The sequence below is a fragment of the Pelodiscus sinensis genome, chromosome 12, assembly GCF_052426305.1.
Source record: "Pelodiscus sinensis isolate ZL-2025 chromosome 12, ASM5242630v1, whole genome shotgun sequence".
Lineage (NCBI taxonomy): Eukaryota > Metazoa > Chordata > Testudines > Trionychidae > Pelodiscus > Pelodiscus sinensis.
The window spans coordinates 7,195,819-7,264,874 of record NC_143063.1 but is presented as its reverse complement, the minus strand read 5'-3'; the positions used below and the strand labels follow the sequence as shown (position 1 = coordinate 7,264,874).

Below are 69,056 nucleotides of genomic sequence, written 5' to 3'. Positions count from 1 at the left end.
GGCCTTGTGCGGTTTGCACTGCGTGGGGCTGGGGTCGAGTTCTGACACCCGAACTTTTTATTGCCTCTAGCACCTCCCTGGAGGCCGTGAAGACACTTTTCTCCATGCCCAGATACTGGAAGGAATTTGCCAGTATCCAGTTGCAGCAGGGCTGGGACATGATGGCCTCCCGCCAGCGCTTCTCCCAAGGGGTGGGCTTGATCGCAAGGTAGAGTCTGGGCAATGGGAGCTCAGAGGGAGACCCTCCTCTGCCCCCACCGGCCCTCTCAGCCCCGCCATGGGAGAGCGACGCTCTCTCCCCTTGGTAACTCCGGGCATTTTCTCTGTCCTGTTCCAGGGCCATGGTGGAGCACCAGACCCCACAGCTCCCTGCGGTGCTCAGAGAGGCCATCGCCATCATGCAGAGTCAGGAGGAGCAGCCCCAGAGAAATATCGCCCTGACTTTCTGCACCGAGGTGAGATTCCGCAGCCGCCAGGCACATGTGGGCTTGTGCAGAGCAGCTCAGTCCCGTCCCAGGCAGGCAGGCAGGCAGACACCGGGGCCCATCACCAGCCGCTCGGCAACGCCACAGCCAGCCGGCTCCTCTGCCCACGTGGATCCTAGTGGGGCCGGGCAGAGTGGTGGGGGGCAGGGTGAGATTGCTCCTGGCTGGATGTGCCTCCGTGGGACCATGTGACAAGAGAAGATGTTTCTCCAGTGCCCTGAGGCTGGGCCTCTCTCCTCGCCTTTGCCTGGGGTTTCATTTTCTTCTGCCACGGCTCGCTCCAGGACACGTTGCGATGCCCAGAGATTCCCCTTTCCCTGGGCTGCATTAGGGGCTTGTGCATTAGTCGCCCTTCTGGGAATGGACCATCTCAAACACCAGCCGCTGGCTCCTTACCCCCAGGGATTTTGTGTGGCAGGAAGTGACCAGCTGGCAAAGATGCTGGCGCACGAACAGACCGAGAGGCAGATTTCTGCTGCTGCAGCTGATGTTGATTTTCTCTTTCCAGTTTCTCCGGAGTCCTTCCATCCTCACCACAGTCACCAGATCGGAGCTCCAGGAACAGCTGATGGAATGGACCAAAGATCCCAATCCGGAGATACGGAGGCTCTGTCTGCAGGGCCTGGGCAGTATCATCTTCCAGCCAGAGAAGGTGAGGGGCAGGCTTGCCCAGGTGAGACGTTGCTGCACTGGGAGATAACAGACACATCACTGTTGCAACCCCTGTTCTATGCCGTTACTGAGCAAGCCAGGCGTGAGGTGTCCCTGCTCCCTGGTGCGGGCAGAGCATGGTCGGTGGAGGCAGTGGGGGAGGGGAAGGAGACTCAGGGCGTCGCTCAGGGCAATGGGGGGAGAGTGTCGGCTGACAACAAGCCCAAGTTCAGCAAGGACAGACGAGTCAGGGGGCGGGGTCAGAGCTCGGGGGGCGGGGCCTGGAGCGGCTCCAGGCAGGCGACAGGGCGACTCTGCTCAAGGGCCAGGGGTGCAAAGCACCTGCCAGAGCGGCAGGAGAACGACTTTCTCCCCCGCTGGGGGCTGGCCGATGGGGGGATGGTCCAGCCCCTGCCCAGGCTCTGTCCCAGGCCAGGCGTGAGCTGCCTTCTGCCTTCCTGCAGGGGCAGTTGTTACGGGCCCAGCTGCCAGGGACCATCGCCATGTTCTGCGCCAGGAACGCATGGACTGTCCTGGAGGCCCTGAAGGACGCGGCAGACGCCATCTACCTGCTCGCCGGGGAGGGGCTTGGCTCCATCTCCCAGGACATGGCAGTCGGCCTGCGCCCGCTCATTGACCACGTAAGGCCGGGACCCCGGAGAAGCACATTCCCCCTCCCCTGATGTCCTGGTATGACCCTGCCCAGCCCCTCCCCGCCCCCCAGGCCAGCCACACAGCACCCAAGGGGGCCCCTGCCAAGGGTGGGGAGTCTCCTACTCAGCCCCTCCCTGGCAGAGCCCTTCTGGGAAATGGGGGCGCCAAGCTCCCAGCCCTGCTGCAGCCTCCCCTCCCACCCTCCTGTGCCCAGCCCCTCCCCGAGCCCCAAGGAGGCAGGCGGGAGCCTCAGGTCCCAGTGCCCCGAGAGGGGAGGCCAGAGCAGCCTCTGTCGCCAGGGACCTGGGCCTTCCCTCAGCCCCCTCAGGCCTTGCTGGGGAAGGAAGCAGGGAAGGGGCGATGGGAGGGCAGGGGAGGGATGGGGAAGAGGGACGGGGACGGAGGGACCCGGGAAGTGCAGCAGGAATGAGGTGAGGATGGAGATTCCTCGTAACTTGCCCCTTTCCACCCTTCACCCCCCCCCACCCCATGCTCAGTGGTTCCCCTGCCTGGCACTGCACAGGGGTGGGCTGGGTCTCTCCAGGCCGGGCGGACGGGGGAGAAGAACATGGAGAGATTGGCCCCTCTCTGGACTCCAGGCGGCTGGGGGGCTGGGTGCAGGAAGCTCTCCACACACATTGCACCATGGACCTCTGGGTCTCAGCCCTGGCCAACGCACAGCGTCTGTGGGGCTGCCTGGTGGTTGCGGCTTCCGCGGGCCAGGGCGGGTCCCGGTCGGGGTGCTGGAGCCGTGTGCGATTTGCGGCCATCAGGCCCCTGACCCTGGGACGCGGCCTGGCTCTCACGGGCTTCCTCGCCCCGCGTGTCCTTACCAGGAGAGGGGCAATGTCCGCTCAGCCGCCATCTCACTGCTGGGCACCATGCTGGGCGGGGTGAAGGGCCCGGACAGACCCCGCGTGCGGCAGGAACTCACCCGCTGCCTGCTCCCGCTGCTGCTCCACCTGGCAGACGAGGAGCAGAGAGTGATCCTGGTAAGTGCCCCCTCGGTATGTCCCGGAGAGCAAAGTGCCAGAGTCCCCCGGGCCCCACCCTTCTCCAGAGCCCCTGCCCAGCCAGGGCCATTGGGGACGTGCAGGGAGGCCTGAGGGGGCCCCTTGGCTCTGACTCTCTGGGATCCCAGAGCCCCGGCGCTGCCGTCTCTGCGCAGAAGGGCTGAGCTGTGGAGATCCCGTCTGGCTCTCGCCAGCCAATGCTCAGCCCCCCCCTCCCCCCAAGCAGTGTCCCCTGCAGAACAGGGTCAGGAGGCTCCCCAGGCAGGGAGAGCAGGAGCCCAAGGGGCAGGGAGGAGGGGATGCGCCCGAGACGCTCCCTCTCTCAGCGAGGCCCCTCTCGCTCTCCCCTCGTGCTGCAGAGCTGCAAAGCGACGCTCTTCCGCTGCGCCGTGTTCCTCGGCTGGGCCCATCTCAAGAGTCTCTTCTGCAGCCTGGCCTGGGATGGCTCCTCGCAGCTCTTGCCCGGCGTCGGGAAGTGCCTGGTAGGTGAATTCTGTGGGCCCGGGGAGCGGTGACCGGGGAGCTCAGGGAGACCTTTCTACCCCCACCCCGAGTGCCCAGGGGGGTTCTCCCCCGCTCGTCACGCAGGGAGCAGAGGCAACCCCCCCAGAGGGGCTCGGCATTTCCTCAGTTGTTTTCCAATCCCACCCTTTCCACTGCCCCCATCTCCCAAACTTAGCGCTGCCCCTGCCACCTGCCCGTGGGCTCCTGCCCCCCTGCCTGTGCCCAGCTTGGAAATGCTCTTTCCCAAGGGCCCGACTCCGGACATCTGGGCTCCTACTGGCTCTTGCCCTGGCTTCCCTCTGCGCTTCAGCGACCCTGGCCTGTCAGCTGTAGGTCGATCACTTTGTCTGGTCTGAGCATGTCTCCTGCTCTGCTCCTAGATGAAGAATTACAAGAGGAACTTCCCCAGGTTCCTGTTCCAGGCCTTAGAGTATCTGGAAAGCTCCCAGGCGTCCATCAGACATTCTGCAGCCCTGTTCATCGGTAAGCAAAGCAGCCCCCGGGAGCTGTTCCAGGGCTATTAGAGTTAATAAAATCTGCACACGAACATAAAGGGGTTTCAGGACAAGCATCAGCCAGCACCTCAGGCGCCTGCTGCAACTGCAGCTGTGAAACATGGATGGAACATAGACGAGTTAGTTGAATAAAATATCAGTGCTATTGTGTTTGGGTGTGTGATTCGTTCCTCCCGTCCCTGGCGTACTGCTGCTCGGTCTGCAGCTTGCCCAGGTAAGGAGTATCACGTGCTCTTTCCTAAATGACTAGAAGTCAAGTTGTCTAAAAGAATTGCACCCGGTGTGCCCTCTGAGACGGCGTGAAATGCTGCTCCGAGCTCTCAATGAACATTACGGGGGAGGGAGAGCTCAGTGCTTCGAGCATGGTCTTACTGAACCCAGGGTTATGAATCAGTATTTGAGGGGACTGTTTAGGAATCTGGGGCAAATCTGTCAGGGATGGTGCTTGGTCCTGCTGCAGGGCAGGGGGCCGGACCTGATGGCGTCTCAAGGTCCCTTTGAATTCCAAAGTTCTCTGTTTTACTGCTCAGATTTGCACTCTTGTTTGAAGAAATATGGGAACGATTAAAAAATTCAACGGCGATTAATCGCAGGCTTAACCGTGTGCACCTCCCCTTTGAGTTCAATCTCCTTCCCCAATCGGCCTTTCAGTGATTCCTGGGGTTGGATGCTTTCTCCATTGTGTTTTGCATCACACTGAAGGACTGTCTTGAATTTCCCAAGGGCTGTCTTATGGGAATGGCTGACTCTTTAATAATTTGCAGGGATGACACTGAAACAGTGTGAGCTCCATTCTATTCTTTGTCTGTGTAGGAGAAACCATCCACCATTACTGTGACCTGTTGTCAAAAAGAGTGACTGCAGCTGGTGTCACCCGCCTGTGTGAAGGTAAGGAAATACCTCTGGGCGTTTGGGCATCTGTGGGCAGTATGAGGCCTGAACACAGATGTCACAGTGTCCCTCTGGGTCTGAGGACAGTGCTGAAGGGAGAAGAGTGGTCTTGCTGGTAGGACATAAGAATGGGAGTCGGGAGCTTTGAGCCACCAGGAGCAACTCTGTGCCTCACCTTCCCCATCCGTGAAATGGGGGTAAGAACAGAAAGGCTCTCAAGGACAGCTGGCCAGAACGGAAAAGGACCCTCGCTATGACGAGGCATTAGTAGGAGGAGAAGGATTCTTACCCTGTGTCAGAAAAGTTTGCATTGTCTCCTCCCCAAGGACCTTCACCCAGAGATTGATTCTTAGCTCCTACGGTATCCTGCCAGGCCCCCTGGGAACTCCTTTCCCTGCCACCTCTGGAGCACTGAAGGCGGCACAAATGCACAAAGGGTTCAGTAGAAGTGAGGAGCCTAAACCCTTTCTGCGGATCGGCACCTGAATGGCAGAGTCACGGTTGTTGTCGTGTTCCCGGGGCAAAGGCCGTTGGGAAGCAGAGGTTTCCCAGGCCTCAGTTACAGCAGCTCTGTGGGGTTTCCAACCTGTTTCCTCTTTGTTTCAGCTTTTCAGCAACAGCCTTTAAAATCGGACAGGGACACGTGGCTCATCCTGAACGAACATCGGCAATGGCTGCAGAAGCTTGCGAGCCGCGTGTTGGGCGCTTCTTACGACTTGGGAGCGGCACCGACACAGAAGGACTCTTCCTCCTGCCACGGTAGGTACCACAGACGGGGGCAGCTCTTTGGAGCAGGGAGGCAGGTTCCGTGGGGCGAGAGGGGCCGTGAGGGGTGGAAGGAGCGACGCGGCGTCCTGGAGTCACCGGGGGCCTCTCGCCTGGGGGCTGGAGCTGAGGGAAATTGTTCCTACCACGGCCCTGCCCCAAACGACCCCCGCCGCCTTTGGGTTCCATGTGCGATGGCCCAGCCCCCCAGCCACAGCTTCTCCATGGGATCCCCTCCGTCAGCAGCGCATGGAGAGAGGGGGATTCTCCAGGACTCCCTTCGGCCATCGCCAGCCCCAGGGGAGCAGCGGCCGGGGGAGGGGCTGGGCTCTCTCAGGGATGCCGGCTCTCAGGGAAATGGCAAAGGGGGAGGAAGGGGAACCTGCCCTGGTCCAGATTCTCCCCCTTGACAATTGTGTCCTTCTCATCTGTGCTCCTGCCCTGTCTCCTCTGACAGACACCGGCTGAGCCCACCGCTCCCCGGCCTAGCCGGCAGACCAAGCAGCTGGGACACCACAAGGATCCGGAAGGGGCAGAGCTGCACGTAACGGGGAACCAGCCACGACCGGGACCAGGAGCCGTTCAACCCACAGGCCAGAGGACGCCAAGCCCCTCCCCGGCCCTGCGGCGCGTCCACAAGAACCGAGGATCCGCTCCTGGCCCAGAGACTTGCAGCTGTCGTGGACTTTTGCTTGTTCCCCAACATTTGTCCTGCCCGACACCCCAGGACATGGCTTGTGAGTCACCATCAGACCCACCCATCTCCGGGCCCTTCCCACCGGCCTCTGCCCATCTGGGTCGGTCTCTCTCGTCGTCCGTCTGCCTTCCCACAAAGACCAGCGTGGGACCACTCTCCTGGGGGGCACTGGGACTGCGCGCGTTCTGGGGCCGTGCTGTGGGGGAGGGGTTGGGATTGCGCGTTCTGGGGTCCGCGGTGGGGAGGGGTTGGGGTTGCGCGTTCTGAGGTCCGCGGTGGGGAGGGGTTGGGGTTGCGCGTTCTGGGGTCCGCGGTGGGGGAGGGGTTGAGGGTGCACGAGTTCTGGGGTGCGCGGTGGGGGAGGGGATGGGGTTGCGCGTTCTGGGGTGCGTGGTGGGGGAGGGGTTGGGGCTGCCCAGCATTCTGGGACTGGGCTGGGAAGCTGAGGCTGCCAGGCTGCTCTGGGGCTTGCGGGGATGCCAGGGCACCGGGCAGCCTGAGGGCTGGTGTGGGAGGGTAGAAATCTGGGGCTGGGCAGCCACCAGTGTGGGGAGGAGAGGGCAGGGCAGGAGTGAGTAGCCTGGGGGGTTGGGGGGGCGGAGCCTTGGGAAGAAGGGGCGGGGCTGAGGTTTGCCTTCCCTCGTCAGCCGTTCGCCCGCTGCCCATGCCTCCCACTGCTCTCTGCCAGTCGGGTAGAGGCCCTGGAGAGAGGGGACGTGCCCAAGCACAGAAGTGCTGTGGTCAGGTGCCCCGGCCACAAGAGTCTCCTCTGACCCTCCAAGAAACCCCACAGAGCCCTCTGCCAACTGGGGCGGGTTTCACCCCTCCCCCATCTCAGAAGGCCACGTGGGGAATTCTTGGAGGGGTCTTGGACCCTCTTGTGGTTTTATCCCCGTGGATCTGCCTCGGGAATGGATTTCACCGATTGGTGACGGGTGCGGGGCAGGGACCCATCTGGAAGTGGGTCAGGGGACCCCTCTGAGGACTCCTCTCCCGCCCTCCACCAGTCACTGTGGCCCCTGCCCGTAGGACCAGCGAGGGAGGGGACTGCACCACATGGGGGAAGTGCCGCGGTCTGGGGCCCTGCCCGCAAGAGGGTCCTGTGACCCCTCCAAGGAGTCTCTCCACTGTCCCCTCCCTACCAGTGAGGGTCACCCCCTCCCCCGCCTCAGGCCAGCTCAGAAGGGAAACGTGCACCAGTCAGAGCAGCCAGTGCCCGACAGCCTAGGCCAGAAGCCTCCATCTCTGGAGCTGAGCAGCAGGCCGGCACCATCGCCCTGGACGCCCCAGCGCAACAGTGTGAGGAAGAGCCCGTCTCGCTCCCTGGACGTCTTTCCAGAACTCAGCGCCTGGCCCTTCGGGCTGCGCCTCTGACTGGTGCACGTTTCCCTTCCGAGCTGGCGTGGGGAGGAGGTGACCCTCACTGGTAGGGAGGGGACGGTGGAGAGACTCCTTGGAGGGGTCACAGGACCCTCTTGCGGGCAGGGCCCCAGACCGTGGCACTTCCCCCATGTGGTGCAGTCCCCTCCCTCGCTGGTTCTACGGGCAGGGGCCACAGTGACTGGTGGAGGGCGGGAGAGGAGTCCTCAGAAGGGTCCCGTGACCCACTTCCCAATGGGACACTCTGCCCCCCGTCGGATGGACAACTCCCAGCCTGGCTGCGTTACACCAGTCGCTGGGGACAGACCCGCAGTCACGGCGCGCTCCGCTTAGACAGGGCTGACTCCCACGCACGACGCCGCAAAGGGGTTAGGGTGGGAGCCAGTTAGGATCCGGCCCATCGGTCAAACCCACTCTCGGGGCGGCGCTACGGGGCCACGTTCCCTCTCAGGTGCAGAATGACCTTTGTTAGGTGCGGCAGGGGGCACAGGGCAGGGGCAGCGGTACTTGTTCTGGCTGGGGGCAGCCTCGGGGGCGCGGCCGGGGATGGAGGATATGCAGCGCGGGGGAATTATCTGAACTCCTGGACTAATAAATGTATCTCTGCTGTAGACCCTGCGTTGCTGTGAATTCCTCTGTCGCGACAAAGATTGTGTTGATGTTTGTTTGTCTTGTGGGGTTTGTCTTATTGCTGCCTTGTGCTGTATTGTGTTACAACACAAATCCCGCGTTAGGCAGAAATGGATTAATAGGCATTGCTGACTGTATCTGCAGAAGCTATTGTCTCAGCAGGGCAGAGGGCCAGCAATGCCAGGCACAGCAGCTCCTGCGCGACGTGGGGACGCTTCTGCCCCAGGGAGGGGGGGGCAGCTCTCTGCCTGGGGACCCGCCCGGCCTGTCTCCTCAGAAACCTCTCAGCAGCTGTATCCTGCAACAAGCCGTGAGCAGCCGTGAGCGTGGGCAACACAGCCTCTGGCCATAGGACAGGCAGCTCCCTCCTGCAGCCCCTGGCCAGCTCCCTCCCGGCCTGAGCCACACAGAACCCAGGCGTCCTGGGCCAGACAGCTGACCATGTGTGTGTGGGGGGGTGACATCTCCCAGCTCATGATCCCCCAGCACTTCACAGACGTTCCTGAAGCCTCCCACCCTGGGCCGTGGGGACTGGAGAGCACCCAGCTCCCCCCAGGAACACCCAGTTCCCTTGCACTCTCCATACCTCAGCTGGCCGCTGCCAGTCCCTCTCTCTAGCCCGTTTCTGGGCAGACTGCAGTCCCTCCTGGCCACTCCTCCCTGGCAAAGGGTGCGGACCTGTTACCTCTGCAACCCTGCCTTCAGGCCTTACGGCCTGGGGCTTCCCCGGCCCAAGCCCTCCCAGCCTGCCATGTCTGCTGTCGTACCTCGGTGTTTTGTACCTCGGTACCTTCAGTGGTCTGGACTGTCAGTGTCAGCGTCGTCTGGTCAGGGTCGTCCTGGCGCGCTCCTGACAGGACCTCTACTCCGTCGGTGATAATAAACTCTCGGCTGCGTGCGTAACAATCGGTACTCCCTTTATCTAGAGTGTTAGACCCCGTGCACTTGGGTCAACACAAGAGATCTCTGAGAGGCCCCGGAAACGACAGATGCAGGCAAGGTTTGAAATCAGTCGAGCAGGTTTATAGTCAGATGTGAAGCTCTACCAGTTGGTAACACAGATCAGTACAATGTGACACCACTGGGCACTATGGCCCGCGTTGACACGGTACCAACACCGGGCAGGCCTATTGCCATATAACAGATATTAACAGCACTTAGTCAAAGTTAAGTTACTGTGCACTCTGTAAGTTTAGGCAATGACACCTGCCGTTCAGGCGCCTAGTGTGCCCCCCCCAAGGTCGGCCGGAGAACACCCTCTGCGGTGTCCTTTTATAGACAGGTACAAACAACTTACATCATTTCTTTACGTACCAGGTTACCACCCTCTGGAGCCTAGTTACCACCCCTCACTGGATGGAAGGGGGGCTCACTTACTATCCTTCATGCTGTCAATCTCGACCCGGTCCTGAACCTAGGTCGGTCTGTGCATTAGTTTTTAGGGAGTTTTCGTACCAAGACATTTCTTATTCAGATGTTCCATTACTCCCCTTTGGCTCACAGTCTGTACCCAGTGCCTCCCTGTGTCCTTCCATGCTCGACCTAACTTACACAATCCCACAGTTATCAATAGGGCTTCTTTCTTGGCTCCTGTGTTACTGAACCAAAGTCTTGCTCACTAGATTGCAGGCCTGTTGCTGTTTCCGTGTTGCAGGCCTTAGGCCTGCTGACTCCATATTACTGACCCTCAGCTTACTACATCTGCCTCTCACAGCCCCGCCCACCACGGCTGCCTCTCGCAGATCCACAGACAGACCTTCCAGGACACAGGAATCAAATCCTCACCTTACAAGAAGTGATTTTTGTTACAAAACAGGAGAGAAACGTGATAAAGAGTACTTGTTTCCTTGATGTTACAGAGCAACTGAGGAAACCGAATTAAAACTGAAAAAACCCTCTGGCACAATGCTCATTTTTTCTGGAAGAATGGCTCTTGCGCAAGAGGGGAGGGGGTTTCACATCTACACAGCTCCTTTTTGTGTAAAAGCCTCTCGTGCAACAACTGTTGCTAATTAATTATGCAAATGAAGCGTGGCGATAGTCTACTCTGCGCTTCATTTGCACAAGCTTTTGCGGAAAAAGGTTGCGGTATGGACGTAGCCAAAGAGAGCAGGCAGGGAACCTAAATCCAATTCACATTTCAACCCTCTGTCTCGATTGGTTCTCCTGGCCCCCTGGCTGACACCTTTGCTAGGTACCTGAATTTTCCCCGCTCCATTTTCATGAACATGGCTGCTGCTTTTTTTCGGCTCGGGGCTTTGCTGGAAAAAAGCGCCAGTCTAGACAGGGATCTTTTGGAAAAAAAAGCCTTTTCCGAAAGGTCCCTTATTCCTCTTAAAATCAGGACACAGCCCTGCTGCTGCTGCTATTTCCTCTTTCTTCGGCTGCTGCTTCTTCAGCTTCTCCTATTCCTGCCTCTGCTTCTGCTGTTGCTGCTGCTCTTTTCTTCTTCTGCTGCTGCTGCCTCTTTTCTTCTCTGTTTCTTCTACTGCTTCTGCAGCTGCTGCTGCTTCTCTGGCTGCTGCTGCTCCTTCTTTTTTGTGGATACTTCTGCTGTTGCTGCTATTCTGCTACTTCTTCTTCTCCATCTGGTGTTTGTTTCCTGTTGCTACTCTTTCTGCTGCTGCTACTTCTTTTTCTGTTCCTTCTTCTGCTGCTCCCTCTGCTGCTGCTGTTGCTTCTTCTGCAGTGCTGCTGTTTCTGCTGCTTCATCTGCTTCTATGGTTCCTTCTGTGGCTGCTCCTATTTGTTTTTCTGCTTCTCCTTCTTCTGTTTGTGCTTCTGCTTCTTCTATGGCTGCTGCTGTTTTCTTTCTTCTGCTGCTGCTGTTTCTACTTCTCTCAGGTATATCTACATTTGCCCCCTAGTTCGGAGTAGGGAGGCAAATGAAGCATACCGAAGTTGCTAATGAAGTGTGGGATTTAAATATCCCGTGCTTGATTAGCATATTTGCGGCCGGTCGCCATTTTAAAATGCCAGTTGCCCAATTTAACTCACCGTGTGTAGACACAGTAGTCCGATTTAAAACTCTTCCCTCGATTTAACTGTTACTCCTCATTGCACGAGGAGTAACAGTTAAATCTCGCGCTTCATTAGCAACGTGGGTATGATTCATTTGCCTCCCTCGTCTGAACTAGGGGACAAGTGTAGACACACCCCCACTCAATAAGGAGCAGCCAGAGATCATGACGCAGGGATGATCCCCAATGCCTTATTCTGCCCCTCTAGTGGAGCTGGCGGGAAGTGGGGGGGGAGGGGTGACCCACAGAAATTAGGAGCCTGCTGGAAGTCTCCAGAGAGCTGGCTCCTCAGAGGCTGGGCCTGGGCATCTTCTCTCAGGAAGCAGGGGAAGCCTTGTGCCCGGCAGGGAGCTGGCTCCATCACTGTAGCCATCTGGGCCCTTACCCCGCTCTGCCCTGTCAGGAGGAGGGGAAGGGAACTCGGGGGCTGAGGTGGTAACAGAGCATCTCCCTCCCTCCCATTTAACACTCCATTGGCATCCACAGCAAAGTGTGGGACACTTCCGGCCCACGCAGCCTCCTCAGCACCTGCCCTGCTATCGACAGGCACATTTGCCTTCCCTCTGCCTCCTCTGCCTGTTCCAGTGCGAGAGGAAACCGCAATATCCTCTGGGAGGAGGGTCCCAACTACGGGATGGTTTCCCTCTGCTCCCATTGAATGCTCTGTTCCCTTGAGACTTTCATCCTCCTTAAGAGCACTGGGGCTCTCAGACTGGAGGTGGGACAGTACTACTGTGTCCCGGAAAGTCTCATCAACATAGCTCTCTGCCTCCCTTAGCTCCTCCAGTTCAGCCACCCTGGCCTCCAAAGCACGAACTCGGTCTCTGAGGGTCAGGAGCTCCTTGCAACGGGTGCACACATACGCCACCCGCCCACAGGGCAGGTAATTATACATTTTACACTCGACGCAATAAACAGGATAGCCCCCACTCTGCTGCTGGGCTTCTGTCTCCATTTTTCTAATGAATAAGTTTAAGTATAAACTGGGATTCTTTTTAAACCTCTGGAATATAGATTATTATACAAGTTATGTTTTAAAGAAGGTCAGAAGTCACTAGTGCCCTCTAACCTCCCCTCTAAACTCCCTGTTAGCTGTTCCTATTCACAAGCTCCCTGGGTGCTGAGTCACAGGCTTATATAGCTCTGGTAGCCCCTCCCCCTGACTGAGGCTCAGCCAATTAACAGAAGCTTCTAGGTTTCAAACCTTTTAGAAGCTCCTTCAAAGAAACAAACAAACAAACAAACAGACAAACACAAGCTCAGCACACAGCAAATAACTCCCCCCCACACAAACACACACTCCAGACAGCCACTTACCGCAAGGGTCCCACTTTTACTCCTCTTTTACCTGGAGAACTCCCTCTCCAAACTCCCTGTTAGCTGTTCCTGGTCGCAAGCGGAACAGGACTTAATTTGACTGCGTACTGAAATGTTTCTGTGTTTGTCAAGTAGCTTGCTAATGTTTTCAGTGCCAAAATCATCCCTGATTTCATGTGGGGGAAGTGAGGCAAAGAAAAAAGCTGCCCATTCATTTACTTCATTCTCTGGAAACCTCTTACTCAGAGGCTCACACAGCAGGGAGATGAAACGTAGAATAGGTTCCCTGCTGAACTGGTCATCGGTTGTGGTTGATTTGATTTGATTTTTCACACTGTTTCTCCAAGATCCTGCCCTCTCAGCCTGCAGCTCTGGGCCCTTGCTAACTGCACAGCCTCACGCGTTGTCAAAGAACCTTTCTGGGAGCATTTAGTCAGTTCTGCTAATTCATAAAATACAGGACTATGTAGCACTTTAAAGACTAACAAGATGGTTTATTAGATGATGAGCTTTCGTGGGCCAGACCCACTTCCTCAGATCAAATAGTGGAAGAAAATAGTCACAGCCATATATACCAAAGGATACAATTAAAAAAAATGAACACATATGAAAAGGACAAATCACATTTCAGAACAGAAGGGAGATGCAGGGGGAGGGGGGAAAGGAAGGTGAATGCCTGTGAGTTAATGATATTAGAGGTGGGGAAGGGTAGATGTCTGTGAGTTAATAGTATTAGAGGTGATAATTGGGGAAGCTATCTTTGTAATGGGTAAGATAGCTGGAGTCTTTGTTCAGCCCCCCCTGTGGAGAGTGTCGAATTTTAGCATGAATGCCAGTTCAGAGGACTGTCTTTCAAGTGTAGATTTGAATGTCTTCTGAAGTTGGATGCAGGTGAGTAGGTCATTGAGACAGTGTCCTTTCTGGTTGAAATGGCAAGCAACTGTTTTTTCTTTTCTAATGTCTGTTTTGTGGGCATTGATTCTTTGGCGAAGTGTCTGAGACGTTTGTCCAATGTACATAGCAGATGGACACTTACGGCATTATTTGATCTGAGGAAGTGGGTCTGGCCCACGAAAGCTCATCATCTAATAAACCATCTTGTTAGTCTTTAAAGTGCTACATAGTCCTGTATTTTGTTTCAGCTACACCAGACTAATACGGCTACATTTCTATCAGTATTCTGCTAATTCATGTGAGACCTCATTTAATACAGCTGCAGTGACGTGGCAATTAGTGTCATGGAACTTAGTCAGGCAGCACTTTGCTATTGGGTCATTATTTTTTTAGATTTCCTGTTCCAAATAGTTAAGAAGGGGCTCCTAATTACACAGCAAAGCACTTCCAGCAAAATGTCTAGGTGGCCACCTCACTTCAGTTAGAGGTTTCAATGATACAGTCTCATTTTCTGTGACATTTGCTATTTCCTCAAATTGTCCTTTTCAGACTGAGAATCTGCAAAAGATTCTATAAACAGTCTTCAAAAGGGTCTCTCCTGTCTTCAGCACTGGCACTTGATTCCACACATCAGCTAAACCCAGGTCTTCTCCATGGGCCAGGCAGTATTGTGCTGTTAAATGTGGGATGCTCTGCTTGAGTTGTCTGGCAACACCATTGTTTTTCCCCCAGCATGACTGAAGCACCATCTGAAGTGAACATCGCTGTTTTCATCAGATCCCGCTTATTCAGGGTGTCAAAGGCTTTGAGAGCAGCTGTAACAGCTTGTGCATTCCAAGCAGATAACTGAATTGTTCCACCAAACACCGTCTTCTGCCCTGCACATGCTGCAGCTCTGAACTTGAAGTCAATGACAAGCAAGTTGGTGACAGAAATACCTGTGCTCTCATCAGTAATAAGTGTATGGTAGGAAGACAGGCTAATAGCTGACTTGATTTCTGCACAGACAACGCTGATGATTGACTCCAAAACCGCAAAAGCAGAGCTTTTCTATGCCAGCTTGTACATACTGGTGCTTTCCCATGTGGTCATTTATATTCTGCGCGTTTCTATTCGGGAGCTGTTCATTTGTACGGGAAGCAGAAAGTCATCTGTGAGAATTTTTATTTTTTCTGGCTTTAAATGTTTTCTGTCCTTCAGTTCCAGCCTCTTCTGTTTCTTTTTTGTGTTTCTAAGAGCATCCTTCACAACTCACATCCCAGGGGAGGAGAATTCCTGCTCCTAAGAATATGTGCAGCAGATTCACGACTTTTGCTTGATGAATCCTCTTCATGTTGTCCAAGGGCTTCCCTCTTCCCACTTGTGGCCTGCGGAGAAGTGGCTGCATATTCTAGTCTGAGTCCAAATTTAGCAGGTCAAGCCCACATCAGCACTGTAATGGAATATGTCCCCGCTCTGTACACAGATCTGGCCTTCAGATTGTTGAGATTCTGCTTCAACTCTTTCATTCAGCCATTCTCCTTTGACCGTGGGGCAGCATTTCTTCTTAGGGTTTGCTCCTGTGTTGGTTGATGCTCTTTGTCTTCATTAACACATGACGGTTAAAAGGTTCAGAAGGGCTGGGGGTCATGTAATATCACGTATTCTGCTCTTAATTAAAAATCCTGTAGTCCATGAGATATATACAGCTTGTATTAAAAAGAGTCTGCCCGAGAGTGCTGCTGTGATAACTAACTCTGTTGCAGGCAATGATTAGAGTCATTGAACACTAGGACTGGAAGTGACTCAGGAGATCAAGTCCCTGCCCTGCACTCACGGCAGGACCAAGCACTGTCTAGATCATCCCTGGCAGGCGTCTGTCCAACCTGCTCTTCAGTATCTCCCGTGATGGAGACTCCACAACCTCCCTCAGCAATTTATTCTAGTGTTTAACCATCCTGACAGGTAGGAAGTTTTTCCTTATGTCCAATCTAAACCTCCCCTGCTGGAATTTAAGTCCATTGCTTCTTGTCCTATCCTCAGAGACCCAGGAGAACAGTCTTTCTACTTGCTCCTCCTGGTAACACCCTTTTAGATACTTGAAAACTGCTCTCATGTCCCCTCTCAGGGTACGTCTACACTACAGCGCTAGTTCGAACTAACTTAGTTCGAATTAGTTAATTCGAATAAGCTAATTCGAACTAACGCATCTAGAACTAAAAACTAGTTCGAATTAGCGTTTTGCTAATTCGAACTAGCAAGTCCACATTGAGTGGACTCTGAACAGGGCTTAAGGATGGCCGGAAGCAGTGCCGGCAGGGCATAAGAGGAGGACTTAGAGCATGGAGATGCTGTCTCAGGCTAGCCGAGGGCTGCGCTTAAAGGGTCCCGACCCCTACCCCGGACAGACAGTTCTAAGGGGTGCCCCGCTTGCAAAGCAGTCCTGGCTTGGATTGCCCGGACTACCCACACTGGGCACATCACACCACTCGGCCATCAGCCCAGCTGCACTTGCCGCAGGCTGCCATCTGGGGAGAGGGCGCAATCGGGGGGCTGCAGGAGAGCTTCCACCCCCAGAAGCCCGCAGAGCCAGCCCAGTCCTCCCCATCGGGGGCTCGTACCCCATTCCTCCCTCACCTCCTTCCACTTACCCTTCCCTAGCCCCCCTTCTTATTGATGTACAAAATAAAGATACCGTTTCTTCCAACATTGACTCTGTCTTTATTGAACAAAACTGGGGGAGACTGGGAAAAGGAGGTGGGAGAGGGGAAGAGAAAGGCTGGGAGAGGGGAGGGCAACTAACATGATCAGGGGTTGGGAACAGGTCCCATATGAAGAGAGGCTACAGAGACTGGGACTTTTCAGCTTAGAAAAGAGGAGACGGAGGGGGGACAGGATAGAGGTCTCTAAAAGCAGGGGTTGGGTGGAGAGGGTGCATTCAGAAAAGTTCTTCCTGAGTTCCCATAAAGAAGGACTAGAGGACACCAAAGGAAAGGAATGGGTAGCAGTCTTGAAACTAGTAAGAGAGAGTTGTTCTTGTTGACAAAGCAAATAGTTAACCTGTGGAACTCCTTGCTGCAGGAGGCTGTGAAGGCTAGAACTAGAACAGAGTTTAAAGGAACGTGAGATCAAGTCATGGAGGTTGGGTCCATGGAGTAGTCTTAGCCAGGGGGTAGGAGTGGTGTCCCTGCCCAAAGTTTGTGGAAGGCTGGAGAGGGATGGCACGAGACAAATGGCTTGGTCACTGTCTTCGGTCCATCCCCTCCAGGGTCCCTAGGGTTGGCCGCTGTCGGCAGACAGGCTACTGGGCTAGATGGACCTTTGGTCTGACCCAGTACGGCCATTGTAAGCTCAGGGCTCAGGGTCGGGGGTCTCAGTGGACCCCCTTGATTTTCATGCACACCTGCTCCTGTGTGGCCAGGCTGGCAGCTCTCCTGCCCTAGCCGGCCACTTTCCTGTGCCTAGTGCGGAGATCGTGGACGAGGTCCACGATGTCCGCACTAGCCCAGGAAGGTGCCCGCCTCTTGCGGTCCAGGGCAAGCTCCCGGGAGCCGCCAGCCTGGTCCCGGGAAGAGGGGGTGGGCTGGGGGGCATCGGGTGGGTGGCTTTGTGCCGTGCCAGGTGCAGGGTCTGCTGGCTGGGTGCTGGCAGGCTTGCACCTGGCACGGGCACCGTAGCCAGCCCGTGCCCCTTTAAGGGGTCCGGGGCCGGGAGGGGGGCATAGAGTTTCCCTGGTGTTGGCCAGAGTGGCCACCAGGGAAACCTGGGGAGGGCTAGCCTCCCACTAGTTAGAATTAAGGGGCTACACACCCCTTAATTCGAACTAGCTAGTTCGAACTAGGCTTAATCCTCGTAAAATGAGGTTTACCTAGTTCGAACTAAGCGCTCCGCTAGTTCGATTCAAATTCGAACTAGCGGAGCGCTAGTGTAGCGCCTATTAAAGTTAGTTCGAACTAACGTCCGTTAGTTCGAACTAACTTTGTAGTGTAGACATACCCTCAGTCTATTCTTTTCTAAAGTAAACAAGACCAATTCTTTCAGTCTTCTGTGACGTAGTGGGGGTACCTGGCTGGTTTCTATGCTGCTGGCTCTGGGGTAACCCCCACTGGCTGCCGTGGGTACCACGACCCAGCAAAACAGGATGAGTCACTATGCAAACCAGTATGACCAGACACCCCCCATGGAGAGGAACAAAGGGAGGTGGAATGCTGCCCTGGCTGGGGGGCAGGGCTGGAGGAGAGTTAGTTAGTTGCGGGCTGGAAGCATGGAGGAGACAGCCTAGGGAAAGGGGCTGGAGTTTAGGGGCCCAGTCTCCCCCATCTCAAGGGGGCCTGAAGCAGCCTAGCCCAGCTCTGTGACCAGATTACATCTGTGCTGTGCTGTAACCTGGAGAGGCAATAAACTTCCTCTATTCCACCGGCTGGTGCAGTCTGTTTGTGCCATTTCGGGGTGCAGGAGACGGGGGACCCCCAACGCGCCGTCACACTTCCCACATGAATCATGTTTTCTAGACATTTGGTCTGTGTCTCGACTACATCCCTTTTCTCGAAAAAGGAATGTAAATGAACCCCGGGAAATTTAAATCCCGCCTTCATTTGCAATTTCGAAGTGTCTAATTTACATCCCTTTTTTGAGAAAAAGGATGTAGTTTAGACACAGACTTAGTCATTTTTGTTGCTCTTCTATGGACCTTCTTCAATTTCTCTGCATTTTTCTTGAAATGTGGTGCACGGAATTAGACACAATACTCCAATTGAGGCCTGGTCAGTGCCGTGCAGAGTAGAAGAATGACTTCTGGTCTCCTGCTCACAACACTCCTGTTAATGCATTCCAGAAGCATGTTTGCTTTTCTTCCCCAACAGCATCACACTGTTTAGCTTCTGATCCAGTATGACCCCCTAGATCCCTTTCTGCAGTGCTCCTTCCTAGACAGTCGCTTCCCATTCTGTATGTATGAAACTGAGTGTTCCTTTCAAAGTGGAGCACTTTGCATTTGTCCTTATCAAACTTCATCCTGTTTACCTCAGACCAGTTCTCTAGGTTATCCAGATCATTCTGAATTCTGATTCTGTCATCCAAAGCACTTGCAACCCCTCCCAGCTTGGTATAATGTGCAAACATAATACGCGTACTCTCTATGCCATTATCTAAATTGATGATGAAGATATTGAACAGAATTGGTCCCAAAACAGACCCCTGAAGAACCTCACTTGTTATGCCCTTCCAGTATGACAAGTGAACCATTAGTAATTACTTTCTGAGAACAGTTATCCAGCCAGTTTTGCACCCACTTACGTTGTATTTCTTCTTTTTGGTAGTTGTCCCATCTAGGTTGTGTTTCCCTAGTTTATTGATAAGCAGGTCATGCGATACTGTATCAAATGCCCACCTCCTTCCCATACTGCATTGCCTAGTGCAGTAGTCTGGGAGCTGAATTTGTTTGTGAAGACAGAGGCAAAATAAGCATTGAGTACTTCAGCTTTCTCCACATCATCTGTCACTAGCTTACCTCCCTCATTCAGTAAGGGCCCCACACCCTCTCTGATAACCCTCTTAATGCTAACATGCCTGGAGGAACCTTTCTTACCCGTCACATCCCTTGCTAGCTGCAAACCAGTTGTGCTTTTGAATTCCTGACTGCTCCCCTGCATTCTTGATCCTATCATTCCAGAGCAAGCTGTACCCTTCTCTATCAATATTCCAATCACGTGTATTATCCCACCAAGTCTCTGTGATACCGACTGTGTCATAGTTGTGTTTATTTACTAGCACTTCAAGTTCTTCCTGCCTATTCCCCGCCCTCCTTGCATTTGTACACAGGCATCTAAGATACAGATTTGATTTTGTCCCCAGTTCTGCTCTGTCCCTCTTTTACCTCTGCTATTGCAGCCCATGCTCCCTCCCATTTCCGACCCATCTTCCAGGTCTCCATGTTCTTCACTTGCCTATGAGCTTTGGTCATCTGCCACCGTCAAACCTAGTTTAAGGCCCTTTTCACTAGTTTAACCAGTCTGTGCCCAAATACTCTCTTCCCCTTCCTCCAAAGGTGAACCCCATCCCTGCTTAGCAGTCCTTCTTCTTGGAACAGCATCCTGTGGTCAAGGAAGCCAAAGCCCTCCTGGCAACACCATCTTCGCAGCCAGGCATTCCCCTCCATGATGCACCTCTCTCTGCCTGGGCCCCGACCTTTAACAGGAAGGACTGAACAGAACACCACCAGCTCTCCAAACTCCTTCACCCATACTCCCAGAGCCCTGTAGTCACTCTTGGTCTGCTCAAGGTCAAACCTTGCAGTATCATTAGTGCCCACATGGATGAGTAGCATGGGGTAGTAGTCAGAGGGGTGGATATTCCTTGACAATGCCTCTGTAATGTCTCAGATACGGGCTCCTGACAGGCCGCACCTCCCGAGATGACTTGTCAGGGTGACAGATGGGTGCCTCCATCCCCCTCAGAAAGGAGTCTCCAACCACTGAGGAAGATTTCACAAAGCAAAACTGATTCCAAAATGATCAGTCTCTGAGGCCCAGTGAGAGTCAGAACTCCTCAAGAAAAAGCTACAATACATCTGGTTTCACTGAATAATTGCTGTCTGCTGTCGTAGCTTCTAAAAGATGGTGAACTACCTGGATTTCATCCACTGTAGCCCAGTCCATCACAGCTAGAATCCAAACTCATTCCAGTTAGATAGGCAAGTTTCTTCTGGCTCTTTGTCATACACAGTTTACAGAGTAGTAATGTTAACCCAGTTAACCCATGTGGCCCTGACCCAGGAGCAGCTTGGCAGCCACCATGTGATCCTGGCCCCAACACCAGCCCTGGGGACAGCAGAGAGCTGCCCAGATCAGCACCCACTACCCCACCAAACCCAGCACCACCAGAAGCTTCCTTGCCACCGGTAGGATGGCGAGTGCAGGCTAGGTCTACACTACAGAGTTTTTGCTCAAAAACGTCTGTCCACATCTCAAGTGCTTTTTTGCGCAAGTAAAACCAAAGAACAGAGGGGTTTTCCCGGTGTAGGTATTCCTCAGTCTACGAGGAATAATTCCTTTTTCAAAACAGTTTTTCACAAAAAGGTGTATGTGGACGGGCAAAAGGGTTTTTTTGCACAAGAAAAGGGAAGAGGAAAAAGCACAGGTGCCCTGGTGGCCATTCTAGCCATAGTAATCACTGCTCACTTCAAGAAAGCATCCAGGCAGTCTGGACGCTCTCTTTCGCAAAAGTGCATCCCTTTTTTGATGTGCTTTTGCAGTGTGGATGCTCTCTTGTTTAAGAAGTTCTTGCAGATGAAAAGCTTCTTGTGCAAGAAGCCTGTAGTCTACACTTAGCTTTAAGAGAAAATGTAGGATGAACTTCAGCCACTTCTATAACAGCATTTCTGTAGAAAATCCCCTTTTTATAAACAAACAAACAGACCTCAGACAAAGCCTCTCCTATCATATGAACAGCAACCTTCTCATTAGCACTTTAAGCCAACTTTAGGGTCATCGGCTCCCACAGTCCCAGGCTGTAAGGCTAGAAGGGACAGCCCTGCTCCCCGAGTTTCACCTCCTGCGCAACACAGGCCTGAGATATTCCTCACAACAGTTCCTGTGTCACTCCCGGCCCCATGTGTCTTCATCTTTGGCTGGGTTCTATGGACCAGCTCTGGCTCTTACAAGAGCGGATGGTTTCAAGAGACCGCTCTTGTGTGTGAATCCTGGGCAGACTATTCCCCTGCCTTTCCGGAAGGACAGAAAAACCCATTGGCTCCTTCTTTTTATTCTAGGCTGCATTTCTTCTTGCGAAGACTCACCTCAAGGGAGCACAGACACAGCCAGGTGCTCAGGGTGGTGGTCCAACCTGCAGCAGCCGAGGCATGCTCCGGCCTCAGCCAGCAGGAGCAGGCCTTGCCAGAGGAGCCCAAGAAAACCAGAGGCTCTTGAAAGCTCCTATCAGGCATAAGAAGACTCTGTCTGTAGCCAGTGTGGCAGAGGGGGAGGGAGACATGAGTCCCAGACTGATGGGATCCAAGGCCCATTCAGGCTGTGACCCTTTCTCTGCCTGGGCGCAGGGTGACTCTGCTTTGGGAACGGGGCCCAGCAGGCTCAAGCCAGTTCGATGGGGTGAGTCCAGGGGGGCAGCGGAACCCCCAGACCAATTCCCCCCAGCAGGTCACCCGGCCTCTTGTGGCTGTGTCTTGGGGGGCAGCATTAAACATTTTGACTCAAGCAAGGGAGGGGGCTGCTCAGCTCCAAAAGTTTGAAAACAGGAGCTCAAGGGCAGGGAGGGGGTTGCTCAGGGTGTAGAAAGAGGAGCAGTGAGGGGCTGTGTGTGAGCAGGGGATAACTACATGCTGTGTAAGGGGGCCTCCCTACAGCCCCTGTTCCCTGAGGGCTCTGCCAGTCATAGAGCCCGGTCCCCTCTCACCAGCTGTCGGACAAGGAGGATGAGAGCTGTGTTCCCGCTAAGATTTTCCACCCTTGGGGGGGCTGAATTTTCTTATGTGCAACACGCATACTGAGGTGGTGTGTGATGTGCGGCATCAGTACAACCCAAACCCGTCGGTATAAATATCTATTTTCAACGGAAGAAAATATATCGGGTGTGAACTGGGGAGAACGGGGGCAAAGGAGCAGGCAGAGAAGTGAACAGAGCTGGATGATCAGCAGGGGAGTGCGACACAGGAGAAAACAGGATCCCTGCCGGGCCAATTCCCCAAGGGGAGGCAGGGGAGAAGCAGGAAGTGGGGAGGCTGCTGCCCTGTGTGCAGTTCACGGGGCAGGAGAGGACTTGGGAGCAAAGGAGAGAAGTTGGCCCGATCTGACAGCACCTGGACCGTACCCAGCGTTCCCCGCGTGGGCGGTGGCAGGCGAAGAAGCACGATCCCTCCTCCCCTTCGGCCGGCAGCTTCAGCACGGCCTGGGTCACATGATCCCCCAAGTACGCCCTGCCTCCTTGATTTGCTCACTCCAGCCAGTACAGACCCTGCACTTCCACTGACGTTCTGGGGCACCATCCCCAGCGCTCCTAGCTCTGTCCAGGGGCTCAGGAGGCTTCTGCCACATGGGGAGCACTGGGGATCCGGAATCCAACCTGCCAATCCCAGTTTTGGCTTGGAGAGAAGACCCAGATTAACGATTCAGCCCCTCAACTTTGCTTTCAGCCTCGAGGGATTCCCTGGGCTTGGGGATCAAGGCTTCAGGCTGGGTATTCAGTGTGGATACCGGCAACTGTGTGGATACCAGCAATAAGGGACAGAAACATTAAAACGATCACTGATCATTACCTGTTTGGTTCACTCCTTCTGGGGCACCTGGCATTGGTCACTGGGAGCAGACCGGATACGGGGCTGGACGAACCTTTGGTGTGACCCAGTCTGGCCCTCCTTATGTAAAAAAGGGAAAAAGGGTCACCCCATCCAAACGCATCAGCAGACCACAGCTGGGAACTGGGCTGTCAATTCTTGGGGGGTCACACTCAAAATGAGGCCTGTTCCCGTCACTGCCAGGAAGGGGGCGAGACCGGGGAGACCGGGGAGAGACGCTGCCCCTAGGTTAGAGGAAGCCCAGTGGGGAGAGCACCCAGCTCAGAGTCATGAGAGCGGCGCTCTCTGCTTGGCCCTGCAAGCACCTTGTGTGTGACCCTGGGCAAGTCACATCAGGGCTCTGGGCCCAGTTCCCTTCCGTGTCGCCCAGGGATACCACATTCAAACCAGTGTTTCCTTCTGCTCCAGGGATGCAGACGGAGCTCTCCAAGATGACGAGGAACCGGACAGAAGAGAGTGAAGAGGAGGAGGAACCAGACCACCAGCCCATGCCATTAATAAGGAGCAGAACCCCAATGACTATGGTAATGAGGCTTGTGACTGAGCCAATGGAAAGTATCCCCTATGGGGTGTGTGACTCTCTCCCGGAGCCGGTGTCTCTTAGAAGAGAATGACCTGTCCCCCCTCTGGCTCAGGGACTAAGAGGAAACACTCACACTTGTGACCAGCTCCCATGAATAAAGCCTCATAAAATGGGGTATTTTGGGGGCCACCACCCCGAAGGTCCAATCAGGACACATTGCTTAGAGACAGGGCTACCGAGAGAGGGGAGAGATTATGAACACCAATCCCACCAAATCCAAACAGGTTCCTCCCATCCCAAAGAACCAACTACATGCCCAGGTTAATTTAATCCTCATATCTTACCCAAAAGAGCTCAGGTTGCCAACCCTTTAGAATTTAAAATATGAAGGTTTATTTTTAAAAAAAAAAAGACAGAAAAGGCTGAGATTAATATTGTTAAAGGAATCAAATTACATCCACTGACTGCAAAGCTCTTGGTGTCGGCTTGTAATAGATGAAATGAACGGCTGTCTTAGGGCAATTTCAGGAATACGTCCTCTGCAAGGCTGGGTCCGTCCCTACCGGCTTCAGTCTATGGCTCAGATCTGTCATCGTTGATTGGCCAGAGTGAATACAGGAATGAAGACAAAAATGGAGGAACCCTCAGAGCCCCTTTATCCCCCTGCCCATGGGGTGGGAATCCCATTGTTCTCCTGTGAAAGTCTGTCCCAAGATGAAGTCTGTCCCATGAGCAAGTCACCGCTCCAGGCTGCTGGTCTGAACATTCAAGGCAAAGCTCATCAGGTGCGACTGGCACCACCTGAGGTCAGTGAAGTGCTGCTAGTCACTTGACCAGCAACCCTGCCAAGCGTGCCCCACTCCAGCACGACGAATGCAGACGTTGGGGGCCTGCAAGCGCACTCCAAACCCTGCCTCTACAGGCTCTGGTACAAAAGCTCCCCCCTCCAAATCCTAATGCCCAGAATCTGGGGAATCTGCTGGCACCATCAAGTGTTTTGATCCCACAATCAGGGGTGGACACTTGAAACCAACCCCAGGGGTACCCCAAGCTCTTTTCCCACAAAAGAGTTTGAAAAAGAAAAGAGAAAAATAAGCAGCAGTCTCTGGTGATTGACCCCTCAGTCAGAGGCCTGCAGATCCATAGACAGACACAGATCCAGGACACAAAAATCAAACAAAACTTGTTACCACTATAATTTCTTGAGATGTATGATTGGGCTAGAGTTTATTTGTGTTTAAAAATGGAGTCTGAGAGTCAGCCATGTTAGTGTACAATCCCGTCAGCATAATACAGGGTGGGGGGGTTTCTTGCCTAAGGCCTCCCGCCAGTGACAGGATTGCACCCAGCACCAATGCTTTGCACCCAGCACCAATAGGTTGCCCTCCATCCAAAAGAGCTGCACACGCCCCTAAAAGATCTGTACACTACCCGAAAGGGGGTGCACTCAGCCCGCATGACATTTTCCTGTCTTAAAGTCTTTATATACCTCAGTCCCGATCTAGTTCGGGTCCCTCTTCCTAGGGTACGGACTCCTGGTTCCTTGTGCCCTGTGGAAAGGTTCCTGCTATGCATGCTGCATGTTACGCTGTTAGTCTGTGAGCCAATAAGAGTGATTGAACAGTGTGTTACCATCATGGGTGCAGACCGCAGTTGTCCCGCTCTTGTGGGGTAGCTGCATGCGGAGAAGTCCCATGTTAGTGGTTCTAGCCCAGAGCAGAGTTAGCAACTGAGGTCCTATCCATCGCTAGATCGGATTACCGGTGGAGAGCGGAAGCTTCTTCACCGCTGTGTCCAGGGATTCCATGCAAAAAGGGTTACCAGGTAGACCCCCCAAAATACCAGACATACTTGATCATGGGTGGGGGGGGAGGGACCGGCCAGGAGGAAGGGGGCAGGAGGCGGGGCTAGCGGGGGGGAGGGGAAGTCATGGGCCACGGGGCTGGCCAGGAGGAAGGGGGGCAAGGAGGTAGGGGGGGCAGGAAGCAGAGCTGGGTGGGGATCGGGGGCTGGGTGAGGGCTGGACAGAGGAAGGGGGGCGGGAAGCAGAGGTGGCGGGGGGGCGTGTGCAGCCACTGGCCGCAGCCAGAGTCCAACAGGCCGCACCCGCGGTATGCACTCCCTCTAGTTGCTAGCAGAAGCCAGGTGGAGGTGGGGGGAGTGGCTAGGAGCCCCTCCCCCTGCCCGGCTTCTGCTCACAACCAGAGGCAGGGCCGCGATTGGCACAGGGAGCCTCTGGTTACATGCAGAAGCCGAGCGGGGGGAGTGGCTGGGAGTGCCAGCCACTGCCCCCGCCCCGTCCAGCTTTTGCACGTGACCACAGGGCTCCCAGCGCCAATCGCGGCCCCACCTCCCAGTTGCTCCCCCGCCCCTGCCAGGCTTCCATACGGCGCCCAGCTGGGAATTCAGAAAATACTGGACATTGCACGTGTCAGGTATTTTCTGATTTTTTCTACTGGACAGAGGGCACAAATACTGGACTGTCCAGTACAAAACCGGACACCTGGCAACCCTATATGCAAGTGCCCAGCTTGCATCCTGTGTGGTTTGGTGACACCATGCCCTGCTGGATACTGGGCCCTGTGCAGAGAACTGCTAAGCCAGCAGGGATCCAGCCATGAACTCTTGCTAAGTGTCCCTGGAGGAACTTCTATGGGCAAGACCAGGATGTATTTTTGGGGTCTTGCTGGGGCTCCCAGAGAACCCCCCTAATCGTCTCCTGAGTGGAATAGCCCCAAATCCCATGACTGACAGGGGCTCCCTCTTCTTGCAGGCTCTACACCGGTGAGCCTGGACACCATGCTCGGGAGCCTGCTGACACAGACCTCCTCCGCTGAGAAGCTGCAGCACCTCTTGGAGGTGAGCAGAAGGGGAGTGTCAGAGAAAGGAGGACTCCAGAGAGATCCACCTGAGCCCTTGTCTGGTTCTCACCCCTTTCACCTGTCTACCAGGGCACCAAATGAGGAGTCCACACACACAATTATAAAGAAAATGAAACTTTATTGTCTCTAGGGGAGGGAAGGTAACAAGGACTAGGGACGGCCAGAATAACTGGCTCTGGCAACTGTGGGAGTCTCACATAGCAGCAGGCGCACAGAGGAGGGCAGCCAATGTCAGGCCTCCTGTCTTACCCAGCTCCCGGGAAAGCTGCATCAAGTCTCCCCTCCAGACGACAGGGATCGGGATTGACTCGGTGACAGTAGGAGCTTAGGCTGGGCCCTACCGCAGACCCCACCCTGGCCCCTTTGCGCTGTCTCAGGGGTGTGTGAGCTCTGTCTGAACCGACTAGCCGTCCGTGCGAGTGTGCGCCCCAGTAATCAAATACCCCAGCTGATGTTACCCCATCTTACTCACAGCTGACACTCCCGGCAGCACTCGCTGCACCTGCCAGGGAGCCGGCTGGAGGAAGAGAGCCCCCTCTAGTCATGCACTCCTGTTGCCTAGCAACACTTTCCCGCTCCTTCCCTGTTTTCCTGCCTTTTCCTTGAGCAAGGAAGAAGGCTAATCAAAATGGAGGCTCACCTGTTGTTTTGAACAAAACAAAACGATGAACCCGCAAATAACTTAAAGCATTTCAGTTGAACTGATTACTGAAAAGGTCTAACATTAATACAGAAGCCCACATTAGCACCCTGAACTTCCATCCACTGGGGCGTCTTGCCCTGACATGCATGGACAAAGTGTTGGCTGCAGGATTCAAGAGCTGCCTGTTGATAGCTCAGCTAGTAGAGTGGAGGACTGTGGTGGGGGCTCAGCAAGTTATCCTTAGGTAGCTGGTTTGACTCTGACTCAGGAGGAGAGCTTGTTTTCCCTGCCCTGGATGGGGCAGGAGAAGAAGGACGGGGTATGCTGGGCCCTAGGGGAAACAACAGCAAAAACAAGGTGCTCCCAGGGAAGCTGCTGAAGGGGAGGAATTCTCAGCAGGCCAAGGGGCATAGCTGGGATGTTATAAAAAACCCAGCTCTAGAGGTTCAGGGGACAAAGAGCCCAGCCAAGCTCTGGGATTGAAGCAGGAACCTTTAGATCTTCAGTCCAACTACCTTAGCAGCAGCTGCCTGGATGCTTTGGTTACCACCTCAGATGACTGGGGAGAGTCTCTCAGCCATAGCACACAAGGAGGAAGCTTTTGCAAGGAGCCTTGTGAGGCAACATGAGTTTTGCCTGCTTCCCTCAGCTTTATTCACTTCCTGCCCCATTCCTGCCTGGAGTCACCCTGCCAGCGCAGGGGGGCAGCATGGTCCCAGATCTTGGTGCAGCCAATGGGGAGTGGGTGAGGGACTACAAGGTGGCAGCTGGGAGGAAGCCAAAGTGCCTAGCAGCCCCACTGGGATGGCTGACACACACAGCTTCACAGCTTCGCAAGGGGAAGGGGCATCAAAGGGTCAAACCACCATCTTTCCCATCCACTGTCACACAGCCTGACCCTCAGCACCACAGTGCCACATGCTGAGCAGCGCCACACGCGTCGCTAGGAAACCCCCCTGTGGGGTGTTATTAGTGCGAGTTCACAATCAAGCAGGCCCTGCCTAGGCAAAGGTGCTGAGCCAGGCCTCCCTGAACACTCGCGGGTGAGTTGGCCAGGCCATTCTGGGCAGGGCACACCGCTTTCTCACACAAAGCACACGCTGGTGCCTCCTGCCAGGGGACAGCAAAGGGGATTGGTGCTGGACTGCCCAGTGGCCATCCTGGGGCCAGGCCAGGGAACGGGGGCAGACCCCTCTGCATGTTCGTGAGCAGGGCAGGGAACCTCCTTCCTGACAGGGTCCCTGTCGCCTTTTTTACTTCTCCATCGACTGTGCTGTGAGGGGTGCCCACGAGGCAACTCCCTTCAAAGGTGACTGGCTAGAAAAGCGAACGGGAGACACCCCAGGTCACTGCTCTCTCTCCTTCCCTCTCCCCTCAGGAGACACAGGAACCAGCCTGCGACTTCAGGAGCCCTCGACGGGTGAATGTGTTGCCTTGTGGCTGGGACACAGGGCAGGGATTTCACCTGGCCCCAAATCTAGCTTTTGCCATTGATTGTACCAGGGCAGCAGCCATAAAATATCTGAAGTGCCCAGGAGCTGGGCCCGTTCCCTGCACATCAAGGAGGAATTGGTGCAAAGCAGCCTAGGGAGACTGTGCAGGGAGCAGCCAATCAGCTCACAGGAAAGGGAGCTGCAGGGCAGCAGATGGGCTGGGAGAGGGCTGGGTCCTTAGAGGGCTGCAGGAAGGCGGCTCTTCTGGCGGGGAAGCTGCTAGCAGGGACCAGGGGAGCTAGAGAGAACTCCTGCCTGGCTGCTGGGGCTTGCAGGATTCAGGCTTGGGAAGGAGGGGGAGGAAGGTGCTGGGGCTCTAGAGAGTGGCCCAAGGAGCTGAAGCAGCAATGGTGGCTGTAGGAGGAGAAAGCGCCAGAGGCATGGGGCTGGAGTTTGAACCAAAGTGAGCAAGAGTTATACCAGTTATACCAGAGTTATACCAGGAGTAACAGACTGGCCCTGTCAAAGCAAAGGTTTTCCTGCCAGCCCGTGTCTCTGGGCACTAGGGCTGCTCGCACCGACAAAAGCACACGCGGCAGGTAAATACATTGCATCCGCACAGTGCAGGGACTCCCGGCTAAATGCACCATGGAATAGTTTGAACCCACCAGAGTGACAACGGCCCAAGGGGCAGTGAGCGCTTTGGAGGAAAGTACAAGGGGAGGCACCAAACGTGTCGTTAGTGCATAAGATGGTACATCACAGACGGTTCATTTCTGACTGTAAATATTTGGCTGCCTCACTTAACTCTTTGGCCAGCCTAGGGGGCGAGAGTGAAATCCCTGCTACTGACTGAGCCGAGGCCATTGGCCGGGTACAAATATGTAGGGCTCGGAGGACATCTGGCTTCTGACAACTCTTAATGTGCTTTGATCCACAATAAACCTGACTCAGGCACCTTCGCATCTGATCTGAGTCTGTGCTCTTTGGGGGCTCTGGAGAAGTCTATTGTGCCAGCTATCTGCACAGAGCTGGCAGGATACACTGAGGGAGCATTCGAAAATGCGTGTAGATGAACCTTTATCAAGACTGAAAGCAAGAGACCTGTCAGGATGCCCCACCAGTGAATCCTGAATTTATTGTATCACTGTCCTGGACTACTACAGTGGCTGCCCCTGGATTGGGCCCTAGAATCAGGTGTACATGGAGAAGGGCCCTAGCCTGAGAACCTGCAACCCTGGAAAAGGTAGGGGATCATGGAAGATAATCCACTGGCTATAAGCTCCCCGTGGTCAAGTTGGGGAGGGCTGGCTCCATGACACAGGAAGGAGTGGGGCCTCAGGTGGAAGAGGCGTGGCTGGGGCAACCAGCCCTCCACACTACCCTGTTAGGTGGCTGAATGGTTGTGTGACAGCCGCATCTGCCATCTGGTGGTGTGCCTCCCTTTGCCCTGAGTTACTCAGATAGGGCAATTCATTGTCTCTAAACAGAACAGATGGGACATTTATTTAGGGGAAATTTACAAAAATAGGGAATTTTTACAAAAATAGGTGACCAGATGCAGTTCAAAACCGAAAGAACAACTTAAGCTGTTCAGCAGTCAGCTCCCAGAGCCCACTGACCACAGGGGCCTTTGTTCTGAGTGCAAATGACCAGGGAAGTGGGACGAGTCTATAGAAACCTTCCTGAAGGTTCCCAAGATGGATGCTTGGGAGCTCCGATCTCATGGCGCTTGGAGAGCCTTGAGAGAGGAGCACTGAGGAGACCCCTGGTAGTCGTCCCCGCTGCAGGTGGATGGCAACTGGCAGCATTACTGGCTGTCTGGGAGTATATGAGGGGTCTGCAGCTTGGCTGCGGCTGTCTGGTCCAGAGTCTAGATGGCCTGGAAGAAAAACCTTGCGCAACCTGCCACGAGGATGGGCAGCCCCGAGCTGTTCAGCTGCCAGCCTTTTATGCCCTCTATGGCAGGAAACCCCTGCGAGGGAGACCCTGTGGCATCTGCCCCTACAGGGAAACCCCGTTGGATCTTCTGAGGTAATTCTGGTTCTAACTGGAATTTGTTTACCTCTCTGCTGCAAAAAGGCGGGAAAACCGTTGCCTGTCAGGCCCAATGTCACGGGACTGGTCTTCCATTTTGTTTTTCAGAATGGATGCTCTATAATACAGTTAAACATTACAGCCTAGGATTGTTACCTTGAACAACTCAGTGCACAGCACGTGCTCCCCCCCAGCCCTCAGAAATGCGCAGAGCATACGGTGCAACACTCCACTGGCTATTTAGGTCTCTGGCTGGGGTCAGAGTAGCAGCAGTGGCCGGGAGCCCTGGACTGGGCCCCTTTGAATGGCCAGGCTGGGGGCAACTTTCCCTTTTGCACCCCCTTGTCAGTGGACCTGCCTGTGGGACAGTGCAACCAAAAGGGAAATATCCCCCTTGGACCCATTCACATGCAGCCTTCTTGGCTACTTAAAGGGGCACGGTCTGGCTATAGTGCTTGTGCCAGTTGCAAGCCTGCCAGCCCCCAGCCAGCAGACCCTGCACCTGGCATGGCATGAGCCAGCCACTTGCTGCCACCCAGCCCTCCGCCTCTTCCCAGGACCAGGACCAGGCTGGTGGCTCCCAGGAGTCTGCCTGGGGCCGCAAGAGGCAGGCGCCCACCTGGTCTAGTGCGGAGATCGGGGACCTAATAGAGATTTGGGGGAGGCCTCCAACGTCCACAACCTCCGCACTAGGCACAGGAATGTGGCCGTCCAGGGCAGGATAGCTGCCAGCCTGGCCACCAAAGGCCACATGTGAACCCAGGAGCAGGTTTGCATGAAAATCAAGTTGGTCCAGTGAGACCCCCGACCCTGAGCCCTGAGCTTAGAACATAAGAATGGCCATACTGGGTCAGACCAAAGCTCCATCTAGCCCAGTAGCCTGTCTGCCAACAGTGGCCAGCACCAGGTACCCCGGAGGGGATGGACCGAAGACAGTGACCAAGCAATTTGTCTCGTGCCATCCATCTCCAGCCTTCCACAAACAGAGGCCAGGGACACCGTTCCTACCCCCTGGCTAATAGCACTCCATGGACCCAACCTCCATGAATTTATCTAACTTCTCTTTAAACTCTGTTATAGTTCTAGCCTTCACAGCCTCCTGCAGCAAGGAGTTCCACAGGTTGACTATGTGCTGTGTGAAGAAGAACTTTCGCATATTAGTTTTAAACCTGCTGTCCATTCATTTCATTTGGTGTCATCTAGTCCTTCTATTATGTAAACTAATGAAGAACTTTTCTTTATTCACCGTCTCCACACCACTCATGCTTTTATGGACCTCTATCATATCCCCCCTCAGTCTCCTCTTTTCTAAGCTGAAAAGTCCCAGTCTCTTTAGCCTCTCTTCATTTGGGACCTGTTCCAAACCCGTAATCATTGTAGTTGCCCTTTTCTGAACCATTTCCAAGGCCAAAATATCTTTTTTGAGGTGAGGAGACCACATCTGTACACAGTACTGAAGATATGGCGTACCATAGTTTGATACTTCCTCTTCTTCTTCTTCCCCTGGCTTCCCCCTTCCAGCTCCCTCCTCCCAGGTTTCCTCCTCCCCTCTTCCACCCTCTCTCTTCCTTTCTCCCACCTCCTTTTCCCAGTCTCCCCAGAGGTTAATCCCTCCCCCCACAGTTTTGTTCAATAAAGAGAGTTTCTATTTTTGAACACACGTGTCCTTTATTTTTTACATCAGGAAGTGGGGCTAGGGAGGAGTAAGTGGAAGGAGGTGAGGGAGGAATGGGGCACGAGCCCCCCGATAGGGAGGACTAGGGTGGCTCTGCGGGCTCCTCAGGTTGGAAGCTCTCCTGCAGGGCCTCCTGGATCCTGACAGCCCCCCGACTGACCACCCCGGAGGGCAGCCTGCCGCAAGTGCAGCCAGGCTGATGGCTGAGTGCTGTGATGTGCCGAGTGAGGGCACTCAGGGCACTCCAAGACAGGACTGCTTTGCTGTCCCTCATCAAGTTAGACAAGCAAGCGGGAAACCCTGAGAACTGTCTGTCCGGGGTGGGGGTCGGGTCCTTTTAAGCACAGCCCTTGGCTAGCCTGAGGCAGCAGCTCCGCACTCTAAGTCCTAACCTGATGCCTTGCCGGCACAGCCTTAACTTCGGTTCAGGTCCACTCAATGTGGACATGCTATTTCAAATTAGCAAAATGCTCATTCGAATTAGTTTTTAGGTCTAGATGCACTAATTTGAATTAGCTTAGTTTGAATTAACTAATTTGAATTAAGTTAGTTCGAATTAGTGCTGTAGTGTAGACATACTCTTATTGGTTTGTGTCCCCTGGAAACTTAAGGGACCCCAGTTTTCCATAGGCTGGGTAAATTCCCGTCATTCTCATTAGCATTGGGGCACAACCTGTTTCCTGGGACTAGACACATGTCTGAGACAGATGAGCCTTTACAGTGTTTTTATGATCTAATGTTCAACTCCTGGGTAACTGTGCACAATATTATCACTTGGTGCCTCTTTTCCCATAAACTTAGGACATCAGGTTATTCTCTGGTCATTGTACTGGCTGCTGGTGCAATCACCCCTGCAAACTTATGTCTGTTTCTGGTGTCACACCTGGAGAGGAAAGTTGAGGAACTGGAGGGGGTTCAGGGAAGGGACACAGGGATGGCAGATGAGAGCAAAGGCCATGTGCTGACACAGCACAAGAGCTCTGTCACAGGGGAGGTTAAGAAACCAGCCTAGGACACTAGTTCCCAACCTTTTCCAGCATACAGCTCCTTTTCACTCTATTCAAATTTTAGGGCCCCCCAAACAATGCAGATGTTTGCAAACATTTCATGACTTGATCAGCATTTGCAATGTAGAACAGTCCATGTTACTGAAACAAATATAGTCGTAGTGAGGATAATACAGCAGGTCCACATTGAAATGTAAAATGCATGGCTCCACAAAGGTGCCAGATATTTTTATTGAATAAAAAGTTATTGGATCCACTGATCCATTTTGGTGAGAGGCCCAGCTAAACCCTTTCTGCCACTCTAATAGCATTTGAAGGCTTAGAGAGGGGAGAGGTATTCAAAAAAGAGAAAAAAATGCTCAGAAGTGACTGACCCATTTTTAACTGGACCCCAGCGGACAATCGTAGCTTCAGGATGGGCTGAGGGCCATGCAGACTGCAGGGCACAGAGCTTCTCAGGTCCCATTGGCTGCTATTTGCCCATGCTGCTTCCTCAGCTCCTGTCCCCTCCATCCTCTGCCCATGCACAGAGCGAGGGGGCTCTTGTGGCCAGAGGAAGCTCTAGAGCTGCCAGCTCCTCAAGAACTTTGGAAGGGCGGGGGCAAGAGCAGAATTTTGGGAGGGCAGGAGCAAGGGTGGAACTTCAGGAGGGTGGGGGCAAGGATTGAACATCGGGGAGGGCGCAGCAGCTGTGCACACCACGACACAACTTGATTTTGATTCCATTCTCTGAAAGCTAAGAGAGCGAGGGGAAGTGTTTGCTTGTCCTGCATGCCTGTCTCACCTGGCTCGTGTGTGAGAGGCATGCAGGACATGCAAACACTTTCCCCTCACTCCCACAGGGTATGTCTACACTACCCTCCTAGTTCGAACTAGGAGGGTAATGTATGCATACCGCACTTGCTAATGAAGCCCGGGATTTGAATTTCCCGGGCTTCATTAGCATAAGCGGGGAGCCGCCATTTTTAAATCCCCGCTGCTTCGAACCCCGTGTAGCGCGGCTACACGGGGCTCGAACTAGGTAGTTCGGACTAGGGTCCTATTCCGAACTACCGTTACTCCTCGTGAAACGAGGAGTACCGGTAGTTCGGAATAGGCACCCTAGTCCGAACTACCTAGTTCGAGCCCCGTGTAGCCGCGCTACACGGGGTTCGAAGCAGCGGGGATTTAAAAATGGCGGCTCCCCGCTTATGCTAATGAAGCCCGGGAAATTCAAATCCCGGGCTTCATTAGCAAGTGCGGTATGCATACATTACCTAGTTCGAACTAGGAGGGTAGTGTAGACATACCCTTAGTGTCTGGGGAACAGGATCAATAGCTTTCTCAGAGGCTTCCCTGAGCTGCGTGGAGAGGGGTAGAAATGAGGGGGCGGTCTCTTCCCAGTAAGGCTGGATTTCCTACCACAGGCCCTGCAGCCCTTCACTTAGCCTAGTCTGCTTCCTTCTTGCTTCCAGCTCTTCAGTCACTCTCAGTGTGGTGGGGATGTCGCAGCAATGGGGCTCCCAACCCTTCCCTTCCAGCATCCACTTCAGAGACCAAGTCTCCCTAGCAACCACCCCAATACCCAGGAGTCGGGTCCAGCGCAACCTGCCAGCTGCTGCACACCCGCACCCCAGTCAGTGACATCCGTGGGAATGGCGGGGCCCTCGGGGCTTCTCTGACTGGCACCTTATAAACTTCAGCTGGGAAAAGCTCCCAGGGGGAGCTCAGACTCCAGGTTCTGTTCTCTCTCAGGCCTGGGAGGGAGCAGGGCCTGGTGGGACGAGAGTTGCTTGTCCAGACTAGCTGCCAGCCCCATGGGTCTGAAAGGACGAGGCGCCTTTGGTGTCTCTGGCCCAGTGGCCAGGGAGAGCTGTGGAGCGGCCAGTCCTGTGAGCTGCTGCCGGCGCCTGTGGCTGGCAGTCTCGGTGCCCTGTGCTGGGGGATGTGGGGAGGGGAACTTGCCCCACCAGAGGGCAGATGGGGGAGGTGCAGGCAGGGCCGTTAGTGAGATGCTGCCTTGCACCCTGACTTATGGCTCTCCCCACTCAGTTGCAGCATGGAGAGACTGAGGCGGATGCTGTGGAGGAGGACAGGGCAAGTGGCCCCAGAGCCACAGGGAAGCAGCAGCTGGGCCTAGCAGGAGCCACCCACCTGCCTGGCTGCTGAAGAGCCCCCAGCCTGCCCAGAGCAGGAGATAGGCGAGCCCTACTTTGCTACAAGCAGTCTGCCTACTCCTGAGGGGCCAGCAGCCCCTCAGTGGGGTGTGAGAGCCCTGAGCCTGCAGCTTCCACCTTCGCAGATGTGGGGAGAGCCCAGGGAAAGGGAGTCGACTGGGGAATTGGGGGCTAGTAACACCCTGGGCCTGTCAGTTTGCCAAGGCACCAGGCCAGAGCCACGTGACCCCACGGACACCAGTGGGAGGGGCACAGCCAGGCCTGCAGCTGGGATTCTGGGTGTAGTCAGGGAGTTCCAGCCAGGTGGGCCACTGCTGGAGTTGGGGGGTGGCCTGACTGCCACAGGGAGCTGATGCTGATGGGGCTGAGGGCGTCTCTGAGGGGCCCTCTCTGCTTGGGGTCCTTCACAGAAGGGGGCATTAAACCTCCCCTCTGTGCTGCACCCCCAGCAGCTGTCATCCCTCCCCATCTCTCCCTGGCGCAGAGACACCCAGTGCCCGTCTGGAGGAGGAGGAGGGGGAGGACGTGTCCCTGCAGGAAGAGGCTGTTACCACCATCCAGCACCATCTCCAGGGCAGAGCTGAGGCACAACCATTCCCCGCTGGGCTGAGATGAGTCCGTCCTGCCCCTTGTTCCATCCTCCCCCTCCCCCAGAGAAACCATCTCTCCCTCATGGGGGCACTTCTCCCGTGTGACCTGTGACCCCCAAGAGGGGGTGTTTGCCCCACACAGGCCAGGTCTCTGCTCCCCACAGGCTCTGTCCTGGTTTCAAACCCTGTCTGGGCAGGACCATACTGACCCCGGGGCTGGTTTGGGTGGGTGGGGAAGTCCCTACCTAACGGGCTCCCTCTCTCCCATCCTTACTCCTAGCGGATACAGAACAGGACCAAGGAGCTCTGCTTCCTCGAGGTGATCCTCACCCTGTGCTCCTTGGCACAGAAGTGGGGGCAGGACACCCTGGAGCCGTTCTGCTCCAAAGCAACTTTTTGGGGAGCATTGTCATGAGTGGAATCCAGCGCCAGGCCCGGGGAGGAGGGAGCCAGAAATGAGAGGAAGAGAGGCCTCCCCTGGGCCAGTAGGGGAGAGAGTGGAGCCGGAGGAGGGAGCAGAGGACAGGGGTTCCTGGGGCTGAGGGCTGGGGAACAAGGAAGGGGAAGTTGGGACACTGGGCCGGACGGGGACCTGTGGGATGCAGAGAGTCAGATTAGAGGCTCTGATGCTCTCTGGCCAGGACGTCTAGTGATGGATGCAGAGCTGAGTGCTGCGTGGGGAGCAGCCTCTGAGGTGCGACCGTGCAGCGGCTGACTCCCTAGAAGGAACAGGTATTGAGTGGGGGGAGCACAGGGAATGACCGAACGTCCCGAGGGGCGTCCAGAGGCAGGACACTTGCCCTGCAGGGGAGGGGGCGGCAGTGACATCACACAGGCCTTTGGCAGGCCCTCAGCTTATTAGGCAAAGGTGGTGGGGAGGCGGTGACCTCACTGAGAGATGCTGACCTCAGCCAGGCACAATAGGGGGCAAGGCCGGGATGACCTCACTGACCCCTGTGGCGTTTCCTAAGGCAAGTCTCCCTCTCGCGGTCTCTCTCTGAGGACTCCGAGCTTCCTGGTTCCAGCACGTGAGCACCTGGAGGAACCTCTGTTGAGCTTTCTCCTCCTTCGCCTGATTTGCCTGCCGCCCAGACATCCCTGCGGAGAAGGAAAGAGCCTCCGAGCGGGTCGGAGCTGCTCAGTCTGATCCACCTGGTCCCGGCTGGATTCTAGGCACGGATCACTGGGTGAAAGGGTCAGAATTTTATTCCCCACCTGGGGCTTTGCCCCTTAGAACCACTGGGCCGTGGGGGTTTCTCTTGTTTGGTTTCTCTTTCCCTCCGTCCCACCCACATTTCTCCTCTTCTTGCTTCTTTTGCCCTCTTCTCCTTCTCCCCTCCCCCCATCAGGAGCTGGTCTCCTGGGAGGTCCAACCAGAAAGGTGGGGCAGAAATAGTGCTCTGACGGGGATCACCCCGTGATGTAGGCCATGCTTTGGTGAGAATGTTCCCCCCCCCCCACTCTCTCCCCTGATTGGCTGGGAAGAGGCATTGACGGGGAGGAGCCTCAGGTCCTTGTCCTTGTTCAAGACGGAGTCAGTAAGTCAGACCCAATGAGGTGTTTCGTTGAGGTTGGCGCTTCTCTGCATTCGCTGTCTCAGGGCTGTTCCTGATTCTCACCAACATTCCAGGTTTCCTGAAATACTTGCTGGATCATCACCGGGACAATGAGTGGTCGGAAGCTCGTTTCAAGGGACTTTGTGTGAATTTCAAGGACTCCTGGGTCCTCTTCCCTATTCCCTCTGGGAATGGCTGTGTGACCTAAGGATGTTTTCAGAGAACTATCCACAATGACACCAAGAGCTCTCTCCTGAGTGGTAATAGCTAATTTAGTCCCCATCGTTTTATACATGTCATTGGGATTATGTTTTCCAATAGGCATTACTTTGCAATTATCAAAATAACATTCATCTGCTATTTTGTTGCCTAGTCATCTCCAGATGTTCCCCCCTTTTTCTTTACGCTGCTCATCTGAGGAAGTGGGTTTTGGCCAGGAAAGCTCACGATACTCTATAGAGATACATCTGTCAGTCTCTACGGGTTCGACTAGAAAGAGGGGCTATTTCGGGATTTGAAATGTACCTGTTATTTCAGCATCCCCGTATCCCTTGTTCTTTGGGGGTAAGAAAAATGTCGAAATATCACGTTATTTTTAAATTTGGTGCTGTGTAGATGTGCCAAATTTCAAATTAAGCTATTTCAAAACATAATCGAAATAAGATACGCAATTTGAGTTTCTTATTTCGAGTTTAGGGTCCTGTGTAGACACGCCCTAATGTGCTACAGGACAACTCATTTTTTAAATTTATAGACTAACACGACCACCCTCTCAGACTAGTTCTTTGAGATTCCTTGGAAGCTCTTCCCAGTCTGGTTTGGACTTCTCTATCTTGAGCAGTTTAGTATCATCATCAAATTTTGCCTCCTCACTATTTACCCCTTTCTGCAGATCATGCATGAATATGTGAAATAGCATTGGCCCCACTAGTTACTAGGTATTTTGAAATAATGTTGCTGTGCAGACGTATCCTCAGATACACCTGAGTGGAGAGGAAAGGGGGACTCTCAGCACTGGAACAGGCAGAGGAGGCAGAGGGAAGGCAAATGTGCCTGTCGATAGCAGGGCAGGTGCTGAGGAGGCTGCGTGGGCCGGAATTGTCCCACACTTTGCTGTGGATGCCAATGGAGTGTTAAATGGGAGGGAGGGAGATGCTCTGTTACCACCTCAGCCCCCGAGTTCCCTTCCCCTCCTCCTGACAGGGCAGAGCGGGGTAAGGGACCAGCCGGCTACAGTGATGGAGCCAGCTCCCTACCGGGCACAAGGCTTCCCCTGCTTCCTGAGAGAAGATGCCCAGGCCCAGCCCCTGAGGAGCCAGCCCCTCCCCCTTCCCTTCCCAGGTGCAGAGGTGACAGCTCTCTGGAGACTTCCAGCAGGCTCCTAATTTCTGTGGGTCACCCCTCCCTCCCCACTTCCCGCCCCCCTCCACTAGAGGGGCAGAATAAGGCTTTGGGGATCATCCCTGCATCATGATCTCTGGCTGCTCCTTATTGAGTGGGGGTGTGTCTACACTTGTCCCCTAGTTCGGACGGGGGAGGCAAATGAAGCATACCCAAGTTGCTAATGAAGCACGAGATTTAACTGTTACTCCTCGTGCAATGAGGAGTAACAGTTAAATCGAGGGAAGGGTTTTAAATCGGACTACAGTGTCTACACACGGTGAGTAAAATCGGGTGACTGGCATTTTGAAATGGCGACCGGCTGCAAATATGCTAATCAAGCACGGGATATTTAAATCCCACACTTCATTAGCAACTTCGGTATGCTTCATTTGCCTCCCTACTCCGAACTAGGGGGCAAATGTAGACATACCTGAGAGAAGCAGAAACAGCAGCAGCAGAAGAAAGAAAACAGCAGCAGCCACAGAAGAAGCAGAAGCACAAACAGAAGAAGGAGAAGCAGAAAATCAAATAGGAGCAGCCACAGAAGGAACCATAGAAGCAGATGAAGCAGCAGAAACAGCAGCACTGCAGAAGAAGCAACAGCAGCAGCAGAAGGAGCAGCAGAAGAAGGAACAGAAAAAGAAGTAGCAGCAGCAGAAAGAGTAGCAACAGGAAACAAACACCAGATGGAGAAGAAGTAGCACAGTAGCAGTAACAGCAGCAGCAACAGCAGAAGTATCCACAGAAAAAGAAGGAGAAGCAGCAGCCAGAGAAGCAGCAGCAGCTGCAGAAGCAGTAGAAGAAACAGAGAGGAAAAGAGGCAGCTGCAGCAGAAGAAGAAAAGAGCAGCAGGAACAGCAGAAGCAGAGGCAGGAATATGAGAAGCTGAAGAAGCAGCAGCAGAAGAAGGGAAATAGCAGCAGCAGCAGGGCTCTGTCTACACTGCACCCCTTTTCCGGAAAAGGGATGCAGATGAGACAAGTCAGAATTGCAAATGCAGCAGGGATTTAAATTTTCCCCGCTCCATTTGCATGAACATGGCTGCCGCTTTTTTCCGGCTCGGGGCTCTGCCGGGAAAAAGCGCCAGTCTAGACAGGGATCTTTCAGAAAATAAAGCCTTTTCCGAAAGGTCCCTTATTCCTGATTTTAAGAGGAATGAGGGACCTTTCGGAAAAGGCTTTTTTTCCCAAAAGATCCCTGTCTAGACTGGCGCTTTTTTCCGGCAGAGCCCCGAGCCCCGCTGCATTTGCAATTCCGACTTGTCTCATCTGCATCCCTTTCCGGAAAAGGGGTGCAGTGTAGACGCAGCCCAGAAGAAGAAGAAAAGCAGCAGCAGAAGAGGCAACAGCAGAGTAAGTAGCAGCCACAGAGGAAGAAGGAGCAAAAGCAGAAGAAGAATCAGCAAAAGAAACAACAGAAGAAAAAGTGGCCAAAGAAGCAGCAGCACAAACAGAAGAAGAAACATGAAAACAAGCAGGGGCAGGAGAAGGAGCAGCAACAGAAGAAGCGGCAGCAGCAGAAATAGTCGAGCAGTGCTCACTGAGCAGTGGATCGGGGTCTAATGACAGATCTCAGAGCCTCTGGCCGATGATCCTGGCTGGTTTGTCCAGGAAGCTCTCAAGGGCTAACGCTTCAGTTGCTCCTCTCCCCATTTTCATGCTGCTCCTGCCTTCTGCATTGAAGCTGCCCCCTTGGTATCCTCCTGCTTGCTGTGCAGGGTGTGGGAAGGAGAAGGGGGGGGCTCTGATGTCAGAGTGTTCCTCCCTCCCTCTACTCTTATGCCCTATCTCCACACAGAGAGCAGGGGATGGAGGGAGCTCGGCAATGCACAAATCTCTGTCACTCTCAGTGTGTGTGTCTCTGTCATTCTCACAAACACACACTGTCTAGTCTGACCTGGCTTTACCTCAGAAGTTCACACACAGGGTCTCCCTAGCAGGGGCAGACTCCGAGGGGTTTCCCTCGCAGGGATTTCCCGCCTGAGACAGGATAAATGCCGATAGCTGGACAGTTTGGGGATGTCCGTCCCAGAGGCAGGGTGCGCGGGGTTTCCCTCACAGGACATCAGACTCCGGATCAAGACAACTGCAGCCTTACGGGAGACTCCACTGAAGACCATCGCCAGCCACCCTGAGAACTACTTACCATCGGCAGGGAAGAGGACTCCGAGGGCTCTTCTCAGGGCTCCTCTCAAAGCTCTCGGTGAGCTGCGAGATTTGAGCTCCTGAGCGACAGTCTGGGAACTTTCAAGAAGGCTGCTATAAACTTTGGTTATTACACGGACCATGCCAATTGGACTCAGCCGAAATTTTCCTTTTCCTTGTGATTTTTGGGAATTGATTACTGTACTGTTTGCATCTGACAAAGTGGGTCTTTGCCTACGAAAGCTTATGCTCCTACACTCCTGTTAGTATATAAGGTGCCACAGGACTCCTCGTCGCTTGTACTGTTTATTGGTTGTCGTTATCCATTTTTTAATATCCGCTGAATCCCCTATTTTGTAAATTTACCCTTCATAAATTGGTCATATGTTCGATTCACCTTAATTGGCCCTTTGATGAATAAAAACACGCCACCAGATGATAGTATCATAGAATACAAGGACTGGGAGGGACCTCGAGAGGTCATTGAGTCCAGTCCCCTGCCCTCATGGCAGGACCAAATACTGTCTAAACCATCCCTGATAGACATTTATCTAACCTACTCTTAAATATTCCCAGAGATGGGGATTCCACAACATCCCTGGGCAATTTATTCCAGTGTTTAACCACTCTGATAGCTAGGAACTTTTTCCTAATGTCCAACTAAAAGCTGCCTTGCTGCAGTTTAAGCTCATTGCTTCTTGTTCTATCCTCAGAGGCAAAGATGAACAAGTTTTCTCTCTCCTCCTTATGACACCCTTTTAGATACCTGAAAATGGCTATCCTGTCCCCCGCACAATCTTCTCTTTTCTAAACTAAACAAACCCAATTCTTTCAGCCTTCCCTCATAGCTCATGTTCTCTGGACCTTTAATTATTCTTGTTGCTCTTCTCAAGACCCTCTCCAATTTCTCCACACCTTTCTTGAAATGTGATGCCCAGAACTGGACACAATACTCCAACCCTTAGATAGCTATTTGGGCGGCTCTGACAGTGTAACCGTCCACTCTCCCCTCACCTGGCTGCACCAGAGGAAAGGGGCCAATGCCAAACTGCTGAGCTCTACGACATGGAGGCGGGCCCATGGGAAGGTGTCATGAACAGGAGGAGTGCTGACCAGCACCCGCTGATTAAAGGGTTAATTCAGGTACCTAGCAAAGGTGTCAGCCAGGGGGCCAGGAGAACCAATCGAGACAGAGGGTTGAAATGTGAATTGGATTTCGGTTCCCTGCCTGCTCTCTTTGGCTACGTCCATACCGCAACCTTTTTCCGCAAAAGCTTGTGCAAATGAAGCGCAGAGTAGACTATCGCCATGCTTCATTTGCATAATTAATTAGCAACAATTGTTGCACGAGAGGCTTTTACACAAAAAGGAGCTGTGTAGATGTGAACCTCCTCCCTTGCGCAAGAACCATTCTTCCCGAAAAAATGAGCATTGTGCCAGAGGGTTTTTTCTGTTTTAATTCGGTTTCCTCAGTTGCTCTGTAACATCAAGGAAACAGTGATAGAAATGTAGCCGTGTTAGTCTGGGGTAGTTGAAGCAAAATGCAGGACAATGTAGCACTTTAAAGACTAACAAGATGGTTTATTAGATGATGAGCTTTCGTGGGCCAGACCCACTTCCTCAGATCAAATAGTGGAAGAAAGTAGTCACAACCATATATACCAAAGGATACAATTAAAAAAAATGAACAAATATGAAAAGGACAAATCACATTGCAGAACAGAAGGGGGATGCGGGGGGGGGGGGTGGGAAGGGGGAGGAAGGAAGGTAAGTGTCTGTGAATTGCTGATATTAAAGGTAGGGAGAGTGGGATGTTTGTGAGTTAATGGTATTACAGGTGATAATTGGGGAAACTGTCTTGGTAATGGGTGAGAAAGTTCAAAGACTTGTTAAGTCCCTGTTGGCAAGTGTCGAATTTTAACATGAATGACAGTTCAGAGGATTCCCTTTCAAGTGCAGATGTAAAAGGTCTTTGTAGCAGAATGCAGGTGGCTAAGTCATTTAGAGAGTGTCCTTTCTGGTTAAAGTGGCAAGAAACTGTTTTCTCTTTGTGATCTTGTCTGATATCTGTTTTGTGGGCATTAATCCTTTGGCGAAGTGTCTGAGATGTTTGTATTTATAAATCTCATTTATAAAGCATTTATAAATCTCAACTACCCACCCAGAAAATAAAAAAGCAAATTGAAAGAGCCAGACGAATACCTAGAAACCATCTACTTCAAGACAGACCCAAGAAAACCAACAATAGAACACCACTTGTCATCACCTACAACCCCCAACTTAAACCTGTCCAACACATTATCAATAAACTACAGCCTATATTGGAACAGGATACCATACTCAAAGAGGCTCTGGGAGACAGACCCATAGTCTCCTATAGACAACCACCTAACCTCAAGATGATTCTTACCAACCATCACAGGACATACCACACTAATACCAACCCTGGTACCTTCCCTTGCAACAAACCCCGTTGCCAGCTTTGTCCACATATTCATTCTGCTGATACCATTATTGGACCTAACCAAGTGAGTTATAAGATCAAGAACACATATTCCTGCGCATCCAGAAATATAATCTATGCTATCATGTGCCGAAAGTGTCCGTCTGCTATGTACATTGGACAAACATCTCAGACACTTCGCCAAAGGATTAATGCCCACAAAACAGATATCAGAAAAGATCACAAAGAGAAAACAGTTTCTTGCCACTTTAACCAGAAAGGACACTCTCTAAGGGTACGTCTACACTACAGCGCTAGTTCGAACTAACTTAGTTCGAATTAGTTAATTCGAACTAAGCTAGTTCGAACTAGCGCATCTAGAACTAAAAACTAGTTCGAACTAGCGTTTTGCTAGTTCGAACTAGCGCGTCCACACTGATTGGACGCAGGGGGGCATTTAAGGGCAGCTGAAACCGGTTCTGGCAGGGCATCAGGTCAGCAGTTGCTTTGTGTGGCTGCTGTCTGAGGCTATCTGAGGCTCATGCTTAAAGGGACCCCCCCTGGACAGCCGGTTCTCAGCTTTTCCTGCTTGCTTGCCAACCTCGCCGAGGGACAGCAAAGCGTCAGTCTCTGTGCCCGTCTGTGTCGGTGCTTCCCTTCGGGGGGGCCGCCGCAGGTGGCAACATGGAGCCACGGCTCGCCCTGCACTTTCTGGTGCACGTTCTGGACTTGCTGCTGCAAGCCTGCCAGCAATGGCTCGAGGCTGCCTGGCACCACCTGGGGAACGTCAGCCCCCTGCCTCTCCGCCTGGCCGCCCTGGGGGCCGTGGAGGAGCCGCGGCGGCGCCCCGGCACCGGCGTGCCCCGCCGCATCTGGCGTCTGGACACCAGCAGCGACTGGTGGGACCGCATCGTCCTGGAGCACTGGGACGACCGACAGTGGACCCAGAACTTTAGGATGAGGAGGGACACCTTCCTGGAGCTCTGCGAGTGGCTCGCCCCTGCCCTGCAAAGAAGGGACACTCGCATGAGGCCCGCCATCCCCCTCCAGAAGCGGGTGGCCATCGCCCTCTGGAAGCTCTCCACGCCGGACAGCTACCGATCCGTCGGGAACCAGTTCGGCGTGGGGAGATCCACTGTCGGAGCAGTGCTCATGCAGGTACGGCGCTCGTCAGCCACCGAGCCGGGGGGAGGGGGCTGCGAGGAGGGGATGGGCCGCCCCAGGGACAAAGGGGGGGGGAGGAGGAGGCGAAGGCGCCCCGCACCGGAGGGGTCGGGCTGTCCCGGCCGTACTACACGCCGCCAGGGGGGTTGCTTCCGGGAGTGGGGCGCGGGGCACTGCCAGGGCACGCACGCTCCCAGCCACCCAGGCGCCCCACTGATTGACGCTTTGCTGTGTCTCTCTCCGCAGGTGGTCAAGGCCATCAACCGGGTGCTGCTCCGCAGGGTGGTCCGCCTCGCCGACCCGGATGCCGTCATCCGGGGATTCGGCGCCCTCGGCTTCCCCAACTGCGGGGGGGCCATCGACGGGACGCACATCCCCATCCGTGCCCCGGAACACCAGGCGTCCCGGTACGTGAACCGCAAGGGGTACTTCTCCGTCATCCTGCAGGCCGTGTGTGACCACCGGGGACAGTTCACGGACATAAATGTGGGCTGGTCCGGCAAAGCACACGACGCCCGGGTGTACCGGAACTCCTCCGTGTGCCAGCGGCTGCAGGACGGGACCTTCTTCCCCGACCGCCACATCAGGGTCGGGGACGTGGACATGCCCGTCTGCCTGGTGGGGGATGCCGCCTACCCACTGCAGCCCTGGCTCATGAAGCCCTACACGGGGCACCTCAATCCCTCCCGCCAGGCCTTCAATAACAGGCTGAGCAGGGCCCGCATCGTGGTGGAGGGGGCCTTCGGGCGACTGAAAGCCCGCTTTCGATGCCTCCTCACCCGTCTGGACCTGGCCGAGCACAACATCCCTCCCGTGGTGGCGGCATGTTGTGTGCTCCACAATTTGTGTGAGCGGAAGGGGGAGGCTTTCTTGCCAGCCTGGATGGCTGAGGCTGACCGCATGGCTGGACACTACGGTCAGTCCCGCACCGCCGCCGTCCGGGAAGCCCAGCGGGGGGCCATCCGGATCCGGGAAGCCCTGCGGGAGAGCTTCCAGGTAGAGGAGGAGGAGGACTGACCTCTCCCTGCATGCCCCACCGGGGCCTTCTTCCACCCTACCCCCCCCCCCTTCCCCTTTCCCCTCCCTATCTACTGTACAATAAAGACACCTGTTTTTCAAACAAAAACGTCTGTTTATTTCAGAGAACTGGGGTGGGGGAGGGAGGAATGAAGGTGGGAGAAGGGAGGGGGAAACCTGGGACGAGGGAGCTGGAAGGGGAGGGGAGGGAAGGGAGGAAGGGAAAGGAAAGCTCAGGGGTGGGAGTCCGGCTGCCTCTCCCGTCTCGCCACACTGCGGGTCCGGGGGCGTCGGTGGGGAATGGTTGTGGAGGGGGGGGCAGAGAGGACAGGGGGTGTGGAGGAAGCAGGAGCGGAAGCAGGAGCGGAAGCAGGAGGAGCAGGGGGAGCAGGGGGAGCAAGAGGGGGAGCAAGAGGGGGAGCAAGAGGGGGAGCAGGGGGAGGAGGAAATGGAAAGCGGTCCAGCAGGCTCTGGAGGTGGCCTCGCAGGGCACGTCCCTGCTCCTCCAGGGCCTCCAGACTCCTCTGGCGCAGCCTGAGGTCCTCCTGGACCCAGTGGTCCTGGAGACGGAGCTGTCGGTCCAGGAACCGGAGATGCCGCCTCTGGTAGTCCTCCTGGTTCCTGGCTGTCCTGCTTGCCCGGGCGCGGGCGGCTGCTGCAGGCGGTGTGGTGCGCCCTGCAGGCCCCGGTGCTGCAGCTGTGGTGCAAGAAGACCAGCGGTCAATTACCCCAGGGGCCCAGGTGTGTGAAACCCATCTCCCCTCTGCAAGGCCAGGGCCCCTGCAGGATCCCCAGCTGCTGCTCCGTGGTGGGCAAGGCCCAGGCGCACGGTCCCGGGGCTCCCTCTCGCCCCAGCCCCCCGTACACATAAGGGGAACACGAGGGTACTCACAGGTGGACGCCTCCCCGGCCTCTGATGATGCAGGCGAGCGGCTCTGTGGGGTGCCTCGGGGGTCCCGGGTCCTGGGAAGGCTGGCGGCAGGCTCCTGGCTCTCAGAGCCCTCTTCCTCCTCCTCGGTGTCCAGGAGCGGTCCCTCTGCCCCGGGGTCAATCACGTCCCGGGGGCCAGAGACGGCATGAGGCCCCAGGATGCGGTCCAGGGCATGGAAGTGGGGGCAGGCCTCCGGGTCAGCCCCTGGCAGGCAGGCCCGGGAGTAGGACTGCCGCAAGTCTTTAATCTTGCAGCGCACCTGCTCCCGGCTGCGCTGGTGGCCCCTGGCGGCCAGGCTGGCAGCCATGCGTCCATAGACGGCCGCGTTCCGGTGGCTAGTGCGGAGATCGTGGACATTTGAGGCTTCCCCCCAAACCTCGATGAGGTCCACGATCTCCACACTTGACCAGGCGGGCGCCCGCCTTTTGCGCCCCCGGGCAGGCTCCCGGGAGCCGCCAGGCTGGTCGTGGGGAGCAGTGGAGGGCTGGGAGCCCTCGGATGGCTGGCTCATCCTGTGGCAGGTGCAGGCTGTGCAGGCACGGGTGCTTGCAGCCTTGCAACTGGCACAAAGTGAGTAGCCAGCCCGTGGCCCTTTAAGGGCTCCGGGGCCGGGAGGGGGGCAATAGAGTTTCCCTGGTGTTGGCCAGAGTGGCCACCAGGGAAACCTGGGAAGCCTTAGCCTCCCACTAGTTCGAACTAAAGGGCTACACAGCCCTTAGTTCGAACTAGCTAGTTCGAACTAGGCGTTAGTCCTCGTAAAATGAGGTTTACCTAGTTCGAACTAAGCGCTCCGTTAGTTCGAATTAAGTTCGAACTAATGGAGCGCTAGTGTAGCGCATAGGAAAGTTAGTTCGAACTAACGTCCGTTAGTTCGAACTAACTTTCTAGTGTAGACATACCCTCAATGACTTAGCCACCTGCATTCTGCTACAAAGACCTTTTACATCTGCACTTGAAAGGGAATCCTCTGAACTGTCATTCATGTTAAAATTCGACACTTGCCAACAGGGACTTAACAAGTCTTTGAACTTTCTCACCCATTACCAAGACAGTTTCCCCAATTATCACCTGTAATACCATTAACTCACAAACATCCCACTCTCCCTACCTTTAATATCAGCAATTCACAGACACTTACCTTCCTTCCTCCCCCTTCCCACCCCCCCCCCCCGCATCCCCCTTCTGTTCTGCAATGTGATTTGTCCTTTTCATATTTGTTCATTTTTTTTAATTGTATCCTTTGGTATATATGGTTGTGACTACTTTCTTCCACTATTTGATCTGAGGAAGTGGGTCTGGCCCACGAAAGCTCATCATCTAATAAACCATCTTGTTAGTCTTTAAAGTGCTACATTGTCCTGCATTTTGCATCAAGGAAACAAGTACTCTTTATCACGTTTCTCTCCTGTTTTGTAACAAAAATCACTTCTTGTAAGGTGAGGATTTGATTCCTGTGTCCTGGAAGGTCTGTCTGTGGATCTGCGAGTGGCAGCCGTGGTGGGCGCAGCTGTGAGAGGCAGATGTAGTAAGCTGAGGGTCAGTGATATGGAGTCAGCAGGCCTAAGGCCTGCAACACGGAAACAGCAACAGGCCTGCAATCTAGTGAGCAAGACTTTGGTTCAGTAACACAGGAGCCAAGAAAGAAGCCCTATTGATAACTGTGGGATTGTGTAAGTTAGGTCGAGCATGGAAGGACACAGGGAGGCACTGGGTACAGACTGTGAGCCAAAGGGGAGTAATGGAACATCTGAATAAGAAATGTCTTGGTACAAAAACTCCCTAAAAACTAATGCACAGACCGACCTAGGTTCAGGACCGGGTTGAGATTGACAGCATGAAGGATAGTAAGGAACCCCCCTTCCATCCAGTGAGGGGTGGTAACTAGGCAACAGAGGGTGGTAACCTGGTACGTAAAGAAATGATGTAAGTTGTTTGTACCTGTCTATAAAAGGACACCGCAGATGGTGCTCTCCGGCCGACATTGGGGGGGGGCGCACTAGGCACCTGAACGGCAGGTGTCATTGCCTAAACTTACAGAGTGCACAGTAACTTAACTTTGACTAAGTGCTGTTAATATCTGATATATGGCAATAGGCCTGCCCGGTGTTGGTACCGTGTCAACGCGGGCCATAGTGCCCAGTGGTGTCACATTGTACTGATCTGTGTTACCAACTGGTAGAGCTTCAACCTGCTCGACTGATTTCAAACCTTGCCTGCATCTGTCGTTTCCGGGGCCTCTCAGAGATCTCTTGTGTTGACCCAAGTGCACGGGGTCTAACACTCTAGATAAAGGGAGTACCGATTGTTACGCACGCAGCCGAGAGTTTATTATCACCGACGGAATAGAGGTCCTGTCAGGAGCGCGCCAGGACGACCCTGACCAGACGACGCTGACACTGACAGTCCAGACCACCGAAGGTACCAAGGTACAAAACACCGAGGTACGACAGCAGACTTGGCAGGCTGGGAGGGCTTGGGCCGGGGAAGCCCCAGGCCGTAAGGCCTGAAGGCAGGGTTGCAGATGTAGCAGGTCTGCACCCTTTGCCAGGGAGGAGTGGCCAGGAGGGACTGCAGTTTGCCCAGAAACGGGCTAGAGAGAGGGACTGGCAGCGGCCAGCTGAGGTCTGGAGAGTGCAAGGGAACTGGGTGTTCCTGGGGGGAGCTGGGTGCTCTCCAGTCCCCACGGCCCAGGGTGGGAGGCTTCAGGAACGTCTGTGAAGTGCTGGGGGATCATGAGCTGGGAGATGTCACCCCCCCACACACACATGGTCAGCTGTCTGGCCCAGGACGCCTGGGTTCTGTGTGGCTCAGGCCGGGAGGGAGCTGGCCAGGGGCTGCAGGAGGGAGCTGCCTGTCCTATGGCAAGAGGCTGCGTTGCCCACGCTCACGGCTGCTCACGGCTTGTGGCAGGATACAGCTGCTGAGAGGTTCCTGAGGAGACAGGCCGGGCGGGTCCCCAGGCAGAGAGCTGCCCCCCCCCCCACCTCCCTTGGGCAGAAGCGTCCCCACGTCGCGCAGGAGCTGCTGTGCCTGGCATTGCTGGGCCTCTGCCCTGCTGAGACAATAGCTTCTGCAGATACAGTCAGCAATGCCTATTAATCCGTTTCTGCCTAACGCGGGATTTGTGTTTTAACACAATACAGCACAAGGCAGCAATAAGACAAACCCCACAAGACAAACAAACATCAAACACAATCTTTGTCGCGACAGAGGAATTCACAGCAACGCAGGGTCTACAGCAGAGATACATTTATTAGTCCAGGAGTTCAGATAATTCCCCCGCGCCGCATATCCTCCATCCCCGGCCGCGCCCCCGAGGCTGCCCCCAGCCAGAACAAGTACCACTGCCCCTGCCCTGTGCCCCCTGCCGCACCTAACAAAGGTCATTCCGCACCTGAGAGGGAACGTGGCCCCGTAGCGCCGCCCCGAGAGTGGGTTTGACCGATGGGCCGGATCCTAACTGGCTCCCACCCTAACCCCTTTGCGGCGTCGTGCGTGGGAGTCAGCCCTGTCTAAGCGGAGTTCGCCGTGACTGCGGGTCTGTCCCCAGCGACTGGTGTAACGCAGCCAGGCTGGGAGTTGTCCCTCTGACGGGGGGCAGAGTGTCCCATTGGGAAGTGGGTCATGGGACCCCTCTGAGGACTCCTCCCCACCCTCCACCAGTCACTGTGGCCCCTGCCCGTAGGACCAGCGAGGGAGGGGACTGCACCACATGGGGGAAGTGCCACGGTCTGGGGCCCTGCCCGCAAGAGGGTCCTGTGACCCCTCCAAGGAGTCTCTCCATCGTCTCCTCCCTACCAGTGAGGGTCACCCCCTCCCCACACCAGCTCGGAAGGGAAACGTGCACCAGTCAGAGGGGCAGCCCGAAGGGCCAGGTGCTGAGTTCTGGAAAGACGTCCAGGGAGCGAGACGGGCTCTTCCTCGCACTGTTGCGCTGGGGCGTCCAGGGCGATGGTGCCGGCCGGCTGCTCAGCTCCAGAGATGGAGGCTTCTGGCCTAGGCTGTCGGGCACTGGCTGCTCTGACTTGTGCACGTTTCCCTTCTGAGCTGGCCTGAGGCGGGGGGGAGGGGCTGACCCTCACTGGTAGGGAGGGGACGATGGAGAGACTCCTTGGAGGGGTCACAGGACCCTCTTGCGGGCAGGGCCCCAGACCGCGGCACTTCCCCCATGTGGTGCAGTCCCCTCCCTCGCGGGTCCTACGGGCAGGGGCCACAGTGACTGGTGGAGGGCGGGAGAGGAGTCCTCAGAGGGGTCCCCTGACCCACTTCCAGATGGGTCCCTGCCCCGCACCCGTCACCAATCGGTGAAATCCATTCCCGAGGCAGATCCACGGGGATAAAACCACAAGAGGGTCCAAGACCCCTCCAAGAATTCCCCACGTGGCCTTCTGAGATGGGGGAGGGGTGAAACCCGCCCCAGTTGGCAGAGGGCTCTGTGGGGTTTCTTGGGGGTCAGAGGAGTCTCTTGTGGCCGGGGCACCTGACTACAGCACTTCTCTGCCTGGGCACGTCCCCTCTCTCCAGGGCCTCTACCCAACTGGCAGAGAGCAGTGGGAGGCATGGGCAGCGGGCGAACGGCTGACGAGGGAAGGCAAACCTCAGCCCCGCCCCTTTTTCCCAAGGCTCCGCCCCCCCAAGCCCACCAGGCTACTGCCCCTGCCCTGCCCTGCCCTGGCCTGCCCTCTCCTCCCCACACTGGTGGCTGCCCAGCCCCAGATTTCTACCCTCCCACACCAGCCCTCAGGCTGCCCGGTGCCCTGGCATCCCCGCAAGCCCCAGAGCAGCCGGGCAGCCTCAGCTTCCCACCCCAGTCCCAGAATGCTGGGCAGCCCCAACCCCTCCCCACCGCACACCCCAGAACGTGCAACCCCAACCCCTCCCCCACCGCGCACCCCAGAACGCACAACCCCAACCCCTCCCCCACCGCGGACCCCAGAACGCGCGCAGTCCCAGTGCCCCCCAGGAGAGTGGTCCCACGCTGGTCTTTGTGGGAAGGCAGACGGACGACGAGAGAGACCCACCCAGATGGGCAGAGGCCGGTGGGAAGGGCCCGGAGATGGGTGGGTCTGATGGTGACTCACAAGCCATGTCCTGGGGTGTCGGGCAGGACAAATGTTGGGGAACAAGCAAAAGTCCACGACAGCTGCAAGTCTCTGGGCCAGGAGCGGATCCTCGGTTCTTGTGGACGCGCCGCAGGGCCGGGGAGGGGCTTGGCGTCCTCTGGCCTGTGGGTTGAACGGCTCCTGGTCCCGGTCGTGGCTGGTTCCCCGTCACGTGCAGCTCTGCCCCTTCCGGATCCTTGTGGTGTCCCAGCTGCTTGGTCTCCCGGCCAGGCCGGGGAGCGGTGGGCTCAGCCGGTGTCTGTCAGAGGAGACAGGGCAGGAGCACAGATGAGAAGGACACAATTGTCAAGGGGGAGAATCTGGACCAGGGCAGGTTTCCCCTCCCTCCCTCTTTGCCATTTCCCTGAGAGAGCCCAGCCCCTCCCCCGGCCGCTGCTCCCCTGGGGCTGGCGATGGCCGAAGGGAGTCCTGGAGAATCCCCCTCTCTCCGCGCGCTGCTGACGGAGGGGATACCATGGAGAAGCTGTGGCTGGGGGGCTGGGCCATCGCGCATGGAGACCAAAGGTGGGGGGGGGTCGTTTGGAGCAGGGCCGTGGTAGGAACAATTTCCCTCAGCTCCAGCCCCCAGGCGAGAGGCCCCCGGTGACTCCAGGACGCCGTGTCGCTCCTGCCACCCCTCACGGCCCCTCTCGCCCCACGGAACCTGCCTCCCTGCTCCAAAGAGCTGCTCCCGTCTGTGGTACCTACCGTGGCAGGAGGAAGAGTCCTTCTGTGTCGGTGCCGCTCCCAAGTCGTAAGAAGCTCCCAACACGCGGCTCGCAAGCTTCTGCAGCCATTGCCGATGTTCCTTCAGGATGAGCCACGTGTCCCTGTCCGATTTTAAAGGCTGTTGCTGAAAAGCTGAAACAAAGAGGAAACAGGTTGGAAACCCCACAGAGCTGCTGTAACTGATGCCTGGGAAACCTCTGCTTCCCAATGGCCTTTGCCCCGGGAACACGACAACAACCGTGACTCTGACATTCAGGCGCCGATCCGCAGAAAGGGTTTAGGCTCCTCACTTCTACTGAACCCTTTGTGCATTTGTGCCGCCTTCAGTGCTCCAGAGGTGGCAGGGAAAGGAGTTCCCAGGGGGCCTGGCAGGATACCGTAGGAGCTAAGAATCAATCTCTGGGTGAAGGTCCTTGGGGAGGAGACAATGCAAACTTTTCTGACACAGGGTAAGAATCCTTCTCCTCCTACTAATGCCTTGTCATAGTGAGGGTCCTTTTCCGTTCTGGCCAGCTGTCCTTGAGAGCCTTTCTGTTCTTACCCCCATTTCACGGATGGGGAAGGTGAGGCACAGAGTTGCTCCTGGTGGCTCAAAGCTCCCGACTCCCATTCTTATGTCCTACCAGCAAGACCACTCTTCTCCCTTCAGCACTGTCCTCAGACCCAGAGGGACACTGTGACATCTGTGTTCAGGCCTCATACTGTCCACAGATGCCCAAACGCCCAGAGGTATTTCCTTACCTTCACACAGGCGGGTGACACCAGCTGCAGTCACTCTTTTTGACAACAGGTCACAGTAATGGTGGATGGTTTCTCCTACACAGACAAAGAATAGAATGGAGCTCACACTGTTTCAGTGTCATCCCTACAAATTACTAAAGAGTCAGCCATTCCCATAAAACAGCCCTTGGGAAATTCAAGACAGTCCTTCAGTGTGATGCAAAACACCATGGAGAAAGCATCCGACCCCAGGAATCACTGAAAGGCCGATTGGCGAAGGAGATTGAACTCAAAGGGGAGGTGCACACGGTTAAGCCTGCGATTAATCGCCATTGAATTTTTTAATCGTTCCCATATTTCTTCAAACAAGAGTGCAAATCTGAGCAGTAAAACAGAGAAAATTGGAATTCAAAGGGACCTTGAGTCGCCATCAGGTCCGGCCCCCTGCCCTCGCAGCAGGACCAAGCACCATCCCTGACAGATTTGCCCCAGATTCCTAAACGGTCCCCTCAAAGACTGACTCATAACCCTGGGTTCAGTAAGACAATGCTCGAAGCACTGAGCTCTCCCTCCCCCGTAATGTTCATTGAGAGCTCGGAGCAGCATTTCACGCCGTCTCAGAGGGCACACCGGGTGCAATTCTTTTAGACAACTTGACTTCTAGTCATTTAGGAAAGAGCACGTGATACTCCTTACCTGGGCAAGCTGCAGACCGAGCAGCAGTACGCCAGGGACGGGAGGAACGAAATCACACACCCAAACACAATAGCACTGATATTTTATTCAACTAACTCGTCCATGTTCCATCCATGTTTCACAGCTGCAGTTGCAGCAGGCTCCTGAGGTGCTAGCTGATGCTTGTCCTGAAACCCCTTTTTGTTCATTTGCAGATTTTATTAACTCTAACAGCCCTGGAACAGCTCCCGGGGGCTGCTTTGCTTACCGATGAACAGGGCTGCAGAATGTCTGATGGATGCCTGGGAGCTTTCCAGATACTCTAAGGCCTGGAACAGGAACCTGGGGAAGTTCCTCTTGTAATTCTTCATCTAGGAGCAGAGCAGGAGACATGCTCAGACCAGACAAAGTGATCGACCTACAGCTGACAGGCCAGGGTCGCTGAAGCACAGAGGGAAGCCAGGGCAAGAGCCAGTAGGAGCCCAGATGTCCGGAGTCGGGCCCTTGGGGAAGAGCATTTCCAAGCTGGGCACAGGCAGAGGGGCAGGAGGCAGGGGCAGCGCTAAGTTTGGGAGATGGGGGCAGTGGAAAGGGTGGGATTGGAAAACAAGTGAGGAAATGCCGAGCCCCTCTGGGGGGACTGCCTCTGCTCCCTGCGTGACGAGCGGGGGAGAATCCCCCTGGGCACTCGGAGTGGGGGTAGAAAGGTCTCCCTGAGCTCCCCGGTCCCACAGAATTCACCTACCAGGCACTTCCCGACGCTGGGCAAGAGCCGCGAGGAGCCATCCCAGGCCAGGCTGCAGAAGAGACTCTTGAGATGGGCCCAGCCGAGGAACACGGCGCAGCGGAAGAGCGTCGCTTTGCAGCTCTGCAGCACGAGGGGAGAGCGAGAGGGGCCTCGCTGAGAGAGGGAGCGTCTGGGGCGCGTCCCCTCCTCCTTGCCCCATGGGCTCCTGCTCTCCCTGCCTGGGAAGCCTCCTGCCCCTTGTTCTGCAGGGGACGCTGCTCGGGTGGGGGGCTGAGCATTGGCTGGCGAGAGCCAGACGGGATCTCCACAGCTTGGCCCTTCTGCGCAGAGACGGCAGAGCCGTGGCTCCGGGATGCCAGAGAGTCAGAGCCAAGGGGCCCCCTCAGGCCTCCCTGCACGTCCCCAATGGCCCTGGCTGGGCAGGGGCTCTGGAGCGGGGTGGGGCCCGGGGGACTCTGGCGCTTTGCTCTCCGGGACATACCGAGGGGGCACTTACCAGGATCACTCTCTGCTCCTCGTCTGCCAGGTGGAGCAGCAGCGGGAGCAGGCAGCGGGTGAGTTCCTGCCGCACGCGGGGTCTGTCCGGGCCCTTCACCCCGCCCAGCATGGTGCCCAGCAGTGAGATGGCGGCTGAGCGGACATTGCCCCTCTCCTGGTAAGGACACGCGGGGCGGGGAAGCCCGTGAGAGCCAGGCCGTGTCCCAGGGTCAGGGGCCTGATGGCCGCAAATCGCACACGACTCCAGCACCCCGACCGGGACCCGCCCTGGCCCGCGGAAGCCGCAACCAGCAGGCAGCCCCACAGACACTGTGCGCTGGCCAGGGCTGAGACCCAGAGGACCATGGTGCAATGTGTGTGGAGAGCTTCCTGCGCCCAGCCCCCCAGCCGCCTGGAGTCCAGAGAGGGGCCAATCTCTCCATGTTCTTCTCCCCCGTCCGCCCGGCCTGGAGAGACCCAGCCCACCCCTGTGCAGTGCCAGGCAGGGGAGCCACTGAGCATGGGGGGGGTGAAGGGTGGAAAGGGGCAAGTTACGAGGAATCTCCATCCTCACCTCATTCCTGCTGCACTTCCCGGGTCCCTCCGTCCCCGTCCCTCTTCCCCATCCCTCCCCTCCCCTCCCCTCCCATCGCCCCTTCCCTGCTTCCTTCCCAGCAAGGCCTGAGGGGGCTGAGGGAAGGCCCAGGTTCCTGGCCACAGAGGCTGCTCTGGCCTCCCCTCCCGGGGCGCTGGGACCTGAGGCTCCCGCCTGCCTCCTTGGGGCTCGGGGAGGGGCTGGGCACAGGAGGGTGGGAGGGGAGGCTGCAGCAGGGCTGGGAGCTTGGCGCCCCCATTTCCCAGAAGGGCTCTGCCAGGGAGGGGGCTGAGTAGGAGACTCCCCACCCTTGGCAGGGGCCCCCTTGGGTGCTGTGTAGCTGGCCTGGGGGGCGGGGAGGGGCTGGGCAGGGTCATACCAGGACATCAGGGGAGGGGGAATGTGCTTCTCCGGGGTCCCGGCCTTACGTCGTCAATGAGCGGGCGCAGGCTGACTGCCATGTCCTGGGAGATGGAGCCAAGCCCCTCCCCGGCGAGCAGGTAGATGGCGTCTGCCGCGTCCTTCAGGGCCTCCAGGACAGTCCATGCGTTCCTGGCGCAGAACATGGCGATGGTCCCTGGCAGCTGGGCCCGTAACAACTGCCCCTGCAGGAAGGCAGAAGGCAGCTCATGCCTGGCCTGGGACAGAGCCTGGGCAGGGGCTGGACCATCCCCCCATCGGCCAGCCCCCAGCGGGGGAGAAAGTCGTTCTCCTGCCGCTCTGGCAGGTGCTTTGCACCCCTGGCCCTTGAGCAGAGTCGCCCTGTCGCCTGCCTGGAGCCGCTCCAGGCCCCGCCCCCCGAGCTCTGACCCCCCCCCCCCGACTTGTCTGTCCTTGCCAAGCTTGTGCTTGTTGTCAGCCGACACTCTCCCCCCATTGCCCTGAGCGACGCCCTGAGTCTCCTTCCCCTCCCCCACTGCCTCCACCGACCATGCTCTGCCCGCACCAGGGAGCAGGGACACCTCACGCCTGGCTTGCTCAGTAACGGCATAGAACAGGGGTTGCAACAGTGATGTGTCTGTTATCTCCCAGTGCAGCAACGTCTCACCTGGGCAAGCCCTGCCCCTCACCTTCTCTGGCTGGAAGATGATACTGCCCAGGCCCTGCAGACAGAGCCTCCGTATCTCCGGATTGGGATCTTTGGTCCATTCCATCAGCTGTTCCTGGAGCTCCGATCTGGTGACTGTGGTGAGGATGGAAGGACTCCGGAGAAACTGGAAAGAGAAAATCAACATCAGCTGCAGGAGCAGAAATCTGCCTCTCGGTCTGTTCGTGCGCCAGCATCTTTGCCAGCTGGTCACTTCCTGCCACACAAAATCTCTGGGGGTAAGGAGCCAGCGGCTGGTGTTTGAGATGGTCCATTCCCAGAAGGGCGACTAATGCACAAGCCCCTAAGGAAGCCCAGGGAAAGGGGAATCTCTGGGCATCGCGGCGTGTCCTGGAGCGAGCCGTGGCAGAAGAAAATGAAACCCCAGGCAAAGGCGAGGAGAGAGGCCCGGCCTCAGGGCGCTGGAGAAACATCTTCTCTTGTCACATGGTCCCACGGAGGCACATCCAGCCAGGAGCAATCTCACCCTGCTCCCCACCACTCTGCCCGGCCCCACTAGGATCCACGTGGGCAGAGGAGCCGGCTGGCTGTGGCGTTGCCGAGCTGCTGGCGATGGGCCCCGGTGCCTGCCTGCCTGGGACGGGACTGAGCTGCTCTGCACAAGCCCACATGTGCCTGGCGGCTGCGGAATCTCACCTCGGTGCAGAAAGTCAGGGCGATATTTCTCTGGGGCTGCTCCTCCTGACTCTGCATGATGGTGATGGCCTCTCTGAGCACCGCAGGGAGCTGTGGGGTCTGGTGCTCCACCATGGCCCTGGAACAGGACAGGGAAAATGCCCGGAGTTACCAAGGGGAGAGAGCGTCGCTCTCCCATGGCGGGGCTGAGAGGGCCGGCGGGGGCAGAGGAGGGTCTCCCACTGAGCTCCCATTGCCCAGACTCTACCTTGCGATCAAGCCCACCCCTTGGGAGAAGCGCTGGCGGGAGGCCATCATGTCCCAGCCCTGCTGCAACTGGATACTGGCAAATTCCTTCCAGTATCTGGGCATGGAGAAAAGGGTCTTCACGGCCTCCAGGGAGGTGCTAGAGGCAATAAAAAGTCCGGGTGTCAGAACTCGACCCCAGCCCCACGCAGCGCAAACCGCACAAGGCCTGGGACACCCGGCGTGGTCAGCAGCAGCCGGCCTCCCCCGGGATGGACCCAGCACCGTGTGAGGGCACGGCCCTGCCCAACGGGCCCTGGCCATGCCACAGACTCATCGAGTTTCTAGCCAGGTGGTTCCCTGGTTGTCCCCGTGGAATCAGCGTCACGGGCCCCTCCTCGTCCTGCCTGCCTGTGACACGGCCCCCCCGCTGGTCTTTTGCACACTGTGTGTGCTCTGGCCACGCTGTCCTGGGGTGGGGTCTTGTGGGACAGAGGCCCAGCGGGCTCAACAGGCACGGAGAAAAGCCCTGACCCCTCGGCCGGGAGCACATGGGGACGTGCCGACGTGGCCCCTGGCCTGTGGTCAAAGTCAGAGGAGCAAGTGTGGCTCACACGCACACGGGCGCCCAGCACCGCTCCCTCCACACAGACCTGCCCAGAACTGCCCCTGGGCTGTAGGGACACGCACAGCAGAGGGCCAGGCAGGTCCCACAGGGGCTGAGCAGAACAAATCTGTTCTTCCCCTTCCTTTCCGCTGTTACCTCAAGGGGCTGAGGCGGCTGGATCCCTCCGGGCTGGATGTCTTCTGGGCCCTCCAAGTCCCTGGCAGGCACAGGTCCAGCACGTACTGCACCTGCCTGACGCAGACGAGGAGGAGCTGGGGAAACATTTCCAGGATGGCTTCTCGGTATCCCCAGAGGAAAAGGATCTCGTACAGCGTGTCCATTGCCTGGAGACAGGAGACAGAAATGTCACTGAGCTGTCCCCACCTGCCCATCCGCTCCCATGGCTTTGGCTGTCATCCAGGTTCCAATTTCAATTTCCTTGCGGCTTATGAGGAAGGAGGGTGAGATCCTCTGGGGGGAAGGGAGATGTGATGGCCCCTGAAGCGTCTCCTGTTCTAGAATGGACGCAGAAGGGAACCTCCAGGAAAGGGCGGAAGAGTCCGGGTGACGTTATTTCCCGTTCTCTGTCTTCATGGCCTAGCCCCGCCCTTCAGCTTGCCAGACGTGACCGGGGGGGCATCACTGCCCCTCTGCCGCCTGAGTAACTCCAGCGCCACAAGCAGCAGGGAGCCGGGGCGATGCCGGGAGGTCGAAGCGGTGTCGGTGCAGACCCCACGTTGCTCCCGGCGACTGGCTTTCCATCACATCCCGGATTTCAGGTCCTCGTTTTCGCTCCCCCGTCGTACTGGGCTGCTTGTGCGTTCTGGGCTAATGCTCATGAGGAAGGTCCTTGCTGATCTAAAACCGGGATCCCTGGGTCCGGCTCTGGGGTTGACCATCTGTCTGGCTCGTGCCTGTCACTTGCTCCCAGGCCTTCCGAAGGTTGGATCACTCCTTTGCTCTTCCACGAAATCCCCCCAAGATCCCAAACTACTTGACCTGGGTCAATGGGAACTTCTGTCGGGTCAGTTCCGATCCTCGTGACCCAGTTATAGGGACCCCGGCCGTGCTGCTTGTGTCACTCTCTCAGATGCTCCGGCTTCGGGTCTGGCTTCCCTGGCTCCTCTGCCACCATGTAGTCCTCAGTTAGGGAGACAGTTTGGCTACGTCTAGACTACATCCCTTTTTCATAAAAGGGATGTAAATTAGACGTATCGCAATTGCTAATGAAGTGGGGATTTAACTCTCCCCCGTTTCATTAGCATAAAAATGGCTGCCGCTTTTTTTCCGCACGGAGCTTTGTCGGAAAAAAGCGCCAGTCTAGACGCTGATCTTGTGGAAAATAAAGCCTTTTCCAAAAGATCCCTTATCCCTCTATGACAGAGGACTCCTTGGGGTGCTTCCCAGAGTGCTGGCAAAGCCACTGACACCTTCCTCTTGGCCCTATGGGGTTTCTCACCACCCCGTCGTCTGGGCCAGATCTCCTGGTCTCGCCCAGCCAAGGCACAGGAGCCCTCCCTCCCATCCACCCAAGAGCAATACAGACACTGAATCCCTGCGGGTCTGAGGAGAGTGCAGTTTCAGGCACAGCTTCTGGGACCCCAACCCCCAAATAAATTGTTCCCGTGATCCCCCTTTAGCAATAAAAGGAGGATGGACACACTGATTGCTCCCCAGGTCACAATTGTTCACACGATGCTTGCTAGTAAATACAAGTGAGTTTATTAAGTACACGCCATGGGATTTAAGTGGTTGCAGGTGAGAAAGGACAGAGCAAAGTGAATTGCAAATAACGAGAAGCACATCGGTCGTTCTCACACACTCAAGCTTCTTACAAACTCACCCTCCAACTGTTCTTATTTCAGAAAAACTTGGGTATTTTTCTTTATTTTTCGTTTCGGTTTGAATTGCTCTGTGTGAATCTCTGCTTCCCCTCTGAAAACTGTTCCTAGAGATTTTCTCTGTGTTTTCATTTGTTTTCCTTACTTGCTCTGTCACAGCGCGCAACCAAGTCTGTGTTATCCAGTGTAGCTTTTCTTTGGTAAAAAAAATCACTTTTTTTAGGTCAATATTTGCTTCTTGTGTCCTGGAAGGTCAGCAGCTCTGTCTGTGTCTCTGTCAGTTAGTAAATCTTTGACCCTGGGGAGTTCTGGAAGCGGAGCCTGTAGAGACAACTTTTTCTTTCCGGCCTCCAAATTCTGCACTCCGAGTGGGGATCAGCCCCTGACACGGAGTGTCCCATCTCTGCACTAGAGCTGCAGAGGTGCAGCCTGGCTACCTGGCTGAGACAGTCCTACCCCACAGGCCTGCTGGGCAGGCGCCAGCTGGAGGTGGCTAGAAAGGCCGGTGACGAGCCCAGTCAGGGCTGACGGACGGGGACGGAGGTGCTGCTGGGGCTCCTGAGGAGCAGCGCAGGGGCACCCAGACGCCATCGCCAGTCAGCAGGGAACCGCAGCAGATGCCCCAGTTTGGAGGAAAGAGACGGCGCAGACAACAAGAGAGGAGCTGGCAGAAAGCAGCTCAGGCGGGGAGTTGAACCCCAGGTGCTCGGCGAATTTCTACTTGATTCCCCCAGAGCTAGTGGTGCCCCCTCCAATGCTGACAGGGCGCTGGACTGGGACCCGGTGGAGAGGGCGCCCTAGGTCCCCTACCCCTCCGCACCAATCCCACTAGGAGTTATTGCCTCCGGCTGCTAGGCCGCACTGCCCTGTGTGAAGGGAGCTGCAGTGCTGACTTGGAGCATCGTGGTGCATGCGGGGTTGACCACGAAGTGAGGGGCCTCAGAGGCCGGACACCCCCTCCGGAGGGGAGCAGGGGGGCTCTCCCCGTGACACTGCTGTGTGCCCAGTGTGCAGTGGGGCCATGGCCTGACACTAAGAGGGGTTGAAGCCCCCTTCCCCCCCACAGATGCAGCATCCTCCCTGTAGTGGTGAGTTCCCTGCGGGACAGCTCCAGTGTCACTTACAGCCAGAGACACGCTGCGGCTCCTCTCCTCCCGGTGGCTCTTCCGGAGCGCGTCCAGCAGCTGCTGCAGCACCTGCCGGGGGAGCTGTGGTTCTTCCCCCACGGCCTTCCACAGCTCCCTGGCACCTCTGCAAGGTGAGAAACCAAAATCAGAGCCTCCCTGCTTGGCCCCCTCCTGCCTCCCCAGGGAGAGGCTGGGAAGGGGGCGGGAAAGGGGCTCTCAAAAGAGACCCTGGGGGGCAGGGAAGCTGAGGCAGGAGAGTTCCTTCCACAAGCTCTGCATTTATTCCCTTCCCTTAGCAGCCGTCCCCTAAGGGATGGGCCTGGGCATCTTCTCTTAGGAGGCCGGGGCAGCCCTGTGCACAGCAGGGAGCTGGATCCATCCCTGTCTCCGGCCAGGCCCTTCCTGCGCTCTGCCCTGGCAGGAGGGGGGGGAAGGGAAATCAGGGACTGAGGTGGTAACAGCCTCTCCCTACCTGTCCCATGGCAGCGCGTGGGCCACACAGGCGGGAACCACGTCCCGGGGGTGGGCGCGAGCCAGGAGGGCGATGGTCCCCAGCGCGGCTCCTCTGGCTCTGGGATCCCCGACGTCGCGCAGCCAGCTGAAAATCTTTCCCACGACGTATCCAATCTGGAGGGAGCCACACAGCTGAGGGGGGATTGATCGAGAGCGGCCTCCTGCCAGGCCGCCCCCCCGGCAGACGGCGCTGGGGGAAGGGCAGGAGCGTCGCCGGCGTGGGGCCGAGGGAGAAAAGGCCCCGTTGAGAGGCCTGTCGGGAACGTGACCCCTGAGTCTTGTCCCCAAGAGACCTGCCTGGCGAAGGGCCCAGGGCTCTGCCTGGCTGAGAATTCCCAGCAGAGCCAACTGCAGCAACGCGGCCACACGCCCCACGAGGCAGGTTGGTTCTAGGGGCCCTGGACAAGGCCTTCTCCCGGGGTCATTTGCTGACCCTGCCGCTGCCCCCAGCGCAGCCTTGGGAAGTCAACAAGCCGCTCTGGGCTCCAGTTCCCGGGTGTCTCGCGGGTCAAATTCCTGCCTCCCCGGCGGGCGATGGGGCTTAATTGAGCAGGGGAGCGACTGATGCTCAGAGCCTCCTAGAAAGGGGCTGAGCCGACCTGCCCCGCATCCTGACCCTGTGCCCCAGGGCCTTTTTCCTCAGAGCCAGTTCTCCCAGCCCCTGTCTCCACACGCCCTGCCCCTCGCCGGGCGTCTCTTACTTGCTCCATGCGGGCGCTGTGCTGGGACACGGTGGCTCTCGGCGCCTCCTCTGCCGCCTGAAAGCTCTCCAGGGTGGGGGCCGTCAGAGCCTTCAAGGCTTCCAGCAGCAGGGCTGTGGGCTGGGCCGAGGCAGGCGGCTCCCCGAGGGTCTGCAATGAACAGGGACAGAGCCTGTTGGGACTGAGCATTTCCACTGGGCAGCTGCCCTGGGACACTCGCTCCCTGGGGGCTGGCAGGGCCTAGTGAGCACAGAGGAGCCACCTGAGACCTTTTGTGGAGCAGCCTCACCCGGTGCCGAGGGTTCTCCCATCTCTCAGCCCTTCTCTGGTCCCCTCTGCCTGAGGAGAAATGGGAGCCTCTCAGCGGGGCAGGGACCCCAAGGGCCACCCCACTTCCTCCATTCCCTGCATCCCCCTCCATAGAGCCCCTTGTCCTAGGCAGGTTTCTCCCCTAAGTGACCGGGGATTTGTGGCTGGTTCTTTGGGACCGGAAAGACCCGTTCGGGGTAGGTGGGATTGGGTTCTAGATCCCCTCACCTGTGTGTTAGGCCCAGGGCTGATTGGGGCACAGAGGGAACTGTGGTGTCTGAGGGGTTTTGCGCGGTCTGACTGGTTTGTGACCTGTTTGGGAAGGTCTCTGGTCTGGGGCTGTAAAGCGTCCTTGTGTTGAGCAATTCACCCTGAGCCAACACCCTTAGCAGTGCACAGACCTGGCCCGGTCCGTCACAGTGGTATAGTCGGCAGGATCCTCAGAGTTTGGTCAATTAAGCTTTGGATCAGACCCTCAAGCGGTTCTAAATTTTATTTTTGGGTGTAGAGAGTTTGATTGGTTAAAGAGCAGCTGCAATGAGTCAGCAACTACATGAGAGTCTTGACCGAAAGGCTCTAGAAGATTTGTGATTGGAGACAATCACTGAATTCAGAGAGAAAGCTTTTAAGCTGGAACTGAGGTCTTTGCTAATACGAAATGACCAGCAGGGAAGGGAGCAGTGCCCACCCGGTGCCAGGGATGCTGTTGCAGATGAAATTAGAAAGCAGCAGGGATTGAAGGAATCGAGCTGGAACATGGGAAGGCCCTTGCCGACGTGCGTCGAAAGGCGAGGGAGGCGGATGCCGAAGTGGAGCGAAAGGTGAAGGAGGCAGATGCTGAGAGGGAGCGAAAGGTGAAGGAGGCCAGGGCTCGCTGACAGGACATCGCATTCCATCCTCACTAGGCCCTGCCTTGCCCAGCGCCTAGCAGAGCTTATGGGGCCAAGGGGGAGATGCAGAGGCAGATTCAGGAGGCTGTGGAGAGCATGCTGGCCATGGGCATCCCCTATTGTGATGGTGCCTAAAAAGGACAGGACCATGAGGCTCTGCATGGACTAGAGGAAGCTGAATGCTGTCACGCAGCCTGACCCCTTCCCCACACTCAGAATAGAGGATCTGTTGGACACGCTGCGGGGAGGGGACTGTGTTTATAAGTACTCTGGTCCTGACTAGGGGGTACTGGCAGAGTCCCCTAGATGCTGATGCATGGGACAAATCTGCGTTCATAGTGGAGTCGGGCCTGTGTGAGTTCAAGGTGCTGCCCTTTGGCATGCGGAATTCCAGGGCCACCTTCCTGGGGCTGATCACGGAGGTCCTGCAGAGCCCATTCCAGCACTTATTTTGATGACCTGGCCATCTTTAGTAACTCCTGGCGGGATCACCTCAGTCACACAGGGGTGGTGCTGCGGCGGCTCGGGGAAGCCAACCTGATTGTCAAGGTGTCCAAATGCAGGATGGAGGCTGCCGAAGTGACTGTCTAGGCACAGGGTGGGCAGTGAGTTGGAGCGCCCTGAACCCCTGAGGGTGGAGGCCATTAAGAACTGGCCTATCCCCCAAATGAAAACGCAGCTCCAGTCATTTGTGAGCCTGGCCAGCTACTACAGGAGGTTTGTGAGAGGGGTCAGAGACGTCATAGCTCCGACCACAGACCTCACAAAGCAGGAGAGGCCGGACCGGGTGGTGTGGTCGGAGGCCTGTGAACAGGGGTTCCAAAGCATAAAGAATGTCTTGGCCAAGGAACCTGTGCTGGCCAGCCCGGATTTCAACATCCGACATCGGGCTGGGGGCGGTGCTGATGCAGGATGGGGTAGGTGACAAAAGGCACCTCGTGACCTTCCTCAGCAAAAAGCTGTGCCCCCCGGAGAAGCATTATGCTACAATTGAGAAGGAGAGTTATGCCATCGTGTGGGCTGTCAAGCAGCTCAAACCCTATCTGGACAACAGGAGGTTCACTGTGCTGAGCAGCCATGCCTCGCTGGCTTGCCTGCAGAAGGCCAACGGCACCAACTCCAGGTTGCTCCACTGGAGTCTGGTCCTTCAGGAGTACGACACGGACATAGTCCACATAAACGGGAAGGAGAATACTGTGGCAGATGCCTTGTCTAAGGCGGGGGGACCCATGTGATGCCCTCACTGATGTTACTGGCATCACTTCCTGCATCAGTTTTGTGTTGGGGGTGTCACGTTACTGGATTTTAAGGGGATCAGACAGGTCACTGTTGCACCCAAGTGTAGGGGGGAGGGGTTGTCCCAAAGTCTGTACCAAGGAGGCCATGTGAGATGTCAAATGAAAGCTTGTGCTCTACTGATTGTGTGTGTGTTATTCATCTACTTGTGTGATATCTGTAAGTGGATTTATAAATATGTAACCTGTGTTGATGCTGGAAGATTCTCTGAGAAAGAACAGTGGGCCAGAAATGGTCAGTCAGTGACTATGCTAATTAGCAAGTCCCAGGGATAAGGCTCTCTGGGTACGTCTAAACTACTACATTAATTCGAACTAACTTAGTTCGAATTAGTTAATTCGAACTAAGCTAATTCGAACTAACGAATCCAGACTAAAAAACTAGTTCGAATTAGCGTTGTAGTGTAGACAGTGCCGGCAGGGCATGAGAGGAGGACTTAGAGCGTGGAGCTGTTGTCTCAGGCTAGCCGAGGGCTGTGCTTAAAGGGACCCGACCCCCACTCCTGATAGACAGTTCTCAGGGGTGCCCGCTTGCAAAGCAGTTCTGGCTTGGATTGCCCGGATTACCCAAACTGGGCACATCACACCACTCGGCCATCAGACCGGCTGCACTTGCCACAGGCTGCCATCTGAGGAGAGGGGGCAATTGGGGGACTACAGGAGAGCTTCCACCCCCAGAAGCCCGCAGAGCCAGCCCAGTCCTCCCCATCGGGGGCGCGTACCCCATTCCTCCCTCACCTCCTTCCACTTACCTTTCCCTAGCCCCTCTTCTTGATGTACAAAATAAAGGACAATTGTGTTCAAAAATGGAATCTGTCTTTATTGAACAAAACTGGGGGAGACTGGGAAAAGGGGGTGGGAGAGGGGAGGGCAACTAAAATGATCAGGGGTTGGGAACAGGTCCCATATGAAGAGACGCTAAAGAGACTGGGACTTTTCAGCTTAGTAAAGAGGAGACGGAGGGGGGACAGGATAGAGGTCTCTAAAAGCAGGAGTTGGGTGGAGAGGGTGCATACAGAAAAGTTCTTCATTAGTTCCCATAAAGAAGGACTAGAGGACACCAAAGGAAAGGAATGGGTAGCAGGCTTCAAACTAGTAACAGAAAGTTGTTCTTCACAAAGCAAAGAGTCAACCTGTGGAACTCCTTGCTAGAGGAGGCTGTGAAGGCTAGAACTGGGACAGAGTTTAAAGAGAAGTGAGATCAAGTCATGGAGGTGGGTCCATAAAGTGCTATTAGCCAGGGGGTAGGAGTGGTGTCCCTGCCCAAGGTTTGTGGAAGGCTGGAGAGGGATGGCACGAGACAAAAGGCTTGGTCACTGTCTTCGGTCCATCCCCTCCAGGGTCCCTAGGGTTGGCCGCTGTCGGCAGACAGGCTACTGGGCTAGATGGACCTTTGGTCTGACCCAGGACAGCCATTGTAAACTCAGGGCTCAGGGTCGGGTGTCTCACTGGACCCCCTTGATTCTCTTGCACACCTGCTCCTGGGTGGCCAGGCTGGCAGTTCTCCTGCCCAAGCCGGCCACTTTCCTGTATCTAGTGCGGAGATCGTGGTCCACGATGTCCGCACTAGCCCAGGCGGGTGCCCGCCTCTTGCGGTCCCGGGCAAGCTCCTGGGAGCTGCCAGCCTGGTCCTGGGAAGAGGGGGAGGGCTGGGGGACATCGAGTGGGTGGCTCGATTTGTGCCAGGTGCAGGGTCTGCTGGCTGGGTGCTGGCAGGCTTGCACCTGGCATGGGCACCATATCCAGCCCGTACCCAGACTCCAGTGGAGCAACGTGGAGTTGGTGCCGTTGGCCTTCTGCAGGCAAGCCAGCGAGGCATGGCTGCTCAGCACAGTGAACCTCCTGTTGTCCAGATAGGGTTTGAGCTGCTTGACAGCCCACACGATGGCATAACACTCCTTCTCAATTGTAGCATAATGCTTCTCCGGGGGGCATGCCATCGTGTGGGCTGTCAAGCAGCTCAAACCCTATCTGGACAACAGGAGGTTCACTGTGCTGAGCAGCCATGCCTCGCTGGCTTGCCTGCAGAAGGCCAACGGCACCAACTCCAGGTTGCTCCACTGGAGTCTGGTCCTTCAGGAGTACGACACGGACATAGTCCACATAAACGGGAAGAAGAATACTGTGGCAGATGCCTTGTCTAAGGCGGGGGGACAATTGAGAAGGAGTGTTATGCCATCGTGTGGGCTGTCAGGAGGTTCACTGTGCTGAGCAGCCATGCCTCGCTGGCTTGCCTGCAGAAGGCCAACGGCACCAACTCCAGGTTGCTCCACTGGAGTCTGGTCCTTCAGACCAAAGGTCCATCTAGCCCAGTAGCCTGTCTGCCGACAGCGGCCAACCCTAGGGGCCCTGGAGGTGATGGACCGAAGACAGTGTTCGAACTAACTCTGTAGTGTAGACATACCCTAATAGATTAGTAAGACAGGATTTCCCTTTACAGAAAGCCACGTTGACTTTTGTACAACAAATTATATTCTTCTACATGCCTCACAATTTTATTCTTAACTATTGTTTCGACTAATTTGCTCTTGTTCTGAGCAATTCGCCCTCAGCCGACGCTCTCAGTGGTGACCAGACCTGGCCCGGTCCGTCACAGTGACCGACCCCCTGCTCCAGCAGCAGCTCATAGGCCAGAGGGTTTCCGTGAGCTGCTGCCCACTGGGGTTGCCCGCACCTCCCATTGGCCCCAGAGGTGCTCAGGTGGTGGCAGCCTGAGGAGACACCCCTCCCACCCAGGCGCCTCAGGGACGTGCTGCCGCCGCACACAGAGTGAGGGTGGGTGGGAAGGTCCTTTAGCCCCCTTGCGCCTGGTGACAGGAGGGGAACCTGGGCTCTTTTAGGAGTTACTATAGAGAACTTTCTGGGTGTCTGGCTGGTGAGTCTTGCCCACATGCTCAGGGTTTAGCTGATTGCCATATTTGGGGTCGGGAAGGAATTTTCCTCCAGGGTAGATTGGCAGAGGCCCTGGAGGTTTTTCGCCTTCCTCTGTAGCATGGGGCACAGATCACAGCTGGAGGATTCTCTGCATCTTGGGGCTTTCAAAGTATTTGAAGGCTTCAATATCTGAGATATAGGTGAGAGGATTATTCTGGGAGGGGTGGGTGAGATTCTGTGGCCTGCACTGTGCAGGGGGTCAGACTAGATGATCATAATGGTCCCTTCTGACCTTAAAGTCTATGGGCTCGTCTACACTGGCCCCTTTTCCGGAAGGGGCATGTTAATTTCAGCTATCGTAGTAGGGAAATCCGCGGGGGATTTAAATATCCCCCGCGGCATTTAAATAAAAATGTCCGCCGCTTTTTTCCGGCTTTTAGAAAAGCCGGAAAAGAGCATCTACACTAGCCCCGATCCTCCAGAAAAAGCGCCCTTTTCCGGAGGCTCTTATTCCTACTTCCATTCAGCAGAGCCCATTCCAGCACTTGTGGAGTGAGCAGAGGGGCCACTGGAGAACATGCCCCATGTTCCATCCCCCACCCGGGCCTGAGCAGATGGGTCCAGCGACTCTAGCACCCACGATGTCTGCGCGGAAAGGACTGAGAGCGGGGCCCACCCGGAAACCCCCTCTGCCTTCCCCACCCGGCAGCGTGTGGCGCCGCCTCCCCACTGGCAGGAACCACGCGCAGGGCAGGAAGTAGCTGAGACTGAAGGAGTGAGTCTCCCTGCCGACGAGAACCCCAGACCGAGGGCTCCGGGCCAGTCCCCAGTGCCAGGCCCATTCTGCTTCTGCTGCTCACAGGCAGGTGTGATGTTGGTGCTGGAAGTTACCACCCGGGCGCTGCGCTTGTATTTCAAACGTGGGCTACTGGGAGAGCTCAGCTGGAGGCTTGGCCAACCCCCGTAACAGGGTCTGTCATAATCAGGACAGGAACATCCGGTGACTAAGACGTGAGCTAATATCTCCTGTTCCTAGCCCGCTATGGGGTGGTCAGCCAATAACAACGCAGGTAGGAATTTTCTTCCAAGTTTCTTCCAAGGACCGACCAGTTTCTTCCAAGTATCAAGGGAGACAGGAAACGCTCAGCTGTCCAAAAAGCGACTTCTTACAATGTGTAAGCAGGGAAGAGTTTAGCTAGTCTGTCAGGATTTCTTGTTTTCCTTGTTTGGGGATATGGAAATAATGTCTGAGCTCCTTAGTGCTTTTTCCTCCCACTTTTCTAACTAAGTCTTCAGACCAGGGACTTTCCCTGAGTACCTGTGTCAAATGGTGGCTCTTTCCAGCTAGCCAAATTACTATGCTTGCAACTGTAGCTTTGTTTTCACAGTAAGAGTTTGTTCTGTTTTCTAATTAACCGGTATTGGTTGATTTTTGTGACCTGGAAGGTCTGTCTCTGTGGACCTGCAGGCCTCTGACTGAGGGGTCAGCCACCAGAGACTGCAGCTTGATTTTCTCTTTTCTTTTTTCAAGCTTCTTTGAGGGAAAAGAGCTTGGGGTACCCCTGGTTGGTTTCAAGTGTCCGCCCCTGTTTGTGGGT

At 55.7% G+C, this 69,056-nt stretch overlaps 2 protein-coding genes and 1 long non-coding RNA gene across 3 annotated transcripts; all 3 read right to left on the bottom strand.

Moving 5' to 3' along the window:
- Positions 1-45,497: 45,497 nt before the first annotated feature.
- LOC149523698 (uncharacterized) lies at positions 45,498-47,036 on the bottom strand. Its single transcript, XM_089781606.1, has 2 exons — positions 46,248-47,036; positions 45,498-46,052 (listed from the first exon to the last, which is right to left on the bottom strand). The coding sequence occupies exons 1-2, from the start codon at positions 46,795-46,797 to the stop codon at positions 45,589-45,591; spliced, it is 1,014 nt and encodes a 337-aa protein (XP_089637732.1). The 5' UTR covers positions 46,798-47,036; the 3' UTR covers positions 45,498-45,588.
- Positions 47,037-51,234: 4,198 nt separating this feature from the next.
- LOC149523697 (uncharacterized) lies at positions 51,235-53,026 on the bottom strand. Its single transcript, XR_016350538.1, has 3 exons — positions 52,859-53,026; positions 52,097-52,249; positions 51,235-51,647 (listed from the first exon to the last, which is right to left on the bottom strand). It is a non-coding gene; the product is annotated as an uncharacterized LOC149523697 (long non-coding RNA).
- A 594-nt stretch (positions 53,027-53,620) lies between these two features.
- Positions 53,621-60,997, bottom strand: LOC142831188 (maestro heat-like repeat family member 5). The gene is made up of 9 exons (XM_075940723.2): positions 60,874-60,997; positions 58,065-58,252; positions 57,324-57,461; positions 57,077-57,194; positions 56,403-56,546; positions 55,761-55,937; positions 54,757-54,912; positions 54,258-54,380; positions 53,621-53,883 (listed from the first exon to the last, which is right to left on the bottom strand). The coding sequence occupies exons 2-9, from the start codon at positions 58,247-58,249 to the stop codon at positions 53,740-53,742; spliced, it is 1,185 nt and encodes a 394-aa protein (XP_075796838.2). The 5' UTR covers positions 58,250-58,252; positions 60,874-60,997; the 3' UTR covers positions 53,621-53,739.
- Positions 60,998-69,056: the final 8,059 nt, after the last annotated feature.

Coding starts and splice junctions, on each gene's coding strand:
- LOC149523698 (XM_089781606.1), bottom strand. CDS start 46,797: ATGAGCCAGCCATCCGAGGGCTCCCAGCCCTCCACTGCTCCCCACGAC. Junction 46,053..46,247: donor GGCCGGGGAGGCGTCCACCT/GTGAGTACCCTC, acceptor CTTGCACCACAG/CTGCAGCACCGGGGCCTGCA.
- LOC142831188 (XM_075940723.2), bottom strand. CDS start 58,249: ATGGACACGCTGTACGAGATCCTTTTCCTCTGGGGATACCGAGAAGCC. Junction 56,547..57,076: donor CCCTGACTTTCTGCACCGAG/GTGAGATTCCGC, acceptor TTCTCTTTCCAG/TTTCTCCGGAGTCCTTCCAT. Junction 54,913..55,760: donor TGCGCCCGCTCATTGACGAC/GTAAGGCCGGGA, acceptor TGTCCTTACCAG/GAGAGGGGCAATGTCCGCTC.